Below are 71501 nucleotides of genomic sequence, written 5' to 3' on the forward strand. Positions count from 1 at the left end.
TTAACAATGGTTCCTTCATAAAATCCTGTATATCTGAATTATGTATAGCATTAGTAACCCTATCGACAAGACTCAAAAAGGATTTATCCCTTCCTTGTTTGATTGACAGATAGGAAGGCTGAGGGGGTGCTGTTTTTACAAAGGACATTGACTGCTGGACAAGTCTCATAGCCTCTAATAATCTTTCTGGTCTCACTTGCACTTGCATTTCCACTCTGGCAAACTGCCCAACACCCATAAGCTGCTCCACCATTAACCCCATGTAAGGGGTCTTGTGCATCACGGTGGGTATTAGCAGAGGCGTCACAAAGGCGTTGCCAGTGCGCCTGCCACAGCATAACCTGCGAAGGGGTCATAATCATTCTCATAATAGTTTTAATATCCTCTGGGCAAAGAATCTCACACCCCCATACATAGTTCAGTATTTGCTTGGCTGGCTCACTGTGCAGGCCGGACTCATTGACTGTGCCCCGCAGCTGAGTTAACAACTCCTAATTTACAGGACTATATTTTCCTACTATTTCATCCCCACCTGCTTGATATATTACCGGGAAGGCACCCGGATCTCCGATCTCTTCGGGAAGTTCGTAATCTTTATTTTCAAGGGTTGTTTTTATGGTATTTCTCCAATCAACCCGACTACATTGTAACTTAGGGGTGTTACATGCTCTGCGAATTTTGGTTCTAGCAGGCTCATGGCGACATCTAGCGGCTTCTTGGCCTAACTGTTTGTTGTCGCCGTCTGGTAACTCAGCCTGCGTTCGCACCGGGGGTGCAGTAGGTACGGCACCCGGTGCCGGATCTGTAGGGGGCTTTACAGGCACAGAACACCCTATTGGTGGTGTGGGAACATAATCGCTCCCAAGTGTCATTATACCTGGTGGAGGGTCTTTGCCGTCTAAATGAGCTGTAGCAACTGCTGCTACCTGCTTTTCAACTTGATATTGCTTTATGCAATTAGTAACTGCTCTCCATGGCTTCATTAACTTCCTAGCTTCTTTATTCTCATCTATAACTAAATTCCACAAACAATCACCATATTCCCTCCATTGCTGTTCCTGAACCAGCGATCTTGACTCTTTAAAATACCCTTTTGCCTTTCCAAACTCCACTAACCCCACCAATTCCTCATTAAGGTTTATCTCCTTAATTCCCCGCTTTTCTAAAAAGCATAAAAGTAAACCAAGGGCCACCACTGTTTCCATAACTGCGTCCTACCGCACTGTGTCTCACCGCAAATAACTGCGTCCAACTGCAAACTGCATCTAAGCACAAACTGTCTTTCCACAAGCTGTGTCCTTCTGCAAACTGTGTCTTCCCGCAAACTGCGTCTACCTGCAAAACCGCGTCTTACCGCGCTGTCCCTGCTGTCAGGGTGATGCAGCCTTCACGTTTAGCCCTTGTCAACCAAACGGCGGACCCCTGATGTCAGGTCAGTCTAGGCTGGGATCAGGCGAGCCGCCGATCCTTACGCCCGCCGGCGCTGCTCTGGCACCACAGTTGGCTCCCGCCGGGTCGAGAGGAACGAAGTGCCAGTCCGAGTTCGAGTTCTGAGCTCCAAGTTCGAGTCTGAGTCCCGGTTCAGGCACCAGATGTTGAAATTGAAAAAAGAAGAGAGGCCCGGCTCCGGCGATGGGAGAAAATTGCAGTCCAAAACCAATGTGGTTGATAAGAGCAAAACTCCATTTATTAGCAATCCAAAGGCACTTATATAGTATATCAGCTTGTTAACTCTCAAGTGGCTTAAAACTTATCAAAACACGTTTCTACTTTTACCTAATTGGACTTACATTGGCAAGCTTCTACAGTTATGTTATGATTAAAAGAATTCACTGTTGGGGAAGATGAAACAGGAAAGCCTTATAAATATGATTGCCTGACAAAAGATTTTGGGAATATGAAAACTATAAGCGACATCGAAATGAAAGCCACCTTTGAGATACCAAGTCTCAGTTACTGAACAACTGGAAAACAATGGTATGGCCGACTGAAGGTAATCCCCTCTTGATTGAACAATACCCTCTGCTTGCAGGCAGGTCCAAGGGTCAGAGCAGACCCTACTAGCTCAGCAGAAAGGGTCCAAAGAGTAGTTTTTAGAAGTTAAGATGTAACACTCTATGGTAATATAAGAACTCTTATAGGCTGTATGTAAATGCTAGAGGATTTGTATCTTGTATTAGATTGGTTAGTGACAATTAGAATATTCAGTACAGAAGATGATTTATTGTATTGTAACCAGGACTTCTTCACTCTCATTCCTCTCTCTCTCTCTCTCTCCTTACTTACTCGCTTACACTCTTACTCTCTTGGGCCTGCTCCGAGCTGCGACTGGCAGCTCTAAGCAGTGCCCCTGTACCCACGCCCTTTGCAATAAACCGCATGTTCCAAGATCTGACTTCAGAAATCTCTCGTCTCTGTCCGTCCCGACCGTCCGAACCACCCCAAGCTCCCGCAATTCATAGTTTACCTCCCCTTCTCCCTCCGGGTCTTATCTGAACAGCTGCAAATCTTCAAACTCCCTCTTTGTTCCCAGCCCTGGTTTTTTTTCACACAAGAATTTTCTCATGGAGAGTTTTTCCTCACACACAGACCTTTTGCTTACAGGCCTATTGCTGCAGTTCTTTTATTGATCCCATAATTCTATCAATGATCCATGCCCCTGATCCTCTAACCATTCCTCAACAGGTTTATTGTTTTGGCTTTATGTATTTTCAGTCGAAAAACCAGAAGTTTAAACTGGTGGAAGACTTTAAGTTCTCCTTGCACTGACACCACACTTTTTTCAGGTAATAAAGTTCCCCTCAACCCTTTCCATCAGTTTCAGAAATAAAAGAGGTCTTCACAGGGTGACTTCCAGTGTACTCTGTGTAGTTAAAGTGACCATGAAGTCACATCCACATGCTAAAAACACCTTCATAGCCGTCTTTAGACAGCAAGTCTTCTCCACATGGTTGTTAAGGTATACTACTAAGATCTGTAATTACTTTAATTTAAATGTCTAAAAATGTCCTAGTTTTTTATTCCTTGTCTTTCAGCAATACCCAAAGAAAATGTTGAAATGATTTCACTTGGGAAACTGGGATTTCTCTGAGCACTCACTGTAGGCTGCTGTTGTGAACAGCAAGCTGAGCTGGGTGAAGCCCAGTGCAGAGTCTTCAGCTCCCCAATATCTCATTTATTAGAGAAGACGCTGCAGAAAAATGGAAAATTGCCACCTTTTAAGCCATCATGTTTGTCTCTTTATAAACACCCACCAGTGAAATACTTTAAATTAATGTTGCTTTTTAAATGAGCATAAGGCACAAAGGCTGAAAGAATTATTATTTCATTAGTAAACTGCATCTGGAATACCTGACACCAGAACTCATTCCCCTGCTCTCCAGCTGCTGAAAACAGAAATGGTCTAATTGTGCACAGCCCCCTGCATATTTTAGTGTAAATTTAGATGAATCACACATGCAAATCTGGCCTGTGTTCGTCAGGTGAAAAGCTTATGTAAACTCCTCCCTGTGTCTCTCCTGCTGATCAAACCCTGGTCAGAGCAAGCCCTTTCCACAGACACAGGATTCCTCCTCCTTCAAGATGCCCTCGTCTCTTTTTTGAGCGTTTCTGTACAAAAGAGACTAAACCACAGGCAGGGTAGGGCTAAGAGTCTCATTTATCATTTAAAGCTAGTAGAATTAGAGGAATTGAAAATGAAAAGACAACACTGACATGAGAAGTCAGACTGTTCACCTCTTGTAAAAGGTGGGACCTTGCAGCAGATGTACAGAACAGAAACAAAAAGAACAAGTGTTCTCATTATGTACTTTGAAGGCAAAGAATAATGCAATGACACTGGTGTGAACTCCTCTAAATATTAAGCAATGGTCATTTAGAATTCCAGTGATGGTGTGGTAACTTCTTTATTTCTGAAGAGAAGGAGCTGGCAATTTTTGGAGCCGTTATTACCTCAAATTGGAAAAAGCAGCAGGTCAAAATCATCCATAAAGAAACAATCATCCATCCAATATCTTGATCCTAATGAAAACGTTTACAAAACTGCAGCACCTTTTGGATTAGAGGTTTGGGATGGAAATGAAGCTGCTTTAACTTCATGGACCCATTTCCCATCAAATGTATTTACTACATATGCTGTAGAAAATAACCTGCAGCTATAAAAATTTTATGTTTGAAGGATTATCCTATGTCACCAAAGGGATTCTTTATGAGGAATAAATCAGATGCAAAGCTGTTTAAATTATTTCCAGAACAACTGAAAATTTCAAAATAACATACTTTCTCAGATTTCAGTCCTTCTCCTAAAGACTCATCCCAAAATCTGCTGGAGCCTTTGAAGAGACTGTGCAATTTAGTGCATATTCCTGAGTTCTGGCAGTGATGTGTGTATTCCAGTGGGGTGCTGGGGAACACTACAGGAGTTTTTCTTCTTTTTTTTCCTTGAGGTAATACCTGTATTGGGTTTGCATGACCTGGTTTTGGTAGAAGGGCTATAGGGGTGGCTTCTGTGAGAAGCTGCAGGAAGCTTCCTCTGTGTTCAGCAGAGCCAGTGCCTGGAAGCTCCAAGATGAACATGCCACCGACCAGCGCTGGTTCAATTAGAAATGGTGATAACACCTCAGTGACAACAGATTTAAGAAGAAAGGGGGGAAAAAAAATTACCGTGTGTGGAAGTGCAAGTGGCTCCAGCCACTCTGTCTCCTGAGAAGAATTCAACCAACTAGCTGTGGTGGTCAGCAACCCAAGTTTAGTATAGCACTTTCAAGTTACGGTGAGAACCCATGATTCCTTTGTTCTGATATTTGCATGTTTTCCCCTGATAGGTTAATATTTTCCCCTCCCAGTTTTATGTATGAGTGTATGTATATTCATTTCCCTTGTTTAATAGCCAAACATATGCATATTAAACAAGGGAAATGAATGTAACAGATCCATTGGATCCTTCCCCAAGTCCCTCCTATGTTTTGTTCTCATTGGTTCCCTTCCTGTCAACCCCGCCTACTTGCCCTTATCCCATTGGCAATGATCCCTTTCCCTGCCTATCTCATACCAAGTATAAAATCCCTGGACCCTCCTACCAATTTGGCTCTTCATCCCTGTCACTTCACCAGAATAAACCTGTGCGTGGAACACAAACGGAGAGTCCCCTCTCTTTCACTTCTTCTCCTCTGCCATTGTGTGCGCTCACATCAGGTCAAGAGGAAGCTCTTTCGGGTGAGGAGCATACCCTGTCTGCCCGCGTATATTTGTGAGTGCGTGCCTGCCGTAGTGCAGACGGGTCCGTGGCTTGACCTCCAGGCTCTCTTTTGGACTAGCACGCAGCACACCATCAATTGTGCAGATGTAGTTGCAGCCAGAGGAGAGCAGGGTGAGAACATGTGAGAATAACTCTGCAGACACCCAGCGCAGTGCAGGAGGAGGGGCAGGACGTGCTCCAGTTACCGGAGCTGGGAATGCTCTGCAGCCCTCGGTGAAGGCTGTGGTGAGGCAGCTGTGGCCCTGCAGCCCATGGAGGGCATGGGGGAGCAGAGATCCAGCTGCAGCCTGTGAAGGAGCCTATGCTGGAGCAGGGGGATGCCTGAGAGAGGCTGTGACCCCATGGGAGGCCTGTGCTGGATCAGGGTCCTGGCAGGGACCTGTGACCCTGTGGAGAAAGGAGCCCATGCTGGAGCAGGTTTGCTGGCACGGCTTGTGACCCCTTGTGCCTGAAGGACTGACCCCATGGGAGCACATGGTATCCACATGGCAGCAGTTCATGGAGAGCTCTTGCCCACAGCATGGACTCACGTTGGAGAAGTTCATGGAGGGATCCCACGGTGCAGCAGGGGAACGACTCCTCTTCCCGAGCAGCTGGAGAAACCATGGGTGATAAACTGGCCATAATCCCCATTCCCTGCCTCCCTGTGCTGCTGGGGCAGGAGGTAGATCTGGAAAGAAGAAAGTCATGGGGGGAAGGTGCTTTCAAGGGCTTATTTTACTTCTCATTATCCTGCTCTGGTTTTGTTAGTAATACATTCAATTCATATCCCCGAATTCAGTGTGTTTTTCCCGTGATGGTATTAACTGAGTGATTGTACTAGTTTGAAAACAAACTAGTGGGAGACACCAAGTCAGAATAACAATTTAATAGGGAAATAAAAGGAGGGGGGAAAAAGAAATAAAGGTGGATAACACTGGTTCAAACTGACAGAGTCAGGATACAACCTGGCACCCTGTTAGTCAGGGTGGTTGTAGCAGTCTGGTAGAATGGTGGCTGCAGTCCTCCTGAAGCGGTGATCCTCTAGAAAAAGGGTCTGCTCTTCCTCAGAAGGTCCAGTGGTGGCTGTGTAGCTCCTGTGCTCTGGAAATCCAGTGGGAAGGTTCTCTCTGGTGTTCAGAATCTCAGATTATATCCAGGATGGAATGCTTGGTTCCTCCCTCTGGGTGGAGCATCTCACAATGGGGTAATGAGTCATGAGGCCAAGTGTTGATTAGGCTCATTAACAGAAGATGGTCCGGAGGGAGTTATCTCTGAGTCATGCAGCAGGGCATTGATGGGCCATTAACAGAAAGATAGTCTGGGGGGAGGAGGCAAGGAAACACTGCCCCACCTGGTTTCAACAGCTCATGGGGATGGTAATAGAATACACTGCAACCCAGGACAATGATCTCTCCTGGTCCTTATCTCAACCTATGAAACTTTTGGTACATTTTCTCTGTCCCCAGCAACTGCATCAGGGAGGGTTCTGGCTTCTGTCATTGTCCCTTCTCAAAGGCTGCAACACACGGAAGCAGAGCATCTGCGCTCCAGAGAACTTTCATCACACATTTGAAATATATGGCAGAGGAAACATGAAATGAAAACTACTTCTCGCTTTACTGGTAGAAAATAATGCAATCTCAGCAATCTTCTTTTCCACTCCAAGAAGCTTAAAATATAAAACTAGATTAATTTTATTTTAAATTCTGCATTGTACAACAGAGAACAAGCCCCATAAAATTGTATTACTTGTTGTTAAATTATACAACTGAATTTTTGTTAATTTAGAATTGAGGCTTTCTTGGCCCCTCTAAATTTCTTCTCAGGTGAAGATGTGGCAACAGCAGAGGTTTAGGGAGGATTACAACTGGTCTAAATGTCTCTAAGAAGCTCCAATGGCAGAAAAGAGCTGTTCTTTCTATCTCAACCAGAAGAACAGCCTTGTCTTCCTGGAGGGCATCAAACTCCCCCTTGCTGCTTGCTGCCACCACAGGGGCTCCATCCACTGCTGGTTTGTGTCTGATCCCTGCTGGGCTCCCTCTGCCACTTCAGCCGATACCGCCCTGGAAAGGCCTCCATGCTCTGGTGTTCCCAACTTTGGGCTAAATTCTTACCAGCACTGAAAGAAGTGGAAAAACAAAGAGCCATTTTCAGTCCTGCCTGGAAAATCTTCTCCAGTGCCGCTGCCAGAGATCGATCATCTCTCTGTCAGCTTGGCACTGTGCCTGCTGCATCCTCATCCCTGCCCCTTCCATCAGCAGGAACTCCTGCACATCAGCACTCGGGCTGTCCTACGTCATGAAGAGAGCTGTGTCAGAAGAGCAGAGATCACATTTCCTTGGCATTCCTAACAGACACAGGAAACATGAGTCAAAACAACTGCTTCTTGGACACGACAGAAAATATTACAGTCACGCAAAATTCAGTGGAAAAGACACTGCTGAGATCGAAGCTTCCAATGAAATGCATTGACATCTGTGAGTTTTAATTTGGGGTCCAGAAATTTCTTGAGTTTAAAAAGAACCAAACTTCGTGTCAAAAAAGCTTTTTGTGCAGGGGATAAAATTGCCTGAGGCATTGGAACACAGAATTTCTGATTCCATCTCAGGTTACATATGTGACCCTGACAAGTAATTCTGTTGTCATGTAAAACAATAGCAGAGGTTTTAATATTCCAAAGAAATAAACACTTCAAAGCATGGAGCTCAGTAGAATCTTTTGAGATTCTGAAAGAGGAGCTTACTTGCTTTATCTCTTGATGCACTGGTGTCCTCAGGGGTGAAACGCCCCCAATATGAGGAAATGCTCAGTGTGCCTGAAATCATGGATTCCTAGAGAGTGGGTTTTGGATGGAAGGGACCTTGAAGACTAGCCCAGGACAGGGTTGGTTTTCTGGGCTGCAACTGCAGCACTGTAGAACCTGGTGAGATTGCCATGGCTCCCCTTGTTGAGCTTGTCCAGGCCCCTCTGGATGGCATCTGATCCCTCAGGTGTGTCAACCACAGCAACCAGCCTGGTGTCATCTGCGTATTTTTTCCTGGGTTTGGGGATTTTTGACAGGTCGGACAGTTGGTTTTGTAATAAATAGTTAAAGAGTTCTTCTTTTTGGTTAAGAAGTTAAAAGTTGCTTGTTAGAGGAGTGGGGGTATGCAGTTAATGAGTTAATTGTTATTACGATTGTACGGGTGTAATGTTGCCATGTATCCACTAGCTGGGGACACCAATGGGGGAAAGTAGTGGGTCTACAGGAAGGAGGGGAATGCTCTAGAATGTTCCTGAAGACAACCCAATAATTATGATGTAAACACTTTGAAAGATTATTGGTCAAGGGGCCAACCAATCACTCGATGCCCCAGAGACTGACAGAATTGAACACCAATGAGGACCCTAGCAACGAGCCATCAGAGGGAGGATCTGAGCTGCACCAATCACAGCATCAAAAGAGACTATAAGAACTGCTCCGGGGCTCAGCCCCTCGTCGTCCTGGGGAACTTGAGTGGAAGGGAAAGTTGTGTGCGACACACAGTTTGTTTTTCTGGGTTGTTGAGTGGAAGTTGGGCTTACTTCGAGTCTGCGCTGCTAGTTTTCTTTTTAGTAAACGGGAAGACTTTTATTCCACCCAAAAAGTCCAAGCCTCATTTGTAACAGGTTTGCTTCTGCTCTTCAGTGATTTTTTATCAGCATGTTTGCAAGATCAGCTGCACGCAGCCTGTGCCCTGCGGCCGTGGTCGCGGTGGGGTTCCGGGCAGGGCTTTTCGGTCCCGGCCGCAATGAGCTGCCTGCCGTGGGGCCCCGGCCGCGGCGGAGGCTGGCGGGAGTGTGGCGGGGCCGGCAGCGGCGGGCAGAGGCCGCAGAGAGCAGCAGCCCGGCCGGGCCCGCTGCGGACGGGCAGGGAGCAGCCGGCCCCACTGCGGCTCCCGGCCAGCCCTCAGCCGGGGCCGTGCCCGGAAGGCAGCAGCAGAGGCAGGAGGCGCGGCAGGAGCTGGGGCCAGCGGCAGCTCGCCGTGCCCAGGCCCGCAGCCGCAGCCCCTCCGCGCCCGGCCGCCGCAGGGGCCGCTGGCCTGGGAGGCTCCGGCGCTGCCGAAAGAGGAGGGCCCGCAGGCCCCGGGACGCCCTGGAGCCTCGCAGGTTCAGGAGAAGGACATGAGGCTCGTGCTCTGCCACGCTGTGGGAGCAAGATCTGCTCTCTCTCTCCCTTGTCCTTGAGCCCTTTGCTGCTTCTCCCTGATCCCCATCCTTGGCCAAGGGCCCCCGGAGCCCTTTCCAGAGGTGCAGGAAAAGCTCCTGCAGCCACAACCATGGAAGAGCTTTGGGAAAAGTGTCTATCCCGTTGCTCTCCGTTAATCAGAATTGTTGTGAAGAAACATAACATATGGAGCTGTTGTATAGGAAGAGTTTTCAGGCATTATTCCTCCTCAAATTATTTTTGTTCCAAACCCGAAGGAAAAGAAAGAGGAGGTTCACTGCTAATGCAGGGTTAACGCTTGCTAGTAGTGTCATATTAGTTAGTATCAGTATTGGTTAAAAACAGTGCAGCAGGTATTTCTGAGGAAGGCTAGGGAGTAGATAAATTTCGCTTTCAGTTCTTGTGAAGAAGCGTATACATTGTGCAAACAACTCTCGCTCTGCGCACACACCTTCCCAGTGAAATGTTCATAGCCAGCAGAGGTGTCAGCAGTCTGTGCAACAGCTCTGCCTGGCAGCAGCCAGAAATACAGCACTGGGCTGTTGGGCATTCTTAGAAAGGAGCAGGGAACGCAACACAAAACATGATTAGGCCGCTCCGTGAATCTTGTGGTGCTGTTTCAGATATCATTTGCTGTTCCCAGTTATTTAAGTTTATTTTAACCCAGTTATTAAAATTACTAGAGAGATGCCTCTGCCCCAGTTAAGGTGCAAACAAGACCATATGCCAAAATCAGTAGCATGGACTTCATTTAACAGTTAATGTGAGGAAGAGCGAGAGATAAAAAGAAATAGAAAAAAAAAGGGGGGGGGGGGGGGAGAAAGAGAGTGACAAAGACAGGTTAAGTAGAAATTGGCACCACTCCATGGATCCTGACGGTGTCCTGTTGATCCTTTCCTTCTGGTGTTCTCAGTGGTGAGGGCCACAAAACACAGAGTTCAATGGTTTAATGCACATTTGGGCCAGGTGGGGATGCCCAGGTACCACCCCTGGGGAGGGGCAGCTTGACAGAGTCTCTTGCAACAGACTCTGGGGGTGTTGCATCACTTTGCATCCCCTGCAGTGCACTGGTGGCCTCAGCAGTGAGTCTGGGGGACACCTCTGGGTCTTTGATGGTTTATGACCCCTCCTCAGCTGCCTCTCATGCCAGTGTCCCATGTGTTGGCCTTCCCACGGTGGGGAATTTTACAGCTGAGCCGGCTTGTGTGAGGGAGGATGGTTGTTCACTGCCTCTGACCAGAGATCACACACCAAAAACTCTCTATTTCATTCTGTGTTTCTCTGGAGGAACAGTGGTAATAACTGGTAAAAAAATGAGGCTAAACATGCCCAAAGTAAAAAAAAAAACCAAAACAAACACGATTGTATAATGAAACACAGAACCTAGAGTTTCTGAGGGCAAAACACTGGCTTGTGATTTCATGTAAGATCAGGAATTGGGTATGTTTTGGTGCACAGAGATTGGGGTATATTCAATGGCTGTTTACTTTAGAAACATGATGGTTATTCCCCTGGGCAAGTGTCTTTGCCACTTAACCAATCCAGGTCCAAAATACACCTGCCAAAAGGTGCTGGGCAGGACTGCCCTGGCCATGCCAGCAAGAACAGAGCTGTGGCTGAAATCTCCTGATCACTGTAACACAGCAGAGGAAGGAGAATGAATCTTCAGCACAGAGGGCTCACACCTGAAAGAAGCCCCAAGAACAGGCAAATAATGTCATGAGCTGTCAGCGGGTGGTGTTCAGCTCATCAGGACATCCAAAAATCCCAGGGACAGAGGGTGCTGTGCTCACAAAATGTGTCTTGAGGATTGTTTGCTTTGTTACCAGTGAGAACAGGCTGGGATCTTTGCTCTTGAGAAACTTCTCTGAAGTGCCCTAATTCAAGGGAAAAAAAAAATCCTTAAACTTGTATAATAAAACGGATCGATTCTCATTACCTTTATAAAAAGCCTGAGCTAATTGTAGCTTTTAAGTGTCTGGGGGGAAAAAACTAGGAAGGAGCTTGCATTTACTCAAACAGAAAAGGGATGGAATTTTTATTTAAGCATCTGGTGGTTTGCCCAAAACTCAACTCCCAAACCACCCCATTTTAGCCTTATTGTTAAATGCCCTTTAAACAGGCTGTGAACATTTTACTTTTCATTGTATATTACAACATCAAAAGTATAACTTCTCTGCTGCTTTTGTCCTCCATATCCAGAAATCATTGATTTTTACCTATGCTACTAATGGAACTTGAAATTATTTTCTTCCATGTTTGTGTGCTGCAGGTGTCTGAACTCAGAGCAGGATTTGGAGCAAGCTCTGCTCCCATGTGTTACCCATACGTGCCTCTTCCCAGAACTGTGTGGATGCTCACAAAGAGATCATCTTCAAGAACTATTTTCCTGAAGTAACTCTGTGGTCAGTCATCAGAAATGTGCCCTCAAGCCTCTTGAGTCATTCTGCCAAGTTATATTTCATAATATGTTCCCTGGTGACTTTTAATATTTCTGCCTGTGTGGATACGATTTGATGAATTTAGGCAAGTAAGGAGAGTTTCTCTCGTGAGAAATAGATAGACAGACAGACAGATAGGTGAGATAGGTGAGATGCGTGCGTGTGTGTGTGTGTGTGTGTGTGAGATATACGGCAGGAGTATCAACAGAGTGCCTCTAAAATGTCTCTTAAGTTACATTAATTCTTGAGTCAGCTTTGGGATGGACATAAACAGGGCAAATAGAAATTGTAGGGACAGAGCTTGGGAGAACTGCAGTGGAACAGTGGAGCAGCTACAATGAAGGTCAGTGAGGAGAAGGCCCTTTGCTCGTCCCTGCCCTGCCTTGGAATCGATCCCACAGGCTGCCTGGGAGCCACCACTCCCTGCAGAGCAGTGACAATGGTGGCTGTGCAGCTGAAGAGCTGGATCTGATGAGCAGTTTTCAGGGAGCTCCAGTCCTGAAGCTGTAGACTTCCCTGCGTTCTCCTCAGGCATTTTCCTCCCACCATCCCCAGGTGGAAAAGAACAGCTTGCTTCCTCCAGCTGTCCCCTCACCCAGCTCTGTCACAGGGGTGTTTAATGCAGTGCAGATGTGTGGTGTGAAATGAGGCTGGATTATCAAGATCATGCCAGTCAAGACCTACAAAGGCATCTATCCACTATGGCAGCAGGGACTGCTATTCAGCTGAATCGAACCCACACACTGTCTGACTCAGTCGGCTGGCAGGCAGAATACCAAACTTGCTGAGAAATGGGATTCCAAACTGTAGTGCTTAATTCTCAGATTGCTTTGGAATTGGTGAAGGAGACTCAGAATGTCCCACAGGACTGTGTGGTGGATGTGCCACACTGCGAAATGTGGCAAGAGTTGGCCTGAGGCTGTTACTATTTGTTCATGGTGGTAGAGTGGGAGTGTGTTTGTTTGGTTCGGTCCAGGTCTCCCCTTTGGGTTTTGAATTGTTGTGACTGTCCAGTTTTGTACCCTCCCAGTTCTATGTTAATTGTCTTACCTTCCCTCTTTGTCTCCTCCCTGGCCCCTGCCAATCATTCCGGCACCCCTCCCAGGCTTCTTGAAAGTTCTGGCCGGAGCATCGGGTGATTGGCCAGGGGAAAAGGGTCCCTCCTTTCTTCTCCCATGATTGGTTCCGTTATGCGCCCTTTATCCTGTTCACCACACCCTCCCCTCTTCCGATTGGTTGTTCCTATGATCCCGCCCTTGTTACCGCCCTCCCATAAAACCTCCTGTAAGAGCTTTCCAAGCTCGCTGTGAGCTGGGCGCGTCTGGGAGGTGGGGCCTTGTGCTCGAGGGCACAATAAACTTCCCAGATTTCACCTAGATCTGAGCCTGCCTCCTCCTTCCACCACCTGCCTCCATCGCCGCGGTCCTGTGGAAGGACCCACGAGCCAGACCTCTGGTCTCCCGGAGTCCGGAGGCTGGCCCCTGCAGCCGACTGTGTCCTGAGCCGACCAGGCTGAGTACGATCTGCTCCAAGGGGACGCAGAGGCAGTGGCAGAAGTAAAATTTCACAGACAGTGACATCTCAAGAGTTGGAGGTACTTGAAATTTAATTTTACATGATGGTTCCTTCATTGGGCTTAATTTTATTTCTTGCTTTCTTAAATAAGATAATTCTGAGGTTTAAGAAACTTTTCACTGTAAGTAAGCCCAGATTTGAGGGACCTTAGGGGGCAAGAGGGAGTGTTTTTCCCAGGAATGTACCATTCCTATGCTTTACCTCAGGTTGGGTGGTGACTGTCTAAAGACTGGAACCACTGGAGTGTGAGGCACAGAATCACATATGGTGCCAAGAATGAAGCTCAGCAATCTCAAATCTAAGTGTGCAGAGTTTGTGCAGCTAAAAAACCAAGAAATGCCCAGAGCAGAACATCCCCGTTGTCCCCAGGAGCATGGCAGTGACATTGCACCAGAGAGCAGCGGGGCACTGCACAGAAATCTGTAACGCTCAGAAGGCGTGGATTTGCCCTGGCCTTTGCTGCTGGCTGCTCCAGCCAAATGCTACAACTCTCTGACAGGAGGCTGCAGCCAGGTGAGGATCGATCTCTTCTCCCAAGAGACAACGGACAGGAGGAGAGGAAACGTCCTCGAGGTGCAGCAGGTGAGGTTCAGGTTCCCGTGGAGGGCAGCCAGGGGTGGTCAGCACTGGAACATCCACCTATAGTCCCCGTGTGCCTTTCCAGATGCCTTGAGGGAGGGTGCAGCCTTGATGCCGAGCGCCCTGGGGGGCTCCTGTGGCTGGGTTTGCACTCAGGGTGAGGATGCCCAGGAGCCACTGAGCTTGGCAGTGGGGACGAAGGCTGGGGCTTGTGGGGTGGGAGGTGTGGCTCTGGGGGCTGTGACATGCCAGGGGATGGGTCACAATGGGAGCTGTGAGCAGGGGCATGGCCAGCTTGGCAGCCAGGTGACATGGTTCTGCTGGCTGTGACATCACAGAGGACAGGTCACACTGGCACCTGTGTCCAGGGCCATCAGCAGGCATTTGGATTTGGGCAGCCAGTGAGGGCAGATGCAGAGGGAACGCTGGGCTGGATGGGGGCTGGCAAAGCTGGGCTGGATGGGGGCTGGCAGAGATGCCCAGGGGGGTTTAAACCCAGAGTGAGAGCTGGGGCAGGGCTCTGTCTCCAGAGCTGGGGCAAGAGGGGCTTGGGGCTCTCAGCGTGGCAGGGGACCAGAGAAACTCTGGGGACATTCCAGGTGCCCCCAGCCCCCTGCTCCCTCCCAGCCACACCTGCTGAGCCCCCTTTCTCCCACCAGGCCATGTCTCCCACACTTGCCTTCATCCTGGCCCTGTTAGCCACCCACACTGGGCTGAAGGTGCAGGTACAGGTGAATGAAGATGCAGTCAAGCGGATGCAGGAGCGCGAGGAATACCTTCATCAGGAGATGACTCGGCTCCTGCAGGAGGTTGAGGGGAGCAGTGGCACCATGGAAACCCTGCTCCCTTCAGCACTGCAGCAGCAGTGGCTGTTCTGGGTCACTGTAGCAGCCCTGGTTCTGGTTCTGCTTGCTGTGGGCTGCTGGCTGGTGAGGAGAAGAAAGCGTGGCTCTGCCAGCTGCAGTGAGCAGGAGAGATCCAACAGCCTGGAGAAGGTCGGCAGCCAGGAGAAGGTCAGTGAGCAGGACGAGAAGGTCAAGGGTGCAGTCAGTGATGGCAGCACTTTGGCTGTGCCCACCCAATCACCAATGGGCACATCTGGGATAAGGCTGGAGCGGGCTGTCAGCAACCTGGTCTAGCTGAGAATGTCCCTGCTCATGGCTGCGGGGTCAGACTGGATGGCCTTCAAAGGTCATTCCCAAGCCCAACTGTTGGGTGATTCTGTGATTCTGCAGCAGGACCCGCCCAGCTTGGAGGTGCTGAAGGAGCTGCTGGAGGACCTCCTCGGTGTCTGCTGAGTGCTCTCCAGGAGGAACTTCATGCCGGAGTTGCACCCAGCCACCGGGATGGACACCAGCTCTGAAGCCTGGAGCATCCAGGAAAACAGCGCCGTCTACCGCCCGCTGGTCATCCTGCGGCCACCCCCCGGCCACTCCTTCCATGTGGACAGCAGAAGGCAGCCACCGGCCGTGCGCATCCGTGTGGCTCTGGAGTGCCTGTGCTCCGGCGAGCAGCTGCTGGGGCAGAGGTGCTTTCTCCACGCCTCTGGTGGCCAGCTGCCGAGGGATCAGCACTGGTACCTGCTGGACACCCTCTGCACAGGCTCCTGCTTGGATGTGGAGAAAGTCTCCCGCTGGGTCCAAACGTTGGTGCCATCGGCCTGGCTGCTTTTGCCCCACTCGCTGCACTGCCAGCTCACGGCGCTGCCCTGCGGCAAGTCCTGCAGCTTCCAGCTGACCACCACCTCTGGACTGCAGATCAGCCTTGAGATGGCTCTGGCAGTGCAGCAAGGCAGCTCAGGTGCCTACCTGAGCTTTGAGTAGGCAGCAGCCAGCTCTGCCAGCAGCACCGTGTGTGCCAGGGAGCTGCCGCCTCTCACACCCACAGCCAACATGCCATTGCTGCTGAGGGCTGTGATAAAAATGAGTTGAGGAAGGTGAAGTCAACCATTCCTCATGGAACATTTTTTGTCTTTTGTTAAGATTCTTTAGCTTCTTTTTTCATTAATCTGAAAAGTTTAGCTAGACCATAGTAATTCTGAAACCTCCCAAGGCAGAGCTGGGAAGGTTACCATGATTTCAAATACGTTTGTTTTTTTTTGTTGTTGTTGAGAAAAATATATAGCCATAGGAGCTTTTCCTGTACCTCTTTTTTCCATAATCAAAATAAAATGAAATGCTTTGACTAATATTCAGTCTCCCAACAAGTCACTTGTGATGAAATACAGACAAGTCACAAATATTAGTAAATTGTCAATACTGTCAATTACAGTGGCAATTAAAAATTTCCTTGATTCTCACACAGCTCCATCTCATCTGTAAGGGGGTTCCTATAAAAGAAAGGACAAAATTGGGCCCACTACAGGCCTATAATTAAAGGAAGGAAAAGCCTCCTGTCTCTATCACAAAGGTGACAGAGGCTGAGTGAAAAATGATCATCACATCTCGATTTAAATCTGCCAGCAGCTCCCCTGCTCCCAGACTCATTCTGACCTGCAGTAGGGAGGTGCTGGCGTTCCCAGGAAAGAAAACACCACAAACTTCCTGGGCAAACCCAAGCTGTGTAACTACATCAACGTGGGATCTTTTAGGTGGCGTTCTAACTTTTATTTAATGAAGTGCTTGCTGCACTGCCCTTGTTGCTTCCCCCAATTTACTAACTAATATTAGAGTAGTTGCAGACAGAACTTGGCACCAGCAGTGAACCTCCTCTTTCTTTTCATTGTTCTTTAGAACAAAGTTAATTTGAAGAGGAATAATCCATGAAAATTTGTTCCTTTACAGCTCCATGGTGAGATGTAACAATTCTGACTAACAAAACCAGAGAGCCATGGGCTAGAAACTATTCCAGAAGCTCTTCCATGGCCATGGCTGCAGGAGCTTTTCCTGCAGCCCTGGGGCTCTGGAGGCCCTCGGCCGAGGATGGGGATTAAAAGTATTAGAAATGTGTCTGCCCGAATTAAAGTGCAAATGAGACCATTTGCCAAATTCAATAGTATGGATTTTATTTAATACTAAATATATGAGAGAAAGGAAGAGAAAGAAATAGAAAAGAGGTGGCAAGACAGAAAGATAGTGACTGACAGATTAAGAACATATCAGCACTCTGTAGATCCCACCAGTGTCCCGATGATCCTCTCCAGCTGGTGGTGATGATGCCTTTTCTTGGTCTTAAAATCAAGAGGCATACACGGTTAGAAGGGGAAAAGGGATTTTACCTTGGTATTTATTCTTAAGGATCCTTAGGTGTACACGTCCAGGTCATATGCATCGAGATGTACCCCACCGAGTCTTTCCCTGTGTCTCTGTGTCTCTCTTCCCGTGTCTCCTCCTCCCCCCCCCACATTGGGTATAACATTATAGGCTTTACTAATTAGCATATCTATCAAAGATTCCCCAATGAGAGGTTCAAGTGAGCCCCCCCTTCCCCAAGGAACCTTCCCCTGGATGGTTCTGTCTCGGTTTACAGAATATGTTCTGGAGAGGACCTTGGGGTCTGGGGCACACTGATCCCTAGCTACGAAGCTTCTAAAATGTTTAGTCTCTTAGCTTAACAAACAAGTCCAAGAATGTAGGCAAAAAGCACTAGGAATGCAGAAGCTGTAAAAAGGTGTAACAGGGGTATAACAGGGGTATAAAAGAAAAGGCAAAAATCTTCATGGCATCAGTGAGAGTCCCCTAACAAACACAGAATGCAATGGATTAATAGATTTCAGGCCAGCTGGGAATGCCCAGGTAGCTCCCCAGGGAAGGGGAGGGGCAGTTTGACAGAGTCTCTTGCACCAGGCTCTGGATCTGCGGCATCACTTTGCATCCCCTGCAGTCCCTGTGGTGCAAGGCCTCTGGGCAGCGCTTCGGGGGGGTGTTTGATGGATTCTGACACCCCCTCAGCTGCCCCTCACGGGAATGTCCTGTGGATGTGGCCTTCCTGCGCTTGGGGGTTCCACAGCTGGGCCGGTTGGTGTAAGGGAGGACGGCTGTTCTCTGCCTCTCACCAGAGGTTACACCACATGCCCAAAACTCTCCTCCTGCCTCCTTCCTCTGTGCAAACCTGGCCTCTGTGTGCTGTGGCTGCCCCCACCCTAAAGCCAGCCAGGATGATTTTCTGCTGCCTCTGGCTTTCTTCAGATGCATTCGTTTCCCTCAGCTTTATTTCCTTCTCCCTAGACCTGAAATGATTGAACAGTAGTGTTCCCTTTATCTTACCTAGGCGGCTTAACTCACAGTCCAAAGTTCCAGTCAGGCATCTTCAGGGAGGGCTGAGCTTTTTTTCCAGCATGGTTTTCTCCTCCCAAATGTTTGCAGTGCTCTGGTGTTGCCTTTGTAATTCTACTAGAACCTTGCCTGTGCTTTGGGAAACAATGGCAAATGATATCCAAAACAGCACCACAGATTCATGGAGCGGCCTAATCGTGTTTTGTGTTGCGTTCCCTGCTCCTTTCTAAGAATGCCCAACAGCCCAGTGCTGTATTTCTGGCTGCTGTCAGGCAGAGCTGTTGCACAGACTGCTGACACCTCTGCTGGCTATGAACACTTCACTGGGAAGGTGTGTGTGCAGAGCGAGAGTTGTTTGCACAATGTATACGCTTCTTCACAAGAACTGAAAATGAAATTTATCTACTCCCTAGCCTTCCTCAGAAATACCTGCTGCACTGTTTTTAACCAATACTGATACTAACTAATATGACACTACTAGCAAGCGTAACGCTGCATTAGCAGTGAACCTCCTCTTTCTTTTCCTTCGGGTTTGGAACAAAAATAATTTGAGGAGGAATAATGCCTGAAAACTCTTCCTATACAACAGCTCCATATGTTATATTTCTTCACAACAATTCTGATTAACGGAGAGCAACGGGATAGACACTTTTCCCAAAGCTCTTCCATGGTTGTGGCTGCAGGAGCTTTTCCTGCACCTCTGGAAAGGGCTCCAAGGGCAAAAAATCCCCAAACCCAGGAAAAAATACGCAGATGACACCAGGCTGGTTGCTGTGGTTGACACACCTGAGGGATCAGATGCCATCCAGAGGGGCCTGGACAAGCTCAACAAGGGGAGCCATGGCAATCTCACCAGGTTCTACAGTGCTGCAGTTGCAGCTCAGAAAACCAGCCCTGTCTTGGGCTGGTCTTCAAGGTCCCTTCCATCCAAAACCCACTCTCTAGGAATCCATGATTTCAGGCACACTGAGCATTTCCTCATATTGGGGGTGTTTCACCCCTGAGGACACCAGTGCATCAAGAGATAAAGCAAGTAAGCTCCTCTTTCAGAATCTCAAAAGATTCTACTGAGCTCCATGGTTTTGATGAGCAGGAAAGACTCCACTACTGGAATAAGGAGTAAAGTAGGTACGTTTATTCCAGCGCTGGGACGCATGGGGGATAATTCCTCCAAAGTCATGCTACCGACAGCTGCATTCAGCCTGGTATTTATTGGGTTACAAGTCCCATAGTCATTGAGTTTCCCAATACACCTATACATGTTCATTGCCCAGCCCTGCCCAGCCTCGCCTCGTATTACAATGAGCCCAAAAGTCATTTACATCCGCGTTGCGCTTGCGCAGTGTTGTCTGGTGGTCGTGGGCAGGGGTCTCCGAGATGAAATAAGAGTCTTCCTCAGATGAAGTAAAGGGTCTTCCTCATCCTGAACTTTTCACCTTTACTCCCTGCGCATGCTCTTTATGCCCCTGGGCTAAGTCCAAACTTCAAGACTGGTCTGAGTTAGCTTTAGGTTAAAAACAGGATCTTTGGTCAAGGTTCCTTCCCTTTATCAAGTCTCGTAGCTTCTCATCCTGCTTTGGTAGGCACAGTAAGTGTTGGGCAAGCGGTATGCATTGCTTCTAACAAACCAATTCTTAGTAAATCTTTTAATCTCTGCTTCCCCATCCCCGATTCAGTTTGTGTCGCAATGACCGCCACTGACCACTGCCCAGGCTAGCTCCTGCAGTGTGCGGCAGGAGTGGGGAGCAGCTGGAGGCTCTTGGCTTTAAAGCTGCTCCTCAGGAGTTCAGCTCTGCCCACGGGAGCTGAAGCTCCCTCCAGGCACAGTGGCTGCTGTCAGCAGTCCGGATGAGGGAGAGGATAAAAAGTAGCAAGGAGGCTTGCCACACGGCATAACCCAAATTCATTGGAGGCAACTCCCAGGAGACAGGCCTCGAGCAGCTCCAGGGAACCTGTTATAAAGGGAGGTGTTACAATGGAGATGGCTTAACTGGGGACCAATAGAAATCTCTAAGGGAGGGATATGGACGAGGATAGACATTTCCTTGGGCCAATAGCCTCAAGGGGAGGAGGGAAAGGGATCACATACCCCAATGGGGCATCGAGGTTTAGGGGATTTCCAAAGGGGGAGGTATCTAGAGGCCTAGGGTTTCGGGGGATTGATGGGGACCATATAAGGGTAAATTGGGAGGTTTCAGATGATGGACACTGGACCTTCGGGAACAACAGGAGGGGTTTGGGTGATTGATAGGGAAAGAGCTAGAACAAGGGGAGGAGAACAACCATGTAGCACTGGAGGAGCGGCTTGGGTCTGGGGCAAACCAGCTGGGAATAGGAGTGGGGAAGGTAGGGATGAACCATTGGGGTACAGAAAGCTTATATAAAAATACAATAAAGGTATCACATCACCACACATTACATTTCTTGTTCCATCACTCTGTGATTAATGTGGGACAACTAATTTTTTTTCCTAACCTGTTTCTGTATTTGAAAAAAAAGACCCTGTTATTTAAGGACATGCGTTTCTCTCACAGTATCAGGTATTATCCTTCTCCTATTCATTAAGTCTTTGAAGACATCCAGTTCATGCCACAAAACATCTTCCTTGTTGCTGAGAGGGATTAATGAATATATAAATTCAGCAAAGTTATCACACTTGTTGCACAGGCCCTTTCAAGTACGCTAACTGATGGCAACAGTTTTAATTGTTAATATTTATTGTACCTTGATTAAGTAAGTCATTACAAGGTAAAGAGTCCCTCTGGCATTTTATTAACTAGAGCTGCTTGCAAGTGCAAGCACGCATACACTCACTCTCGGATTCTCTCGGTGTCTGCAGATTTCCAAATTGGGTTGCTCACATTAGTTCTTGCTGGATGACCAGGGCACTGTGGTATGGAGCCAACACACTTCCACACTCTTTCAAGGCACCGAGACCAGAGAATACTGGAACTACCCTTTCAGATGTTCCATCTTCTGACCTACAGTGGTCTGACTCTTAGTCTTAGCGCACGCTTTTTCTCAGTCCCAGGTAGGATGTTGCTGATGTGTGATACCAGCTGATTACTGCAGCTACTGGAGAAGATGTGAAGTCACAACACCACTTTGTTCAGCCAGACCCCATAGACCAGCTGTTCAATACCACAGACAAGAATCCGTGCACACATTCTGCAAACACAGTAACTGCTTCTTACTAAGAATGAAAATTCTTAACCACAGGGAGCTGGACGCGATGTATTCGTCTGCGTCCCTGTCATCTTGTGATATTCTTTGATTCTGTGATTCTTTACAGAGTCCTGAAACAGTGTTTCCTGACAAGGCCACCAATATCAATGGAGCAAGATCGGGTCCAAAATACAGCAATGAGAATCTCCAAGAACAACCTCTCTCCATCCTGACGCTATCTGCTAAGCCTCTCAGTTGGCCAGTTCTCAGCTTTTTTTAAACTAGTCTCCCACTTCTCCTCTAATCTAGATAACACTTCATCTTTTGTTCTCAGCTGCATGCTTCACACAGTAGCTTTCTCTGTGGATGAGGAATTCACCCATTCCTTATCTTCCCCCTGCTCACTGTGAATAATTTCTGAGTTGGTTGAATTGAATTTTTCCTGCTATCTTTTTCGTTTCTGGGGATCAGCTGTAGTTAATTTTTTTGCATTTGCACCAGTCCCAGGCAAACCTGGTGCAGTGGGTTCTGACTTCCCCTGATAACAAATCCCCCATACCAGTTCCTCCTTGCTGATAGGGACAGCTGATATCCTAGCTGTGGTACGGCATGCAAGACTGTAAAACCAGCTGAGCTTGCTGGCTTGTACCGTGATGCCCATCTAGTTTTTTAAAAAGATGCATCACATCAGTTGGAAAGCAATGCCCTAAGCTGCAGTTCGCCACATTCCTGTGCCTGCTGTGATTTATGTGGCAGTTCACTCCTACAGCCAAGAATGTGAACTTCAAATGGCAAAACCCCCACATTTAAAACACAGACTGTGCTGTGCAGCAGAAAGTACAATTCTTCCTGAAGTGTCCCTGCTGTGAGGGGTGTGTGGTGCCTAGAAAGTTAGGAAGAGAGAACAAGGAAGGAGGGCAAGGAGTGAGACTTCCAAACTGCTGTGAGTAGCAAAATAGGCTTGATATTTCTCAAAAGAAATTTTTGAAAAGTTTGTATGTTTTCTATTTAAGACTGTGGATTTTAACAGTCAATCCACTGGGTATTTGTTTGTTTGTCTTTTCATATAAGTTAAATGGATCTGTAATTTTTCAATATTAATCTATATTCTACAATATAAATTTTCCATAATGCCCTGATTTCCAAATGCAAATAAACACATACCAGACAGTCGATGCAAACGGTGATAACAATGCTGGAGCACTACTAGCTGCACTTTTTCTCCAACATTTATAGACCCAAAATCTGACATCTCTGAAAGATGGGCAGGAGGCACCCGATTCCCAGAGATGCTGGACTTCTCTGACTTTCCACCAAATCAACAGGACACTTAAGTTCATGTGATCTCCGAAAGTCAAGTCTGCCTCAAATTAGGTGTTGAACAATAGAAAAAGAAAAGCACTGTAAACCTCTCAAAATTTAACTATAAATGCTTTTGCAGTAGAAAACAGCTTAAGTCACTCTGCGTAAAAGCTGCCAAATGACCAAAATCAATCGACCAAAAAAAGAGAAAAATTTCCTTCTAGATAGCATTCAGCCATAGCACTTTTCAATTAACCTCTTTCAAAACCCACCAACAAAACAAACAGTATCTTAATTTGCAAGCAGGAAGTTTTAATTTAGTAATATTCCTTTGAGCAAGATAGCCAGGGTGTGCAATACAGGACTTTCAACTTCCTAGATACTGCATCAGCCCTTTTCACACACTTGCTAAAAAGTTCCCTGTTGCTCCATGAGGTTCTTGGTGAACAGACACTGTTATCTGAGTGACACTGTCACCCAACACAGACGGGGTCTCTTAGGGATATTGGCAGAGTGACGATGGCACTAAACCAGAGGTACAACTAAAGCTTTGCTTTCCTAACAGGATGTTATGATTGACATAGAAGAGAATTTATTATTAGAATGGCACGGGATTTCTACAAGCAGAGTCAGCCTAGTACAGTCTGTAAATAGCATGGTAGGGAATTTATAATACAATTTAACTTCTAATTTCTAATCCCTTGGACCCTCTGCAGATCAGGTCAGATCCCAATCCATGGTTGCGGGGACTGCCTGGGAAGGCATGGCAGGGCCTGGCAGCCAGGACCCACCCAGCCATCCCAGCCAGGTCAGCCCAGGGTATCAGACACCTCCCTGGGGACAACAAAGGCCAGCCTGGGACATGGGACCAGGGTGGAGCTGGCTTGGCCACTAGGTACTCTCACATCACATGACTTTGCACACGTATACCAAGGTACTAAGATGCGGATGATATGCCCAGACCTAAATCTGTGCCTAGCCTATATAAACCATGCCCAGGCAATATAAGGGCTAAGTAAAAGTTATTTCCTTTTTTTTTTTTTTAATTAGGGAAGTGAAACTAAAAACCTACTTTATTTTCTATGATGTAACTTAGAAAATGCATGCTTCTGATGTTGCTGTAGGGCAGACAGGGGAATTAACTATTCTAATTGCTGCCACTGCTTAGGTATTCGGACTGGAGACTTTGACGTAGGCGATGATCAAAAGCAACGCCTGGTGGTATCAAAGGAGAGATTATCCTGTATTTCAGTCGGCTTCAGATGAAGACCATCTCTGTCTATTGATCTTCACGGTAACAAAATTTAAAGTAACAGACATCTAATGTCAGTTCAAATGAATGTTATTTAAATAACATCATTGTGTACAGCCAACTGCATCTGCTGCTAACAGAGCCATGGGTTAGCTAGGAAATTGCTAGTTCAATTCTCATCAAAATCTTGTGTCTGAAGTCACTGTCTTACCTCCTTCACATTACTTTGTTTAGATCCACTTCACATCACAGACCTGTGATTTAAAGCTCCATCTAGAAATCTAAGTCTTGTGCGGCCTCTACCATGGGATTCTCAGCAAGTAGAGCTGTTTGAAAACTCTTAAAACAGTATATTCAAAAGAAAATAAGAAAATACTTTTTTTTCTTTTTTTGTGAGGCCAATTTTTCTGATTTTTCTCCTCCTGCTCCAAGAGTGATCTGCAAAACTGAGATGTTTTAGTTAGGATTGAAAATATTTTAGATAGAATATGAATTTCTAAATAGACTATTGGTGCCTCTTTTGAGAAGCTTCCTACTCATTCTTCACCTTCATAAATGCTCAACCGCCTCGTAAAGCTGTCCTAAAAAGTGCAACCTTTTTGTGATGATGAATATAAATGAGAACAGGTTTGCCCCTTTTTCCAAAAATATCCTAAACCGCCCTCCTATTCAAACAGGTTGCTACTCCTGGATCTTACATACGGATCCACAATTCGGATACAGAAAGTAAGAAGTTCATTTTCCTTCATTAATTTCTTCTATATAGGTGTAAATAAAGATACTGAATATTTTCACTATCTGTTATTGAGTCTATCATTTGAAGGTGTATCTCTGTTAACAAAATACTACTTTGATCGAAAAAAGTGGGGGCACTTGTAAAGATAACTGGTCTTTTTGTAGACTGTGACCATGAGGTAACCTCAGTAACCTTTTTCTGCAGGCCGCTGATGACTGCGATAGTTAAATGTGTTCTGTGCTCCAGAAAATTTCTGCAACATAGGTATTATTTTAGTCAAAGTATTTCAGTGAAACGGTATTCTAACAGCAAATTACATTCTGGATAAATAAATCTCCCTGGGAAGCACATCAGTTCCACGCAGTTCCAGTTTCAGCAGAGACAAGCACATGAATCACAGGTATGAAATCCTTCTGCCTTCAGTCTATCCCTCAGGCTCACAAGACATGGGATCCCTGCAGTTTTCATGCTGCCTTTGTAACATGTTCTAGACACAGGAAGATCTGTTAGCACAGGATCATTGCACTCTCCCTCCTGGCCTCTGTCATTTGCTCACCCTGGAAACTACAGTTTCTCAATTTAGGAGTGAGGAGTAGTGGAGACAACTGTGGGAAGAACTGGGGTATATTTGACCCTGTTGGGAATCATGCTCTTTCCAGCCTTCATTCTGGAGACATTGCCAAACTCTGTGCATGCCTTGAGCTGCACTGAAGGCTTGCAGTTTTCCCCTGGAAGTTCAACAGCCCAAGCTCTGGACTGCTGCAAGTGAGAACCTGAGAGAGGTTGTTTTACAAGGACAGAACTGATCGAAAGGCTTTTTTTCCTTGATGTCTCAAAAAGAAATTAAAATGGCAGTGAATAAGGGAAGTGGAAAGACAGATAAATAAGAAATGATCTGTCAGTAGATGATAGGAGAGGTTACAGAAATGGGGCAGAGGCAATCACCCACATCGAGCCCACATCAGCAGCCAGAGTTCTGGGGAACTACCAGTGTATACAGTAGTGTGCAGTAAAGCAAGAGATGCCCATTTTCACTGCAGTTCATTTATTAAACAAGTATTGCTCCTTATAATTTGACATTAGTCTTACTTCCCTAAGTGTGTGTAAATACATAACTTATTTGATGGGATCACTAATAATCATAGCAGCCAACAGCTATCTGGTTACAAATTTACTATGATGCTTAAAACCCCCACATACTGCAATACCTTTTACTTTTTGTAGTCAAGGAACTGAAAAGAGAAATAAATCTTGTGCTCTTTCATTAACTTGATCTTAAAGAATAGTATTAGCTCACCAGTAATCCTTGCATCATATTTCAAGAGCTAACAAGCCTTACAACGCTTAAAATCTGTAAAATATCCCAAACAAACAAAACCCAAAAAGACGACCTATTTTGCAGTCAAATCTGACACTATCTAACACAGTATGTAATAGATAATATTGTTTCATAAACTTCCTTTGCAGTTCTTTTTCTCTTCGATCTGACATCTTTTGTGGAATATAGGAGTGTTTGCGAGAGAGGAAATATCCCTCAAACTAAAAAGTCAGCAAAACCTGCTACATAATAGAAGTGCCTCCAGGGAGGGTAAAATAAGGATGCCTAATTGTATTTAAACACGCAGATGTGTTTTTGCACAAAACTGTGCTGCCTCTTAATTCTTCTTATTAAAAAAAATACATGGGCATTTAGCTATATGTTAATAGAAGGAAATAATTCTTATTCCAGGAGTTATTTGTTTTGAGTAAACATTAGAAGGTATTTCTGAGGCCAATCACAAAAACTGAATTTTTAAAGACTTACAGCTTGTTAATTCTAATAAGAAAATCCACAGCTAGTCATTTTTATTAAGAGAATACGTATAAAGAGTCTATATAAACCTCCATGTCTAAGAGCTTGGGCAAGCACAATTCTGTCTTTGCTCATGTTTCTTCATATGCTGAAGTGCAGACTGCAGTTCAGTCTTTAGCAGGAGGGCTGCAGCAGGCAATGCATGGGTGACTACATGCTCCCATTTTTTCACCCTCTGATAGCATCAGGGAGTCAAAAAAGCAGTGAGAGAAGCAAGGCATGTATGAAGAACTTTGTTATGCAGGATGCACTCAGGCTTCACCCCACTCTTAGCCGTATAAATGGACGCTAACCCAACAGACAGTTACCTCTGTGCCCTGCTGTATTTACAGGATTGCAAATTGAGAGCAGAACTGGGCTTGAGGAGTCATTTTTCAGGATCATGGGGGTTTCTTCTGTAGGAAGGCAAGATGATGCTGTTAAGAGGCAGAAACTGGTAACAGGTCTGGGTTCATAATTAAAGATTTCTGATGTGACTCCTTCAAATGAGCTATGAGCTCTCCTTTATTACTGTTGATACCAAAGATGGTAAGAGGAATCCTCCTCTTAGTCAGCTGTTTAATTTTCCGTAATAACTGTGATGTGCTCTGAGGTGACAGAGCACATCAAATGTGCTCTGAATGTCACAGGAGCAGCTATGAGGAGCTAGCATTATGTACTTTGGTTGAAGATGCATTGGCAGATACCTGAACTGGAAAACTGAAAAAAAATTTAAAATAACCTTATAATAGATTGATTGTTCAGCTCCAGTGCGACCTCTCAGTGCAGAATTACGCTGAAGTGAGCCTTGCACACAGCTTTGGTAGACGTCTTTTAAGAGCTATTTTTCAGCCAGCTCCATCAGACAGTGGGTGTTTATTTTCTATTCATTTAATTCTCCAGTTCACAACTGAGGAGTAGTTTGTTCTTCTTCAAAGTACTCTCCCTCTGACTTAATGATGTTTCTAAAGCAGCAGCCTTCAATACCGAGCCCTGTGTCATGCCCAAGAGGTTTGGGTTTCGTTTCTATCTCATGTCAAAGGACAGCAGGAGAAGACGATCCAAAATCGAGGGCGAGTAGCACTGTACAGCATGAGGAGGCTGAGGGCCGAGATGACCCTCGCCACAGCTACGTTCAATGCCATTCAATTAGATCACGTAATTTATGACCAGACAGGGTACCAGTGCCACTTTTTGGTCACCGCCATGCACAGGCCTCGGCACATGGGCGGGCTTCAACACCCAACGGGGGGGGAAAGACCCGATTTCCTTCCGTTCGGGGCCGATTCCGGCTGTGGATACCCCACGCACGCCCGGCCCCGCCCTGCCGCCAGCGTCGCCCCCCGGGCCCGGGAGCAGCGCCCGCCGATCCGTGCCGGTGTCGCGGCGCTGTCGGGGCCGTGTGGCGGCGCTGTCGGGGCCATGTCGCGACACAGGCGGGTCGCGCGGCGGCAGCCCGGCGGGGCCGCGGGGGGCGCCCGGGCCGAGGCCCTCAGGGAGCTCGGCGTGGACGAGGAGGTGGAGATGGCGGTGCAGCTCGCCCTGGAGCGGTTCCGGAGCGGGGACGAGGCGGGTGCGCGGCCCGGCCCGGGGCGACCCTGCGGGTGTCGGGAGGGCGCTGGCAGCGGGTCAGGGAGGGGATCCTGCCCCCCTGCCCTGCCCTAGTGAGGCACAGCTGGGGTGCTGTGTCCAGCTCTGGGCTCCTCAGCACAGAGACAGGGAGCACGGTCAGGGTCCAGCAAAGGCCACAGACGAGATGAGATGAGATGAGATGAGATGAGATGAGATGAGATGAGATGAGATGAGATGAGATGAGATGAGATGAGATGAGATGAGATGATGAGATGAGATGAGATGAGATGAGATGAGATGAGATGAGATGAGATATGAGATGATGAGAGGTCTGGAGCATCTCTTCTGTGAGGAGAGTTGTGGGACCTGGACCTGTTTAGCCTAGAGGAGACTGAGTATAAATACGTATAAATATACGTATTGATACGAATGCGTATAGATATCTCCAAGATGAGTCCCAGGAGTGTGGTGCCAGACTTTCTGGTGACAGAACAAGGAGCAGTGGCCATAAACTAAAACCCAGGAAGTTGCACCTCAGCATGAGAAAGACCTTTTAGCCGTGAGGGTGGCAGAGAACTGGAACAGCTGCCCAGGGAGGATGTGGAGTCTCCCCCTCTGGAGACATCCCAAACCCACCTGGGCGTGCTCCTGTGTCACCTGCTCCAGGTGACTCTGCCTTGGCAGGGGGTTGCTCTGGGTGATCTCCGGAGGTCCCTTCCAATCCTAACAATTCTTTGATTCTGTAACACCAAGATAACATGTCAAGAATGCCTGTTGCATTGTTACTGGTTTTTTACTATTATTTATCATTCTAGAGATGGAATTTCCTTCTAGTTTCACTAGTACTGAAAGCGTGTTTGTTCACCGGCTCTGTCAGTCTCTTGGACTGGTGTCTAAAAGCAAAGGTTAAGTTGGGGTACAATTTTCATTTTTTGGGTGCAGATGAATGGAGTTTCATGACTGATGATAGAGTGATTGATGTTTCCAACATAGCCAACTCTGCTGCAAGGAATAGTATTAAAGAAAAAAGTGTAAAAGTAGGCATAGAAATAAGTATCTTTGTTTGTTTGGAAGAACTTGTGGCATGCTTTTTGAGATGGCTTGCTTTTATACTTCATGGGTTTCACGTGTCCATAAAAGAGGCTTCTCACCATGATCTCTGCTTTTTTAAAAGGTTTTGCATAGAACCTCATACCTTGACAGATAAAAGTTTAACCTAGAGTAGGTCACTTATTCCTACGATATGTTTTCTTTTCCCTCCGACAGAAAAGGAGCAAATCGATACCTGACTGTAAGGAAGAAGGATGTCTCAGAACTGACACACGCAGTCATGGCTTGCGACTTGGCTCTCCGTACGAAACACGCCGTTCGGAGCCTCATTCAGAGCTTTCCCGTCACAAACAAGGAACGCACGGAACTCTTGCCAAGGACAGAGCGAGGAAGTGCCCGTGCTATTGAATCTGGTATGTTCAGCGTGTCTTCGGATTTGGACTTGTCCGTCAACACCACTCGGAAAAACAACGTACGACCCGAGTACAAAACAAACCCCTTTCTGTTCTGTCCCCTTGCCTGCCCTACCATACACCTTTAAACAAACACATGGATTTTCTTTACTTTCAAGGTCTTTTATAACTGGTGTTGTGAGGAACTTGGGCAGTTGTATCACACACATTGCGATGTCTACCTTGTGCTGAGTTAATTTAGGATCTTTGAGCCAGTTCCAGCCAAATCTTTTCGGAAGCACATTTGTGAAATGTGGCTTCATACGAGTTCCATGAGGTGGGATTGAAGAGTCAGGTCTTACCGTGATGCCGTGTGAGAACACCCTTACGAAAGAATGAGGTTGGCTGTGCTGCTTACAGAAATTCACGTGCTTGACAAAGCAAGAAGTTTAGTTTTTGTTTCTTGATCTCTACAAAATAGATGTGATCCTTAAGACACTACTGTCCAGACTTCTTGATTTCTAGGATATGAAGGAGTTCACTGAAGACAAACATCTGATAAAATGTTGGGGTTTTTCTGAAAGCAACGCTTTTATCTAGATTACTGCTTTAACAGCTGTGAGTGGAAGAGCTATACTGTGTTTCTGTGTGCAGAGGTGGCTGTAGTGAAGAGAAAACACTTGTACCAATATGCCTTGTTTAATTAAATATTTCTGATATGTGGTGTCTGTTCTTAAAGTGCTTCCTTTGCTGCTTTTTTCAGTTGTTTCAGTTGTTTAATAGGATTGTTTAATGAACAGAGGGCAGCTATAATAAAAGTACTGAAACACAACATCTTAGAAATGTAAGGGGTAAGCTAATGAAGAGTCTAACCTTTCTCTTTCTCTGCTTTTCAAGCATGTATTTTTAGTTCTCCTAATCTTTTAGTCTGTGTTTGTCTTGGTACAACAGAGCTTGTAATTTAGCATGTGAATCTGTTAATGACGTTAAATATGTATAATTGAGTTTGCAGCAAGCTTTTCATTCTTCTGGAAAATAATGATCAAGGAATTACAGAGTAGCATTTGCAGTGCTGGGTTTGAAGCAGCTCCCTCAGAAGATGTGCACGTTTTTTGGCTACTTACGCACTGCTTTCTAACACACCACGCTGCTGCAGGACCCCCGATACGGCGCGCTTGGATTAGTACGAGTTGGGGCAAATGCATGGAATAGCTTAAAGGTTGAACTCTGTGAGCGTGTATTTCTAGGGAAACTGCAGATGTGAAACGTGCATGCAGATACGAAGGCCACCAAAATACACCAGGCTGGTTTTCTCTGGTTTAGTTTCTCTTTCTCCTTTTGCTCTTTGTGGGCTTTTTTGGCATGGAGCAATGCTCTGGGAGAGTCTGGTTGTGTTTGAAATACCTATGAAAGTAATAACTGTTCTGAAAAATGCCTATTTCAAGCACCGTAACAGGACGTGTTGCTATGAGTCTGACTTCTAAATGTGTGCCGGGTTTGTCACTTTACCCACAGGGGTGCAGAAAAAAGCAGGCAGGTTAATTGTTAAGTATAATTTTTGAGCAGTGTTTTAGTGACCTTCCTCTGTGTCTGTATAAGTAAATTCTTAATTTCTCTTCACAGAAAACAAAGAATTGAACAAGACAAACGGTCCACTTAATGACGGTATCCCCCAGGTCCCAGTGAAAAGAGGGGAATCAGAGTTCGATTCCTTCAGGCAATCACTACCAGTTCTTGAAAAACAGGAAGAAATTGTCCAAACAATAAAGGACAATAAAATTGTTTTGATTATAGGAGAGACGGGATCGGGAAAAACTACTCAAGTATGTTTCCTCAATGAAATGAAAAAGATAACAGTATTTATACTAAACTAATGCCAATTTTGTAATATTTGTGGTAAGGGATATTTCTATGCTATTTTAAGGCTTTTGTTTTCCTGTATGATTGAAAATCTTGTGTTCCAGTTCACTTTCTAGCTTTTGAAATACTAAGCCAGCAGATAGGTACTAAAAGCATAAATGGTTCCTCACAGTTTTCTGATAGATATAATTTTTTCATTAAAATATTACAAATTATTGTGGGGAAAGTAGCTGTGATGTTTGTATAACCCTTTTTCTTCTAAGGCTAGTTCTGTTCTTAGTACCCAGAGTAATATATTTTTTGTGTTAAAATGAGAGATTATCTGCAGGGCTTTTTTTCCTATAGATCTCTCTGAAGCAGGAGAGAGACACTTCAACTTTTTTTAAAAAAAAACCCTAAACAGGTTATACTTTGAAATTTATTTTATGCCCATTCAGGTGTATTTGCAGTTATAATCCTATTGAAAAGTCTGTTGCAACGTGTAGTACTGAGATGCAGTTAAATTGTTTCCCTGTGCTGAGAAAGCTGTGACTTTCTCAAAAAGTAAATTTGAACCACTTCTTTCCAGATCCCTCAGTTTATCCTTGATGACTGCTACAAGAATGGAGCTCCCTGTCGTGTGCTTTGCACTCAGCTGAGACGTTTAGCAGCTGTTGCTGTGGCTGAAAGGGTGGCAGCAGAAAGGAGAGAGAAGATTGGCCAGACAATTGGTTACCAGCTCCGGTTGGAAAGCAGGTACTAATGGTGCTTCTAAGTGTCAGTTGATCTCGTGCTGGTATCGTGAATCTTGTGTACCTTTAAACTGCAGTATATTTGGGATGCAGCCCCATAAATCATAGGTGGGGTATGTTATTGCAGGGAAGGAAGACTTAGGAGTGAAAAGGACGGCTTTCTTCCTGTATTTTGCCGTTTCATGTAGTAGCTTGTCATATTGAACTGAATTTCAAGTGCTTTCTATTGGTTTCTTCTAGGGAGTGTGTGCATGTAAATCCTTGTCTGATTTTCAGATCAAGTCTACACTTTCCTCTCTTCTTTTTTTTTTCCCCTCTCTACTTTTGACATGTGTGGATCCCAAAGTTCTGCAAGCTTTGAAGGTAGGTAGGAAGACCAGCATGCTGTAACAAACGTATATAGTGTGAGTTGGTATGGGTCATAAAAGGGAGAACAACAAAATTGGAAAGTGACTGATGAAGCTGAGCATTATTTACCAGTCCAGTTTGGGTTAAGTTTACTGTGCTTCAGCTTTCAAAACATGAAGCGATGTCAAAGTAGAGCTTTCAGTCACTTGATGAATTTGTCTGTGGAGCAGAGTGTGAATGGGTTTTTACATCTTTGCACTGTGTAGCCAGTGACATTTCAGGGAAGGGGCGACGGCTGGGATATGAGTGACCAGAAGGTGGCAAAAGGTTGTGTTGCTTGAATGAACGAAGATAACACACGGCGGAGGAAAATGAAAGTGCTTGAACAACAAAGCCAAGACAAGAATTGGAATGTGCATGGGAAAGCTCACGAGGCTATTAAGGGATTAGAAGAGCTAGTGAAGATGTATCACAAATAAGCTGAATGATTAATGTCTGGAATACTGGATACTGTGCTGGCAGAAGAAGAGCAAAGTCAGATGAAAATGGAAGAAAATCCATCTTGAGAAGAATCAATGCATTTGCTCCGGAGAAACACTGAAGGGGAGAGATGACAATATTTCCAGCTGTGCACAGAAAAGATCTGGAGTGGAGGTGTTTAGGGGTGCTTATAGTAAGGAAGAAGTCTTAATTTTTTAAGTTTTCTTAATGGTCTTCTATAAAGAGCTGTGGAGGACAGTACAAAGGAGCTTTTTGGTTCCTTTGGGATGGCAGCACCAGCGAAAGTAGTGACAATTGCTGTTTTTACTGGGGCAGCTGACTCTGCCCCAGGTGTAGAATAGTTACACTTCAGTATTTTGACTTCCTGAAAAACCAAAGGATCAGCTGATTGCTTTGTGATTTAGTCAGCTGTAGTGTATTAGGTTCGTGTGACAAGGCTTTGGGAGCTGTGGGGCGGCTTTCTGTGAGAAGATGCCAGAAGCCTTCCCCGTGTGTGACAGAGACAGTGCCAGCCAGGACGGACCTGCCTCTGGCCAAGGCTGAGCCCATCTGTGATGGTGGTAGTGCCTCTGGGACAGCAGGGAATGGGGGAGAAAAACCTGCACAACAGAGGCCGCAGTCCAAGGAGAGCAGTGAGCGCATGTGAGAGGAGCACCTCTGCAGATGGGAAGGTCAGTGCGGGAGGGGAGAAGGTGCTCCAGGTGCCAGAGCAGCCCGGGGTGCAGCCCATGGTGAGGCAGCTGTGCTCCTGCAGCCCATGGAGGTGCATGGTGCAGCGGGAATCCCCCTGCAGCCCGTGCAGGACTCCGTGTTGCAGCAGGTGGGTGCTCGAAAGAGGCCGTGATCCTCTGGGAAGCCTATGTTGGAGCAGGCTCCTGGCAGGACCTGTGGCCCTGTGGAGAGAGCCCCCAGTTTGCTGTCAGGATTGTGACCCTGTGGGGGTCCCACGCTGGAGCAGGCTGTTCCTGAGGGACTGCACCCTGTGGAAAGGGACCTGTGCTGGAGCAGGTCCCTTTTATGAAGACCTGCAGCCCGTGGGAAGGACTCATGCCGGAGAAGCTCATGGAGGACTGTTGCCCATGGGAGAGACCCATGTTCTCCTTATCCTGGTCCTGACCCTGTGAGTCTTCCATTGTATTTCCTCTCCCCTGCCCAGCTCAGGAGAGGAGGGATAGAGTGGCTTGGGTGGCACCTGGCATCCAGCCAGGCTCATCCCACCACGTGTAGGCAAATACAAAGGCTATATCCAAGCATATGCTGAGGAATTGGAACCTGGTTTTCCACATGGGATTTTCTAGTAAATTGAATGACATGGAGAATGACTGTTTCTCATGGTTCTGTTTAACTTTCTTACTTACTAAAATTTGAATCTGATGTTTCCAATTAATCCATTGTTGAAAGTTAGGAGCGCAAGCACTAAGAGTTGTTAGGAAATGTCTGGGAATAGGCACAGTTTAAAAACAAGTGGTATGCAGGAGTTCTTTGGTGAGAGAACTGTAATGCCTCTTCTGGTCAGCAGCTGCTTTAATTTTTGAGCCATGGAAAGCTGCTAGCAGCCTTTAAGTGGTGCAAAACCCCTGAGTCGTCTCTGTGCTCTTCCATAGGGTTTCTCCAAAGACACTGGTAACATTCTGCACTAATGACATGCTCCTTCGCACACTGATGGCAGGAGACAGCACCCTCTCCACTGTGACGCATGTGATTGTGGTGAGCATCCTGTGGTCTTTCATGTGTTGCTTGTTAATTGGAAAATGAGGTCCTCGTTTGTTTTATTCAAATTTGCTGAGCGTTTTCGGTGGTTTTGTTTGGTGGAATCTGAATTGACTTTAAAGACTTTCTGAGTCCTTAGTGTAGCGTGCATGTTTTGTGCGCTTTGGTGCTTTTCTGTGTGTTTGCTTGTGTTTTTCCCTGGAAAAACGTCTTATTTTATGTTCATGCCAATAATTAGGTGTGGAATCAGGAGGAGTTGAGGAGGACAGAAGTGTAAATTTTTCTGAAATTCCTCTGTCGGCAGAAAAGCCTTAGGGAGGCTTAGATGTGGTTCGATATGATTGTGTCAGAATTTCTGATATCGTGTATTTGTTTCAGCAATACCAGGTTTTCAGTCCTTTTGTTTGCCCAGTGTTTCCAAGATAATGTGCAATCTAATTGCTAGCAAATTGTTCAGGAGCGTTCATTTGTGATTGTGTTAATATTCCTATTGTGGAATTCCGTAAGTAAGGGGAACCAGAATGTTGATGGCAAGATTTAAGTATTCCACTACTGAAGACAAAAAAGTCACGGTAAGTTGAGGTGCCTACCTGTTTATCAGAGTTAAAAAAGCATAAGAGTGGTCTATTAATTCTTGATGTCAGCCTACAAACCTTGTATTTGAGTCCTTGTTTCATTCATTCATAATACAAAACAAAACAGAAGAATGACAAAGATGATTAACCAGTTACGTCCTTAATTTATAGGCTTTGTGTATGACTTGTCTAAGCAATGTCTTTTTTTCTGATTATGTGGTGTCATACATTTCTTTAAATGCTCATCAGTTGTGAAGTGAGAATTTATTAAAATAAGATTTGTAGGATTTGTGGTTTGTGACCTTTTCTTGACATTTGGCTTCCAATACAAAATTAGAGAGGTTTCAGACATTAACTTTGGCCTCTGATTAAGGTGTGTGTGGCTTGTGCGTTGCAGTACGCTCTGCTCTGATAAAAACTTTTTGAAACTTTTTTTTTGCTTGTGGATAGTTTAAAAAAAACCCCTTACCTTAAGCTAGATTTACACAGTTTAAGGCCTCTGTATGTACCACCAAATCATGTCTTTTAGTTTTTAAAAAAAAGGGTTGTATTTGTCAGAAGTTATGATCTTGAATCTGTGATGTTTGTTTATCTCTTGTTTTTTTTCCTTTTATTACAGGATGAAGTACATGAGAGGGATAGGTTCAGCGACTTCTTGCTAATAAAACTGAGAGATGTGCTGCAAAACCAGAATAATTTAAAACTAATTATTTCTAGTGCTGCTCTAGATGCAAATCTTTTTATTAGGTATTTTGGAAGCTGCCCAGTAATACACAGTAAGTACTTCTCGTAACTCTTAAATCTGAGTATACCTGCCCCAGACGCACAGATTTCAGTGAACTGTAGCAAACTACTCTGAGTAAAGGCACGTGGTGAATACACTGAGTATTACAGCAGTGCCTGTTCTTTGTGTCTTCAGGTTTCTTGTTTCTTAACTATTTACGCCTACTTCAGAGGGAAGTGTTTTTATCGCTGGGAGTTCTGTAAATGCAGGAATGTCCTGGCCCTCTCCACGTTTAATTCAAGAAGTAGGAAAAGGTTATTGAAGTGCTGTCTCCATGCTGGTACAGGACTTAGGAGCTACATTAGTGTGATGCATATTAATACATTGCAGCAGATTCTAATTCTTCAGATCTCATAAAGGTTGTTACTGGATAAGTCGCAGATAACTGTACCTGTTCAGTTGAGAAATACAGGAGGCCTAGGCAGGTTTGGTTTCATGCTTCAATCACATGATTCTTTGTTTTAAAGGAAATTAGTAGCTGTTCCTCTGGGTAAATACTCAGAAAAGACGTCCAGTTTCTGTTAGTTTATGGTCAGCCTCGGTTACCTGCAGTTAGATGACTTTCAGATGCAAAGAAAAGTTCCCATTATTGCTGCTTTAATTTCATTTGACTGATCTTTAGGAGAGGCAAAATACAGATGTGTGGGAGATGGGTGTCGCGATAGAGGGGAAACCCAGACGCTCAATATGAGTGATCAGCAGGAATCCGATTTATTGATTGTACCAGAACTCCTTATATACTAACAATAATAGGCTTTATGCATATTCGTAACGGCGCATTCTAAGTGGTTCACGTCGACTAAGCTGATTCTAAACCCCTCCTTAGACCCCCTCTCGTGGTCAGCAGTTCTGCCATTTTCCCTGGCCTTCTAACCACAGATGTCCATTGTTTTGCTGCCAAAACCTAACCTTGCTGGCTCTGCAAATAAACCCACAGTTCAGCAGTAAGGCTCAATGGTGGTTCAGTTACTGAGCAAGATACATGTAATATTCTGTAACTTCAGTTGTTACACAGGAGGTGTGGTGCATTGTCTTATGAGACCTTGCTCAGCTAGCTGCAAGGGTCTATGTGCCCGTTCTCACGTAGCCAGCTTCTCAGATCAGTAAGCTGCAAAGAATCTGTATATCTCGACTCTATATGTCCCTTTTCACATAACCAATCTCTCACAGATGGGGGGTTTGCGTGGGCTTGTTTTGTTTTTCCCACCCTCCTGGCTTGCAGGTTTTCTGCATGGGTGACCTCCTCTGGCAGCTTGCAGTCCTCTTCCTTTTTCAACAATGATGTCCAAGTTTATTGTCTTTTCAACAGTAGCTTTTAGGAGAAATGCTTTATTTGACAATCAGGTAGACTCTCTGCATGTCAGCCTGTTTTTTTAAAAATCTCAACAGTTCTAGGAAATGGGTGGCATCAGTTATTGGTTTGTTTTAGCAAATGTTCGTGACAAGGAAACCTCGTTGGTTTTTTTACAGATAGAAGTGTTTCTTTCTAGTGCCCAGTCCTGAACTTCTGCCTAGTAAAATAAGGCTTGTAACTTGTTTGAGACAGGAATCTGTCTCAATTACACATGATTTCATGTTCTCTGAATTTTTTTTTGCAAGGGAGAGCCTCAGCTGTGATTGCTGTGTGGCTTTCCAGTTTCCTCTTCTTGCAGCTTCCTATTCTTTTAGATGAGAGTATATTTGTTTTGGAAATTCTGCTGAGAGTCGCTCCAGTTTACCACAGTGGTTATGCTGGTTGTGTAGCAGGCCAGTAGCAATTGGAAAGATGTTTTTTCCTTTTTTGTTTTTGAGAATTTAAGAATTAAAAGAAGCAGCTTTAGACTTCTGTCTGTTAATGTAATGAAAAAGGTTTGCTTCTCCTTCAGCAATATGGCTGACAAAATCCTGACCACAGAAACCAACATTTTGTAGTTGTGGATTGCTGTAGTACACAGAGTTTGTGATGTGTGTTGGAAGGCTTCCTCTATGACAGCTTCTCGAAGTATGTGAACTGTAGATGGTTCTTTCTGAAGGAAAATCCTGAGTGATCTAAAGTCATCTTAAGGGACCAGAAATCAAAATGTTGAGATTTGAATTCTTCATGTGAAAAGCATCCTTTAATGTTCACAGATAAGGTCTAGAAAAGAGTCATGTTGAAAAAGAAGTAAGGATAAATTATTAGGAGGTAAAGACCACTGGGATGTCTCATCTGTCCAGAAGTATTCAGTAAAGAAAGCCCAGCTTTGCTGAATCAGTTGAGGACGCTGAGAAAAGTCTTATCTCCTCACACACTTCTCATGAGAGAAAGTAGTTCAACACAAAGATGTACTGTCTCCTTGAGGAGTCTTGCACAAAGCTGTATTAATTGCTTGTTAAATAATTGCGTTTTTACTCCAGGTGGCAGGCTTACGTGGTGAGTTCTTGTTTGTAACCCTAAACAAAAATGGCTGTTTTCTTCTTCTCATTTTAAAAAATTGCAGTTAATAACTCTGAATCTTATGAACATCTCTTGCTATAACAGCTGATATAATTGAAGAGGTTAATGAGAAACAAGATAGCATTTGACTTTGGAAATGTTTTGTTTTGTATAATTTTAAGAAAAATGAACTCCATTGAAGATAATTTTTTTTAAAAAATAATGCTCTAAGTGAAGCTGGGGAATATCTCATCTTTTATGGAATTTTTGTACTTTCAGTCCAAGGAAGACCTTTTGAAGTTTAAGAGATGTTTCTGGAGCACTGGGTATACAAACAAAGGGATGGTAAAGTACAAAAAAGAGAAGCAGCAAGGTTGGTGACCTAGTTAATCGTAAGGGTTGGCAATGAGAAGCATTGCTTGATTGAACAAACGATTAACAGGATGATTTTCTGTTAAAATTCCAAAGTCAGGAGATGAAGTGAGACGTGATTAGATGACAGCAAGTGTCTTTAAGCTCTCAGCATTTGCATTATTGAAATGTAATGTTCATGGAAGTTCTTGCAATTAAAGAAGAAAATTCACTTTGATTGAGTGGTTGCATTCTTTTTACTTTCAGTTGATAAATGTCTTATTTTTTCTAATTGTTATGGTGTAGAATTACATATAATTGGGGGCTCTGCCCACATGAAAACTACAGGAGCAGAGGATGCTCTGTACCTTTGGGTGCAAATGCAAGTGCAGCTGTTAAAGGAGGCAGGATTTTGTACATCTTGCACAAAATGTACAAGTTGTTCCTATTAGTATTTTTCACTGCATTCTTCAGACATGGATGTATTTTTTAATAAGCATTCACACTCTTAAACTAAGTATAATTGGTTTTCAGTTGATTAAGTAGCTATTACTTCAGCAGTTTTTCTGGCAACTGAAAGTAATGATCCTAATGATCATTTAAAGAAAATTTTAAAAAAAGGCAAACCCCAAACTATAACATACAGTCCTGACTGGATGTTTATCCCGGTGCTCGGTTGTGATCCCTGTGGATAGAAAAGTTCAGTTAAGACACTGGTGTCTTCTACTGTTTCTTCCACTTGCATACAAAAATAAGTTGTTACGTGCAGGGGCTGTATCACTTGTCTCCAGAATTCCACTTCTGGAGAAAGATCTGGGCTGAGATTGTGTAGAAGGTAATTCCTTAGGAAGCTCCTTTGACTGCAGTAATTTGGAATAATGGAGGCTTAGGGGGTTAAACACCAAAATGGTGGGGTTTACCTTCTTCTCACAGCACTTGTTTGCAGTGGTGCCCTTTGGGTACCCTTAAACACGTCATTTATGTTGGACTGGTAGCAGCATTGTAGATTAAATAAAGCTGATTAGGTAAAACTTTGAGCTGCTGTAATTATTTTTTAATAGAAAACAATGGATAATAAAGATGACTCTAAAAATTTCTTGGGAAATACTTTGCATTCTAGAAGAGAAACAGAAAACCACTCTTGCTGAGTGGTGTTCCGCTCAAGAAAACACCAACAAACTGGCATGTCGGAGACAAAAATCAGTTCCAAGGGCAAATGAAGAGTACAGTCTGTTGGATGATGGTGGTGACACAGTATTTAATCAACTGGTAAGATTTTCCTTTTGTTGCGAGAGAAGTTTATATTTGTGTTCCATTACTAGCCGTTTAAAGTGTGTTATCTGAAGCGCCGTAGGCTCTCAGGTATTAACGCGTTTTAAGGGTCGCTTTACTAGGACGAGCTGCTCTGGCTGAAGTGGGCTTTTCGGTTACGGTGGTGGTACGCAGCTTTTCCTCAGATCAAATGGCTCGACTGCCCCTGTGTGAGTCCTTGCATAGGACACAGTCAGTGCTTTAACTGATGCCTGAGTGGTGGATTTCTGATTGCTGCTGGGAAAACGAGCTGTTCAAATTCTTTGTGGGTAATGTGTGAGAATAGAGACACCTCTTGGAAGAGATTCGTCTTTCAGTGTTGTTTTGTCTCATCAGACTGAAAAAGATGTGAATTGCCTTGAACCGTGGATAGTAAAAGAAATGGATTCCTGTCTGTCTGACATCTGGTTGCATAAAGATATTGATTCCTTTGCTCAGGTGTTCCATCTAATTTTAACTGAAAATGTCAGTGGTAAGTTTTGTATGTTATTACATAACAAAAAAGCAACCACAAATTCATTTAAATTTCTATGGCTACTTTCATCTTCAGTTTCAAATGTTGTTACTTTTGCATTCTGATGCCTACTGAAAAAATGAATAGGGCTAGCAGAATTAATGAGTTGTTTAGTTCATTGTTGTTGTTTCGAAGTATTGGCAGAAGTGTGCTTCTAAAACAATGTGGAATTCCCATGAGCTGGCTGCAGAGATGAGTGAGGAAACAAATTCTCTTTGGGCTGGAATTTGAAAGCAATATTTGTAGAATATTTGGAAAAAAATAAAACATTTCTCTTGGGTTTGCTGATTTTTTTTTTTTACTTCTCAGTTGATTATAGGCACAGTGAGACCGGTGCGACTGCTCTGATGATTTCTTCAGGGAGAGGCTTTTTGAGTCAAGTAGAACAGCTGATCAGTATGGGAGCAAGTATCCACTGCAAATCATCCAATGGCTGGTAACAAACAAACAGAGAAACCAAAAGATAGATTTATTTGTCAACATAGGAGAGAGAAAGAAAATTGTGTAACATCTGAATTAATTTGCTAACTTACCAGACTGCTGTAAGAGCTATAGATTTTGACAGCCTAAACTGTTTCTAACTTCTGTTGAAGCACATTGTTTTCTGTAAATTCTACATGGAATTCTTAATTACGCGGTCTTGATTATGGGCTATAAGCTTGGTTTCAGTATGTCTTATTTAAGACACTGGTTAGTGGAAAGACTGTAATCTGCTGAATTCCACCAGAATGTTTGGTGATTCTTATTTTCATGGAGTTACCTGTGTAAGAAGATCTTTGTGTTAGGTTTCTAAATATGCTGTAGCATGTAAAAATATTTGTGAATCTGTCAAGACTCAAGCTTTGTGGTCATGAAGTGTGTCTTCATATAAACAGGAAGTACAGAAAGTAATTGTAGTATGGAAGGCTAAGAATTAGGATTCCAGGGCTCTGATATTTGGTACCAACACTTGAAAAACTTGGGAAGGAATGCAGTTTAAAGGTAAACCAGTGAACTGCACTGTGAGGAGGACAACTTCTGAAAGGCATGAAATAGCCCAGTATTTTCCCACATTTTGATGAAAAACGCCTGGGGTGTGACTTTTTGGGACGACTTAAAGGGTACTGCAAACAGGCAGGTCTGATCTCTGCACACTGGTGTGGGCTTTTTAAAGGAATGGCACACTGTTCCTTGTTCCACGTTTCCTTGTGCATGTTTGTGTTGTCCTCCTGTGTAAAACTGACACTCTTGTGTGGTAAGGAGCTGAGTTACCTGAAAATCGGGTCGCTGTTACACGTGTTCATGCACTTCAGAATGGGAAGTCGCAGATCCAGCAATAACAGCATTGCTAGCAATACAGAAGTGGACACAAAAGTGTGGTGTCAGCTGTCTCCTCGCATGATGTGCTATTCATAGTCGTCTTTTGAAGTGGAAAATCTGGTCAGAATACCTGTGCCACTCTTTCAGGACGGCTGTGGACTGGGCTAGGCGCTTCAGACAGACAGAGGTTGTTGATCTGTTGGAATCCTACAGGTGAGCTGTAACTGCTTTGCAGAAGGAGTTGTGGTGAAAGGAAGTTTGAGGTTTGTGTTCTTTTAATCAGAACAGGTTTTAGCTTTTTATGCTTTAAAATCTGGGCTAAATAGCAATACCTTTTTTTTGAGAATAGGAATATTTCAAAAGCAAAGAACAAAAACGTTTGTAGTCAGTGTCATGTTGTTTAGGTTAGCACAACTTGCTGATTCTATACTATGAACCATTTTATCTTCACATGCTTATTTTGGAAACAAATCTGTCACGTGTTTTTATCTGTGTATTGTTGATACACAATAGACATAGTAAAGAAACTTTATCGAAGTAACGTGTACACTAGGCCATTCAAGAATGCTTCTTTGATTGACTTACAGCTATCAGAGTTGAGGTAGTGTTTTGTAAAGGTTACATTATTCTGATTTCTCTTCGTGTAGTTTCTGCTAGTGGGAAATTTTTGGAAACTACGTATCTTTTAAATATTTTTCCTTGAACTGATAAACGAGAAATGTCTTCAAACTTTCATTCACTTACGGTTGTGTCTCAATGAAGTTTAAGAAAACTAAAGTTAACACTGAAAATTGGAAGTTGCATGCTTTGTTGGGTTAACATTTAAGTCAGTGAACAGTACTAGTACTGTGATTCTCTTCTGCTACACTTAAAAATAAAAATTCAAGACCGGTGGTCATGTTGGTCTTGATCTAAGTTTGAGTTGATGGCTGAATGCAAACCTGAAGGGAACAGCCTTCTGCGTATTTTTTTATTACAGTGTTTCATTCAGATTTGGAAATCTGGATGAAAGTTCCCTGGTCCAAAAAAGTGGTAGTGACCTTAGTGCAGAGGACAGACAGAGAGCTACTGACAGCTTATCATCACAGCTTTGATGATGAAAAAGTGGATCTGGATCTGACCATGCACTTACTCCACAGCATCTGTCGTAGCTGCGATGCGGGTAGGTAAATACCCACACTCCCAGTGAATTGTTGTGGATTCAGCTTCTGATGAATCCTGCTCGCTCTTTGGAAATCCCCAAAAGTTAAAACCTTCCGAGTGCTGGTCTGCGTGGCGCTGACGTATGTTTGAATCTTCTGTTTAACTCTGCAAACCCACTTCCTTCTTTAGGAGCCATTTTAATATTTCTTCCTGGATATGATGAGATAGTGAGCCTGAGGGACCGCATTCTTTTTGATGACAAGAGGTTTGCTGATAACGCTCCCAGGTAAAACCTTTAGTTTCTGTGGCTTTCCATTGCTTCTTTAAAGGATCCTTGAAACGTGCTTTTTGTCTTGCATTAGATACCAAGTTTTCATGCTTCATTCGAGTGTGCAGACTTTGGATCAGAAAAAAGTGCTTGAAACTCCACCTTCTGGCGTCCGCAAAATCCCAAGTATCAGAGGGCTTGGTCAGATGCGACAGTGATCTATTTTGCCTTTGCTTCTACAGTTACTATAGTTTTGGTTGTTTGGTTGGTTTTTTCATTGCAGATTCTTTCTACTAATATTGCAGAAACCAGCGTAACAGTCAGTGATGTTGTATTTGTCATTGACTCGGGCAAGGTGAAAGAGGTACGGCTGCCTTAAATTGTCTTTGGGAAGTGAACTTCCTAGTGCCATTCTAAAACACACGGTGCATGAATTTTGGAGAGCTTTTTTTTTTAACTTATCAGTAGGCTGAGGGCTAGTGCCTGTCAGGCAACAGACCTCACTGAGAAGTTTCAACATCCATTTGTTCTATGACAAACACTGTAAATAGCTAGCTGTCTAAAAGCCCTGTAAAAACTAACGTAGGTTGAGGTGTTGATGGATCTTTCTTTTTTTTTGTAATTTGGTATTTCGGTTTGATTTTTAAAACAAGTCCTCCGTTTAGAGCACCACCTTCTGAGACTTGGAGGACACTGGGAGTTCCTTTTGTCCTACTATTGTATCAAGTCCAAAAAGAACCCATTAAGCTTTTAAGCACTTTTTTGGGTGTGTTGCATGCCTATTCCTAAGTTACTTGTTCAAGAAAAGTGAGATAACATAATGAGGCAATTTAAGACCTAGTGTATGGCTTTGGAAATGGAGTTGGATTTCGTAGGAGGTACACACACCAAATTTCTGAAGTTCTTACAATACAGTTTCTTTTGGTAATTTTACATCAAATCTAGGAAAATAAGGAGGTAATTTCCAAGTGAGATAAAGAGGAAAACTTTATTTGGTATAATAATGTATTTTTGCTTGCTTTGTGATATCTCAGGACGCAGACCTGACATATCTTTTACTGACTTGCAATTACCTGTTGACTAGAAAAAGTTTAATTTTGAAAACTGTGTAGCACAAAGATACTGCAAAGGAGGTACCATCATAAATTCACAGGAAACTGAGACGATATCTTTGTGCCAGAAGCTGCTGTATATATTACTATGTCATACTTTTTAGAGAACTTCTGTTGGTAATCTAAATAACTAGTAACTTCTATTTCATGTGCCCTATTCAGTCTTGGGCTTATGTTCCTTTCTTTGTTTTTATAGAAGTCTTTTGATGCACTGAGCTGTGTTACAGTGCTAAAAATGGGGTGTATTTCAAAAGCCAGTGGTATCCAGAGAAAAGGCAGGTAATAAATGCCTCATAATGGTTCTTATTTCGCAGATCTCCACCGTCCTGTGTGTTAAGAATAAAGCACACAGCATAATAACTGTTTCTAGCCTAGTCCAGTGTCGTGTTGGACAATGGCCAGCACTCATTCTCTGCAGATGAGTAGGGGTCAGCATGTATTTCCTTGGAATCATTTCCCAAGTTGTAGAAAAGTGATGCTCAGGCACTTCCCAAAGGTCTAGGTTGTTTTCCACCCCATTAATTTTTAGCGGGGGGGGGGGGGGTCCCACGTGCAGGAGAGGCAGCCTGAGACACGACACGAACACCGATATGATTTGAGCATCGTGCTCCCGTTTTATTGTTTACCTTCACCAAGTTAGACTTTTTCAAAGTTCACGCCCCTTTCCCATGAGAAAGCCTCTAAGCAGCGGGGCAGCTGACCAGTGTATGCCTTTTCCCAAGGCTGTTCAAGGCTGCCGGCTAGCAGGTGCCTTGCAAGCCTATCTTCAGCCTGAGGCCCCGTCAGGGGTACTTCTGCAACAGCCCTGGGATGCCCAAGCTCTCCTGGGGTATCTCATGCCCCTGTTCCACAAGGAATTCCTCTACATTAATTTGTTCTCCTTCCTCTTTCTCCCACGTAGCACCAGCAGTCACAGTGTCCACCTGTTTTCACACCTTGTCTTTGGGCAGAGGACTGCCTATTTCACTTTCTCCAAACTATCCATGACTTAACAGGCCATGATCATATTCTTCCCAACACTGTGGGTGAGGGCTTGGAAGTTTTGTAGCAACAAATGCCCATCAATTGCCAGCAAATGCCCAAACAAATGTTTCATCAATTCTGCTGGCATTAAGCTTCAAGTATTTGTGTGTGAATGTGAGAATTTGCTGTCTCTGTCCCTTCAGTCACAAGCTATTTAATCTTTATTCTACCTTTTACTCCAAGAGTAACTTGAGTTTGGGGGATGCGCAGGGAAGAAACGAAGTTCGCAGCTTAGATTCCTTACAGCAAAGGATGATTGAGATTTGGACTGGTCTTAGGTTAGCAAAAAACCCACAGCCTTTACTTAGATAAGCCTTGTTTTTGTTTCTCCAGATTTCTCAGTGTTGGGTTAAAATTACAATAAAAAATTTCCATGCCATCAAAAATAATCCACGCTTGGAAAACTCACACTCTGTGTGTGACTTACACTTAGCAACACCTTCTTCACAGAACTGCTTCTGCTTTTCCGTTCTAAGTTTCTGTGTCTGTTTGCTGGCTTTTGGTTGGTTGGTTTTGTTTTTAGAAAAAAATCCTAATTTTCACAACTTCCCATACTTTATTTTCAAGGGCTGGGCGCTGTCAGCCTGGAGTCTGTTTTCGTCTCTTCAGCAGGCTCCGATTTCAGAATATGTTGGAATTTCAGTCTCCAGAACTTCTAAGAATGCCACTTCAGGTGCATGTTCAGTTTGAAATTGTAACTTCAAAAAATTTAATGTCATCAAACCATACTATTAATTGCAAAAAATCGTGTGTTGGGTTTGTTTCCAAGTCTTAGTAACCTTTTTTCTTCTGCCTTTGAACTTGCAGGAGATTTGTTTATACACAAAGCTTCTGGCTCCAATTAATTGTCCAGTTGTGGACTTCCTTATGAAAGCTCCTGATCCTCCGCCTGCTCTAACTGTCAGAAATGCTGTGCACATGCTTAAGGTCAGGAAAGGAATAGGTTTAGGTGGGAATTTCATTTGATTCCATATTTGTGGTGTAGCAGCCTATCTTACTGGCTTCTGTTTGTACTGAAGCTGTTTTTAATTACTTCAGGATGTTTTGAATTTTTGCTTATTACCTGTTTTCATTTTGTGTGTGGGGATGTGTTTTTCCATGTCGGGGAAGAGAGTGATTCAAAGTCGTCTCTGTTAATAGTTGGACTTGCTGTTTTAGTGTTTGGGAAGAAGTCTGGTTAATGCCCAGTATTCACATCCTTTCTGCTTTCACTGTAAACTGATTTAGTCCACTGTCCCTGTCCCCCTCTCCTTTGTTTGTTTGTTTATAAACAGACCATAGATGCCATGGACCCTTGGGAAGATCTCACTGAGCTTGGTTACCACCTCACTGAATTACCTGTAGAGCCACACCTGGGTAAAATGGTGTTGTATGCTGTTGTGCTGAAGTGCCTGGATCCTGTTCTGACCATTGCCTGTGCTCTTGCTGGCCAAGACCCTTTTGTGCTGCCCACGCTGGCCTCCCAAAAGCGTGCAGCCATGCTGTGCAGGAAGCGTTTTGCTGCAGGGACGTTCAGTGACCACATGGCCCTGCTCAGGGCTTTCCAGGTAGGATTTCAGTTCAGAGAGTACTCATCACAGGAGATCACCCATCAAGGCAAATAATGTACCAGTCTGCTTGGATGTAGAGTGGTGGACTGTGATTAAGGCCTTGGAGAAGACGTTATTTTTGCCTAGTGGCTTTCCTGTGTGTTGGACTCATCAATGTGTGAGGGAACACTTTCTGTGGTATGTTTTGTTGATGTTTCCAAACCTTACAAGATTGTGAGCGTTCCAGCCATGTGCCAACAGTGTGGCTCTTTACATCCTACTACACTGATAACTTCAAATCATGATCTTAATGTAATGATCTTTATTGAATTAATCATTTTAACTTGACGTAATGATCACTGGAGTGAACAGGTAAAGAGAATCTAATTCTTGAAATTAGAAAAAAAATCTAGTTTGATGCATTTACTTCCAGAGTGGGTTTTGCCTTCATTTTATTGACATAAATGTAATTTTTTTAAAATGCACTTTTTAGTTTTAGCTAGTCAAAGTGATAGGCAAATGTGAAAAACGTTTTCAGGCGTGGCAGAAGGCGCGCGCTGATGGCTGGGAGAGAGCCTTCTGTGAAAAGAACTTCCTATCCCAAGCCACGATGGAAATCATCGTAGGAATGAGAACACAGCTGCTCGGCCAGCTTAGAGCCTCGGGTAAACAGCTTGGAAGAAATTTTAACCTCGTTTTAAAGTCCAGCCTATAGAAATTGTAACAGAAATAATGTTCACTGGTGTCATTTTTCTTACTTAATTTGAATCAGACCTTCACGTACACGTTGATGCGGGGTATGGTGTAGATGAGGAACTGTGGCTGATCTAACCGGAGGCATCCTCATCTCAGCTCCACATGGCACTGCATTTCAGTGTCGAGATGAATTTCTTTGGGTCATTATGTTTTAGTAAATTATTCCCATAGGAAATGTCTTTGTATTGTAGAAAGTAATTGTATTCTGTGTTAGTGTGCAACCCCTTATCGGGAGGGATTTCAGTGTAATGGTTTCTTCTTGATGCTGTTAAGGTTGGCAGTGGTGAAAGATGCAACAAATTAGTAGTTTATTTCACCTTTGCTTTCAAATTCCTTTTGGGAACCAAACACAAGCTAACATGGCACCGTTTTGTCCTGTTCTTCTGACAGGTTTTGTGAGAGCCAGAGGAGGAGCTGCTATTAGAGATGTTAATACTAACTCTGAGAACTGGGCTGTAATTAAAGCTGCCTTAGTGGCTGGGATGTATCCCGATCTTGTGCACGTAGACAGAGAAAGCCTGGTGTTGACTGAACCAAAGGAGAAGAAAGTGCGATTTCATCCTACCTCTGTTCTTGGTCAATCTCAGTATAACAAGGTAAAATCACTTTGAATTTATAGCTCACAAAATAGAGCACTAGAATCTATCAGATGTTTTAGAAACGTCTTTTCCTAGTTGTCAGTACTTTAACAGCAGCAAGGGCATTAAACACTGCAGCTTTAGAAAATACTTTTCCTACCAGTTGGTAGAATTGGAGTTGGTTCATTTTTCCATTGTTTCAATTAGTCCTTTCTCCAGATGGAACAAGGCAAAATGACAAAAAACCACCCCTAGTTGTAAAATTGTTGTAAAGATATAATCTCTTAAAAGCAAGAAGTTCTGCTCTGAAACTTTTCTTCTTTAACATCTCTTTTTAAAGCAAAGTATTTTGTTTCATGGTGGTAGGATAATTTGTGCATCTGGTTGAATTCTCTCATGCTTTTTTATTTGCATGTATATTTTTATTTTTATTTTTATATAGGTATATATTATATATGTATATAATTATATACGTATTTCTTCCTAAAGATACAGAATCACAGAAGGGTTTGGGTTGGAAGGGACCTTAAAGCTTATCTCGTTCCAGCCCCCTGCCATGGGCAGGGACACCTTCCACTAGTCCAGGTTGCTCAGAGCCCCACGCAGCCTGGCCTTGAACACTGCCAGGTTGAGGCATCCACAATGTCTCTGGATAAAATGAGAAAGATGTTAAAATGTATGTTAACTACAGGTAGAGGGTATAATAGCCCAGTCTTACCTGCTCTTGCACAGGTTCCCCCAGCAGATGGACAAGCTGCAGCCATCCAGGCCCTCCCTACAGACTGGCTTATCTATGACGAAATGATGAGAGCTCGCAAGACAGCAAACGTCAGGTGCTGCTCTGTTGTGACACCTGTCACCGTGTCCCTCTTCTGTGGACCAGCCAGACTGCCAAGTAATGCCTTGCAGGCATCTTCAGCCTTCCGAGGTACACTGGAGTGTGGATTTGGAATGTTTCCATTGGCATGCACCAGTGTGTGATGTGCAAAGCTTCTTTTTCAGTCATTTTTAATGCATATGTTGGCGACTTCTGAAATAACAGTGTAATGATTCTTGTAGCTATTCAGGAATAGTTTGTAGGTTCTGTAACAAATGTCTCAGTTTTGGGATTCCTTACAGATCCATATCCATAACTGACACAGTTCTGGGGTCTCAGAAACTACAGTGCAGTTTGTAAGGAGAGAATGCAGCCACAATGTGTAATGATAATACTAGTACTGAGAAGTGTAGCATGTGTGTTCTTTTTCTCCAGACTGCTTTATTTGATACTTCAGACCAGATTATTCAAACTGAATAATTTAGAAACAATCAATGTGGCAAACAAGACATACTGCTTCTAGCTGACACATGCATTTTCAAGATATTTTCCACTGATGATTTCTAATGTCAATTAGCTGTGCTGTTAACTAGAAGTAATGGAGAATATATAGAAATTTCCTTTTTTTTCTTATTTAAATGGAGTGCTGTAGGAATGGAAGCAAAAATAACTGCTGCTATTTCTCATAGGTTGAATCAAACTGAAAGTCCAACTTATTTGTGAAGCTTTTCTGTCTTGCTTTTAAACTGTTGACCTTAGAATAGTGTTCATGCTGATTGAATTGCGCTCTAGGAAATAAGGATTCCTAATTAATAGCCATACGTATCTATAATTTTCTTTTTCTTACTAGGTCTTTATCTAGTAATCTAGTAAAAAAATCTGCTCTTTTACTAGGAAATAGAGCCACGTGTGGTTTTACAAACAGCTTCAGGCAACAGCTGGATTGTGGCTTGTGAATACTGGTGAAGGTACATGAGTTGAGTCAGACCACGTCAGTACAGGTTTTTACACAGTAGGATCTTCAGCAGGTCTGGCTACTTGATTGCTCCTATCTGGAGCAAAGACTCTGCAGTGTATTTGCAGAAAAGAAGAAGTAGTTTTACAACAGTTTACATTGTAAAGTCAGTTTTAGAAGGAAAAGGATTTATTGCTGGTAATGCGGTAGTGTTCAGGTTTTTGTATATAAGTAGAAATAATACAGAAATGCTAATGCACCTTTTCTCTTTAATTCAGGGGGAGGGGTATCTAACGATAGCAGTGACAGTGAGATGGAGGACAAAACAACTGCTGATCTGGCACTACTGAAGCTGGATGAATGGCTTCATCTCAAACTGGACCCTGAAGTACGTAAGAAATCACTCCTGTGTTTGCTTCATGTAGAAGGATTATAAAAAGATGTAAAAAGGTTTTTGTAACGTTTGAGTAGCCAGGAATTTTCTCTAAGAATGTCATGGTCCGTTGGGGTCTGTCAAACTAAGTACTCTGTGATTTAACCCATATTTCGTGAGCTCATCAAGAGTTAAAGGGCTTCAATCCCCTTTGGCCCAGAGCTGTCACATGAATTCACGTATTCAACGTGCAAGTCGCAAGGTTTTGTAACCTACCACCCATACCTTTCAAACCTTGTACCTATGAGCAAAAAGACAAAAAATAATTGGTCACCTAATCCAACAGTGAGAGAGTGCTCTTCCCTCTTCCTCCATCATGGGGTGTGGGTGTCTTGTCTCTCACATGAGGGAGCAGGAAAGCCTCAGCAGTCCAGATGCTGTTGGATCTGCTTCAGAAACTTTCTGGGCAATATGATGTTTTATGTGTCTGAGCTTGGCAGTTTTGTCTGTTTCCACAAGTGAGCACATTCTGAAGAGGCTGCCAGACAAAAGATAAGGGCTGCAGGGGACAGCAGGCTGCAGGTGACAGTGGCTGCATAATGGCCCTTTTGCTCCTTCTGGCCTCCTGTCCTGCCTGTGTGGTGCTCCATCAGGCCACAGCATGAGCTGGGATAGCCAAAATCTGAGCAGGAGCTGAGAGAACAGCCACATTGGCATATTGTGTTTTTCTTTCTCTGAGAGCATAACCACAATCGGATCGAAAAAGGAGCACTTGAAGCTGGAGCTGCTGAAAGAAAGTTGCTATCAGATTTCGGAAGGAGAAATAAAAACCTCTTTGAAACAGAAGGCTTTAGGTCATTGAAGAGCTGTGGCTGTGGTAGGAGGTAGTTTATGGATCATGAAACCCTGGAACTTACCAGCTCTAATAATAATGCTGTCTGTCCTAGACATGTCCAGAAGAGTGATTTTTAAAAATTCTTTTTTCAATGGAAGCATTTCTGATAACATGGGAATTAGACTCTAGTCTTCTGAATTTAGTCATTGCGTTTGAGCAGAAGTCTGTGTAAGAAAAATGCCGCTTAGAGCTCTTTTCCCTCAGGTAGGACTGAAGAGTGCATGAGTACAGATTGATTTGATAGGAAGGGCATAAAGCATGAAAAAAGTGGGTTTTCTAGAAAGATAAAAAGGAAAAAAATTCTGTGGATTTACAATGCAATGTTAAGTTTAGTACAGAGCTAAAGGAAATGTTCCAAAAATTACCTTGCGTCCAAGGAGAGAAATGTAAATTAACATCTTACTTTAAGTAAGAGTTATTCCCCCTCCCCAAGACCTTGGTCTTGCCTTTCAGTTTGGACCTTGTTCTCACTGGAATGTGAGGTGCTGCCTGATAGGAAGGAGTAGGGTACTCTCACCTGCCTGATGTAATTTTCATCAGTCTGTAACAGAATTGGAATTCATTACGGGCTGCTGGGATGCTGTTGCAACTCAGGCAGAAGTGGCACAGTTTGTTCCTGCGTCGTATGCGAGCTCCTTCTAAACCGTGGTCTCAAGTTGATGAAACAACTGTAAGAGCAATTACAGCTGTTCTGAGTGCTGAAGAGCAGTCTGCAGGTCTGCAGCAGCCTTCAGGAATTGGCCAGAGACCGAGACCTGTGACTTGTGAAGAGCTTCCTTTGGCATCTACATGTAGAAAAAGCTCAACAGAAACTGAATTCTCTGACTCCTCTAGTGCTGAAAAGTAAGATGTTGAGGTCTTCTAGACACTGTAGGTTGCAATTTATGTATGCAAGCATCACTTAAATTTCTGCTAGTAATAAGGAGGTGGAAATAGTGGCAGTACAGTTGAAAGGTGTGATACTGTCCTATGCTGCATTGTAGTTTCACTGAGAAGTATTTCATACATGGGCCTGCTGTTTGAGAGAGCAGTCAGGAATATTGTCCATGATTTGTGATCTTGGAGAAGTAGCAGATGAGGTTTAGCAGTAACATTAAAAAACAATGCATGACCGGTATGGGTTTTTAGTTAGTGTTTAATATGTGTTGTAGTTGCTGTAATACATGTGGTCATGCAGTAGGCTGACAGGTATGTACGTAAATTGTTCAGTGAGTGCTTGTGAAACTCAAGGCATGTCCTTTTTAGAGTTTCGGTGAAATCTACATCTCCTGCACTCCACCAGCCAAAGAAGTACAAAGAAAAAGACATTTTGCTCTCCAAACGATCCTCAGATGACAGATCAGCTCAGTCCTCAGTGAAGCCTGCAGACAGCAGTAGCTGTCCCAGCCCCTGTGCTAGTCCTTCTTCTCCAGTATCTGCAAAGGTAGAGTTCTCCAAAGTACCACCCTGCTCTTCGAAAGTAAAGGGATGTCTTGCTGATACCATTCTGCAACAATTAGGTATTTTACTGCTAAATTAGGAACCTGACTTAACTTTTCATTTGTAACAGCTGCATAATGCTTCCTTCTGGAACTTAAAATCTAGACTAAATATCCTTGTTACGCTAGTTTAATACAGCAAAGATGGTATTTGTGGACTGCTGAGGTAAAGCTATCCAAAGTAAAAAAATGAGATTGTTTTTTTTTTAATAAATGGTGAAGGTGTATTAATTTTTTTCAACTAAATTAGTACATTGTACACACACTTCTGAAGGTTTTGGATTCTGCCTTTCTGTTTCTGTAACAGCATCCATTGATACAGATTCTCTTTAAATATTGTGTTATCTGTGTTACCTGCCTTATTATGACTGCTTGGGGGGTTTTGTGAGGGTTATTTTAACAAAGCACACATTTAACGAGCTTATTGTCATAATTGTCCCTGTATACTTGAATGGTAAACTGCAGTGATACTAAACAGATCACTGAAAGGAAACCTCATGGACTCGCTGGAGGATTTAGTAATTCCTCTTGAGTTTTTCAGCTTTTAGGTTGAGCCAGTGTAAAAGGAAGAAAACATGTTTCCCGAAGGTAGAAATGGGAGTGGTGTGCTGTAGGCTGCAGTCTAGGATGATTAATTTTGGTGCCATCTCAAGGCATGTCAGGCTTAAACAAATCGTAATTAATCACTAAGCTTTTTACTCCTATTCTGCTCTACTTGTTTTCGGCCCCTCATGGAGGAATTGTTGAGAAGTGCTATCAAAATGTAAAATAGATGTCGGATACATTTTAAAGCCGTTTCAGACAGGACCAGCTGATTTTACGTTTCTTCTAGAAGCTGGAGGAGGAAGGGAGGAGCACAGTCAAGGATTTCCATGTTCGTGTGTGTAAAGCTTCAGAAATAAAGCCTGGTTTATTTTGTTGTCTTTATTAATTTAATTTATTTTTTCCAGGGTTGCAGATCTCCTTCACCAAGACAAAATAGGCCAGTTCGGTACTTTATAATGAAAAGTAGCAACTTGCAAAACATTGATATTTCTCAACAGAAGGGAATATGGTCCACTACGCCAAGTAATGAAGGGAAACTGAATGGAGCCTTTTGGGAGAGCAGCCTGGTTTACTTAATATTTTCTGCTCAAGGGTCTGGATGCTTTCAGGTGAGTCCTAATCTAAAACTAAGTATTAGCAGCGGTTGGTGGTTTAGGAGGCTGCAGCAGATGACTGTGTGTAGTGTGGACAGCTTTGCTTATGACTCCTGGCCTTCTGAGAAGCAGAGCAGTGTGCAAATGTCTGTGCTTGCTGAAGAAAGAGCATTTAATTCTTTGAAACATGCTCTTCTAGTTAGCTCAGTTTGTCCCTCGAAGGCGGAGACAGAATTGCCTCCAAACATCATGAGTCAGAATAATGTTTATACCCTACATTAATCCTCTAAAACAACAAAAAGCGCCCCAAAAATCCTGACAAAGTCAGGGATTGCTACTCTTTGCATGCCAAAGTGTGTATTGTAAGTGAGCAAGGAGTTACAGGCAAGTCATAGCTTTCTAAAGCCAGGAAACTCATACATTTCTTTATTAAAATCTTAATAAAAACTGGTTTTATTCACTTCCAGTTAGGAAGCTGGCCGTGATTCTTCCAGAGCTGTGTCTTGACTTCATGTTCAGTGAGATATATGTCAACAGTTTGTTGGTCAAATCTCTGGTCAGTTTGAAGTTAAAAACTTGACCTGGTAGTGCAAAGTTGCGCATTAGCTTTGAGCCAGCTAAATTCAGTTGTTCCAGGTAAAGAAAGGCCCACTTACTTCTTCATATATAAGCTCTTTGTAAAAATCAGCTGAACTGAAAATCTAAGGAACCAACCAAAACACAGCTGTCTTGGCAATACCACTGAAGGACTGCAGTGGCATACTGTGTACGATGATTTGGCAAACGCAGGTGTAATACTGGCAAGTAATTTTCAGCAAGCCAGTTGATACCGAAAATGGGCGGTTGCATTGGTGCTCTCAGGCAGGGAAGCGGGGGAGGGAAGACACGCCGACGTCAGGAGTGCAGGTGATTGACCTTGCCCTGCCCTTCCAGTTGTGACAGGGCACTGCACCCTCATGGGAATGTGGGATTAACTTCCCTATTAATCTTCTGTTGTCCCAACTGTCTCTTTCTAGTCCACATTTATTTTTTTTCCACTGTTCCTTTCATTAACTCTCATGTAAGTCTGCCTTGAGCTATGTAGGACTGCATGTCTTACATCAGCAGTGAGTGCTGCTAATTTACACAGTGAACTGCATCTTTTGGACTGCTACATCCTAACTGGCATCAATTCACCTGAATAGTTGATACGTTGTCTGTGGGGTTGGGTTCACTTCTGGTTTGGTTGGGGCGTGGGCAAATCAGGGTGTCCTGAAGTAAGTTAAATGCTATCTCGGGTTTGGGGTTCCTTTCATTTTCTTTCTGAATACTTGTCATGGTGGAATTTTGTCCAGCTTCACTAAAGAAGGAAATAAAAGCAACTTTGACTTCTTTCTTGGAAGAACAGCTACACTCTCCTGATTCTATGTGAAAGTTAATGTAGAGGGAACACGAGAAGGAACAAATGGATTTCTGCAAAAATAACCTACAGCTGACGAGGAATGTGAATGTCTAACGGACTATTCTGTACTGGAATATTCATCTTGATTTCCCTCTGCTTCAGGTGGTTTTGCAACAGCTTTTTAATCTGTTACGAAGCTTAAAAAACCTTCAGTGATAATTTTGTCATTGAGAGACATTCCTTACGGTCAAACCCTACAAGGCATATTTGAAGTGGAAAAAGAAGTGCTACCTCTAACTTTCTAGATGTAAAACATTTTGGAAGCTCCAGCTTCATGGTGGAGAGTGTGTTAATCACTTTGAAACTATTTTGAAAGTTTCACAGGAAGTTGAGTTATTTATCTCGTTCTGCCACAGACAGATGTGGTCCCATTATGTCTGTTCTTTCCATTTTTGTCCCAGGGGTTTGCTAGAATGGGTTCAGCAATTGGGCGTGAGAAAAGTCAAGACTGGGGATCTGCTGGTTTCGGAGGTGTGTTTAAGGTGGACTGGATCCGAAAAGAAAGCATTCCTTTTCAGTTTGCACACCATTTGCTCAACCCGTGGAACGACAGTAAGAAAGTACAGATAAGTAGAGATGGCCAGGTAATGTTACTCTCTTCTAAAGTTTTCTTTACTTGGTAGAACTGTGTATTTTTTATTGGCTTGTTCAGTTTATCGCCACTTGTTCGTGTGTCTGCTAATCTGAATCCCAGTTCATTGGTGCATTGTACCTTCAGCGAATGCAGAATTACCGCTGAAGTAATGGAGACATTTTGATAAGATCAAAACAGTTTCTTGCTTATGTGTTTAAAAAATTATTTAAAGGTGGATGCTTCCAAAAAGAAGTTGTTGGGGTTTTTTTGTAATTTAGTTCTGGAGGTTTGTGCCGTGTTTGGTTGAGATGTATTCTCTTAGACAGTCTGTTACACCCAAATAACTGTTCATAATTAAAAGGTTTTTTCTGTAAAGCCTGAAGAGAATCCCGAGTTTTGAGGTAGAGTAAAGCTTAGGACCGTTCTCAAATCTGTTAAAGCTCTAACTGCAACTACAAAAAGCCAGAGAATTGGCACAGAATTTCTCTGTGGCAGTTTCTGCCCTCTCTCCATCCCCTCCCAAAACATCTTGATGACTCAAGAGCTGAAGTTTTTGTTTCACCTTCTCTTCTCCAAAACTCTCTCCAGTTGTAAGAAACTGGAGGAAAGAAGTACAAGGAAAGGACAGCCACTGTATTTCCTGTGACCTCTCTTTCCACATTCTCCACCACGCTTGATGGAATTCAACTTAAAAGATGTGGAAAATAATGATCTTGAGTTAGTAAGTGAGTGACCTGTGGGAGGTACAAAGTATCTGGTGTGTCTGTTCTTGTGTATGGAGGTAGTGTGTTCACTGGAATGATCTTTGTGAGAACTGACATCTCACTGGGAATGGAAACACCCCAAACACCCTCTAGGCTAGGGTGGGTTATGAAAGTTTTTATCTCCTGCTGAGCCCTAGTAAGAAAACCTTGCTCTGCTGGGAGTTCTAATGTTTGTCCCAATAGCAAAAGGGATGAGCTCTTGTAGAAGGTTTGAAAGCAATCACCGGCAACCTCACCTAATTCAGTAATAAATCGTTTCTGTATGCTCAATAGTAGCAGTGCAGATAACTTCCCGGATTTCCTGATCCTTTCTAGGAGCTGGAACCACAAGTTGGAGAGCAGTTGCTGCAGCTTTGGGACCATATTCCTTTGGCAGGAAAAAACCTGCCTGAGCGTGCCAAGTAGTATGGCAGAGGTAGTTACTCCTGCATTGCTTCCTGGTTTTGTGGTAGAGGAAAAGCTGTCCACACACAGTGTATCATCACTGTCCAGTCTTTGTAGCTTGTGGAAGGACAGGTACACTTGGTACTAAATAGTCTATTCATTTTGATTTTTTTCCAGCTGGTTTAGGTTGTTGAAACATCAGCCACGAGAACCAGCAGCATGTCTACAGTAAAGATGAGGAAGAAGGCGGCGCAACAACCTCCTGACGTTCTTAGTCATGCTGTGCAGCTAGAAGTGGAAAAATAAGAGGGAATTGTGTTGTTTTCAGTGTTTCCTTGCCAGCCTGGTTTTTGGCTGAGTTGGTTTTTTTACAGTAGTGTGCAGCTGATACTTAAAAATACAGTGAAGTTCAAAACAAAATTTGAAACAACGGACCCCTTGTAAGTTGTCTGTGGGTTTAAAATAGCATAGCAGACAGTTGAGATATGCAGTTTACAGTTAAAGCTTTCTCAGCCCAGTACAAGGTATGAGAATGTAAATGTTAATTAATCGGTCTTGCAGTTGAGTTAAAAAAATAATAACTCCAAATATGTTGAAAGGCTCCATAAGTGTTGGTTGAACTTCTGCATCCACAGTGCAAGAGAGAAGAATGTAGTCATACAAACACCTAAGCAGCTGGAGATGTGAATTTTTAATTTATTTAAATGTAATTTTTTTATAGTTTAAATTTATTTTATTTATTAATTATTTAATTGTTATTGGATTTGATTATTTTAATTAAATTTCATTTAAATAAAGAAGAAGGAGCATGAGACTTTTGAGATTGGGTGTGTCCACTGATGCTTTGATTATTTTTCACCTTTAAGATGGGACTCACACCTTGACAAGCTGAAACAGTCTTTCAGAGGCCTGTGGCCAAGTGGCACTTCAATAGTTCACTAACTTAGGCACTGGTAGAAGAGTTGTATTTCTTTAAAAGAATATAAAAAATAATTACCAGTACCATTTCCTTGATCATTTAACATAGTCTTCATGCTTGCTTTCAAGTTGTTTCTTCTTCTTCCATACCACTACTGTCTTGGTTTATTTGGCTTTTTCTTAGTCCTTAACGTACTGTACTGTAAGGCTGGTATAAATTCAGTGTGATCACTGTCAGCACTGTTTGTGGTCATTCTTTGGCTAAACCAAAACTTTTTTCTGCTGCTGAGCATCTACCTATTTTCTCATGTCTGTTCAGGATATTACCCTGTGCATCCATTTTGCCTTCTGTGTAGCGACCTCCATACATGAACCATCAGTTTTACCTTTGCCAGGACTAACTGGGTGCATGTAAGGCTCTACTGCCTAATGCACTGTGTCTCAAGACAGTGCATGAGGCTCTTGCTGCCTTTTACAGTACTTCCAGGCCTGTGCCCACGCAGGAATGTGGGGCAGTAGTGCCTTGTACAGATCTACAGGGCCCTGTGCACTCCAGGGACGGAGCTGGCCCAGAGAGGGAACACAGGTGGGGTGTAATGTTTGGTTAACCAGCCCAGGTAGGACTTCTGCAGCTTGATGATAAAAAGGACAGTCCAGCCATGGAATTTGCATTCCACAAGGCCACTGGCCAGTCTAGAACACTTGAGTGGAGAAGAGATTGTACCCTGCTTGCCTGCCTGACAGAGACGTGGTCATGGTAAGTCTTTGTATGGCCAGATGTTAGATCTAGCTCAGTCATGGTGAAGTACATGATACTATTATTATTATTACCCAAGTAACTGTGCTACTGATCTGTATTTTCTCGTGCACTGTATTTAGAGGTGGACTGTTTATCCCTTAAGCTGTTGGTCTGTTGTCTGTAACCATCTCCTTTTAGCAGGGCTGCCTAAAGCCCTTTCACTCCAGTAGCACAAGTGGACTGCCACTTTCTGTGATGATACCAACAGCATCATCAGCCTGCAGAAGAACTCCAGCACTGCAGCATAGTTTTTAGACACCTCACCTGCCTGATCATGACTGAGTGTGATCATCATACCTGAAGTGAAAACTAAAGCAGGAAGAAGGGCAAGGACCTGAACCTATCTGAAAAGTAATAGGGCAGCAACAGCCAGCAGTTCAACACAATCCTTGCATTGGTGATGACAAACGGGAGAAATGGCCTGTGACCATCCCCTCAGCAACAGTAAAAATCCCAGATTGGAGGTTGTTCTGTTAAAGAGTAAATTAAGTTCTTGCAAGCTAGACCCTTGTCCATAACTAGAGTGTGGAGGAAGGGAACATAAATAGGGTTCTGAAGGATAGTCAAGAGTTTTGCCAAGTTTGTTCATACATGAACAAAACTTGGCTGAGAAGTGCTGGTTCAGGACAACTCCAGTCATGTTCCTCAACACAGAAGGTACGAGTTTTGCCAGTGTCTCATGGGAAAATGCTGAGCTGTGCTGCCTCCTCAGGAACATATTCCTGCAAACAGGTAAAGGTGGCAAGCTGTTTAGCCATAGACTATTTTTTTTGTTGCTAAATACTATGTAGCGTGAAATCGCTAATCTGTCGCAACTATTTGCTTCAGTATTTGCTTTCTTGCATTTTCTTTTTCCCACTATTGAACTGGTGTAATTTCTGCTCCGTCATCACAGCATCTACAAAGACATGGTGGGCTTAATTGTAGTGAGGGATTTTTTGAAGCTTCCATTTTAAATGCTTGGCACTGGCTGTTGTAGAAATGAAATCACAGCTCCTACCTGGCAGGCCCACCACAGGCTTGTGGTTGGATTAGTCCATAGTTATTCCCAGGCACTTTGTCTTTAGAGCGAGTTAAGAGTGGTTTTTGCAGCTACTAATTCTAACTTTTGTTTCTGTGAAATGATGCTGTAGTGATTGTTCAGAGCAGCCACTTCTCCAGATGTATTCAGTCGTGGTGTTCACTATCTGGAAAACATTAGCAGTTAGTCTCGTGTTCTCTGCATCTTCCTGTTGCCACTTAGCTGCTCTGTTTTCCTTCCCTGTGGATCACGCTGCGTTGCTTTCAGCCGTCACCCCCGCTGCCTTTGTTGCATCTTCTAACAGGAACCGCAGTGCACAAAGCAGGTGATGCTGCTGGATTAAAAGCTTTATTTGCTGTTTTGTTTCTTTTGGCAGATGTTGAAATGTGTCACCTAAACAGGAAGGGTAAGTCTGGGTTTAAAAGCAAATTGGTTCTAAGGAAAGCAGATTGGGGGTTGTATTACATTAGAGAACAGTCCTGAAAACACTAAAAGCCATGCCTCATTGCCAAATCAGGCAGTCTAGAGAGGAGGCTCTATTTTATTTGTGTCAAGCCAAGAAGCAATTTTAAAGCTGATTTGACACCATGTGGGTGTAAATTTACTAATTTTTGCCTTGTGCTGTATAGTGCACAGCTCTGAGATTTATGGCCTCATCTCTTTTAAGTTTGCAGACATGAGCGATCGTACTGCATTTGGTACTGCTGGGCTGTGAGTAAAGGTTGTAGCACAAAGCTCCTAAATCATGTACCACTTCCTTCTATCCACGGGGAATGTCTGGTGAATCCTGGCAGCAGTCATATAAGACCAAGGAATAGGGAACAAAACACAGCTGCCAAAGTTGCTTCGCTGTGAGGGCAAAACGCAGTCCAGTGGAGACCACCAGGCCAGCGCAGCCTGCCCTGCCCTGCCTTCAGCACCGCGCGGAGCCGTGCGGCACCCCTGGCAGGCAGCCGGCAGCCGCAGGTGGGGCTGTGGCACGGGGGCTCCTGAGAGCTGGCGCGGCGCTGGGACAAGCCGCCCCAGCCCTGGCCCTGCCCTTCTCCAGGCTGCGGGCAGCAGCACAGGCTCTCTGTCCCTGCTCAGTTGGCTGCAGTGGCCACCGCCCCGAAGGGGCCCTTGCCCGTCCAGGGGATGTCCTCGCTCAGGGTGCCACAGCTGCACAGCCGCACTCGGGGGACGAGCGAGCGCAGCTCGGCCAGAGCAGAAGCTCGCCTTACCTTCCCAAGCTCACCTGGGAAGTGAGCGGCCAGGTCATCCTCCCTGGTCGGACGGGGCTACGGCAGGACCGTGCTTGGGATCAGCCTGCAAGAAGCCAGGTGCGCTCGCAGAACAGCACAAAGGGCCGGCGGCCGGGTGCCAGCCAGCCCTGGCAGCCTGAGCGTGGCACACAGCTGGCAGCCTCTGGCCCACCGGCCTCTCTGCCCTGCGCAACAGCAGTCCTGCCACTGGCCACAGCAAGGACGTGCCAGTGGTGCCAGTGGCTCCCCAGTGCCTCTGCGTGCTGAGTAGCACCACAGACAATTCCTCCCTCCTAGCCACACATGCCTGGCACGGCAGCGCAGCCAGACGTGGGTGAAAGGCAGCCATTCTCACATTTGCCAGGTCCTCAGTCAGCCTCTCCACCCTCCTGGCACTCAGTGTCCTCCTCGGGGCAAGAGAGAAGTGGAAGGAGGTGAGCGGTGATGTCTCTGCAGCTCGGCTGGGGGAGCGGTGCTCAGGCACAGAGCCCAGAGCAGGGAGACACTCACTGCACAGCCCGGCTCAACTCCTTCTCCAGGGCTTTCATGGATGGGACACAGGTCACTCGGGCTCCCTTGGTCCTGTGAAGAGGGAGAGAGCTGGGTGACCCCCAAGCTGCCTCTCCTCTCTTGTCAGGCAGCTCTGCCTGAGAGCTGCCCACAGCTGCAGGGGCAGCTCTCCCCAGCTGGCGAGCTGTGTTCCACTGTCTGGCTGCTCCTGAAGCCCTCCCCAGCTTGCCCCTGTGGGGTGCCCACCCACAGCTCCTTCAGCACCTGGGAGCCTCAAAAAGAGGCGAGCACAGGCCCTGCTGCTCCCCAGCCCGAGGGCAGACGTGCACCTGCCCGGTCCTGCGGGAAGGACACAGGAGCAGGACGAAGCCCCATGGTGGGGGTAGGACAGAGTTGCTGCCCAAGCCCTGGTTCCCTCTGACATGCCCCAAGCAGAGGCTTTCACCCCTCCCTTCTGGGGACCAAAGAGTGCCTGGGGGATGCAGGACGTGGAAATACCCACATCCACTCCCTGCCCAGCCTCGGCATGAAGGGCAGAGGTCATTCCCAGGCTGGTGTGTGCATGGCTGGAAACCTCTCCTGCCCTGCCATGGCGTGTGGCACCACAACTCACCCAAAAGTGGCAGTACAGGAGCTGGTGGGACAGGTGAGGATGTTGGAGGTGCCATCTTCATTGCTGCCTTCCTGCTGCTCCTCCACTTCTCTCTCCACCACTGCTGCTCAGCACCCACAGCTGCTCCACATCCAGGCAGAGCTGTGGGTGGGGGGTGGTGTCCCGGCTGCAGAGAGCAGAGGCAAGCAGGGAGTTGCACGTGGCCTCCCACACACTCCCTGGTGCAGAGCCCTGGCATCCTGCCCTGCTGATGTTGGGATGACACTGGTGCATCCAGCACCAAGGTGCTGGGGCCTGGCACTTATGGCAGGGTGTCTTTGCCCCAGAGCCAGGGATGGGGCAAAGGCAGCTGGGCTCTGAAGCTTTTACTGCACCTTGGCCACCACCAGTTCCTCCTGGAGGAGGAGAAGGCGCTTGTCACTCATTTTTGGGCCGCGGCTCAGAGCCACGTCCGTGCTCAGCACCGCCTCGCCGCTGCTGAGAACCTTCCTGCAGTGCAGAGAGTGGCGGCCGTGAGGAAGGCGGCCCCTTCTGCTGCGGGACCCGGCCGTGCCTGTGTGTCCCCGAGCTGTAGGGGAGCCTACCTGGAGCCAAAGCAGCTCCTGGCCTGGGACAGGAGGACCCTGGCCTTGCCGCAAGGACGCGGGCCAGTCGCTGACAGCGAGGATGGGAAGCAGGGTAGCAGGGTTGGGTTGGTGCCGCTCGGCCAGACCCTGCCTTCTCCCGGTGTCCATCTGTGCCGGGACAGCTCCTTGCTGCTGGTTCTGCTGGACGCTGGCTCCAACTGACCAACAATTAGAGCTCAAGAGAAGCTGGGCTAGGCACTGAGGAGGGACACAGGGACAGGACTTGCTTCCAGGATGGACAATGCCTGCTTTGCACTGGGGAGCCCAGACACACCCGAGGCCAAGGCTCATCTTCCTCCACCTGCTGCCAAGGCTTTGCCTCCTGCAGCCCAGCATGCAGTCAGCTGCCCTTGCCCCAGGGCCATTTCAGCAGCTCCAAATTGCTCAGCCTGCAGTTGACCATGACCCCAGGTGTCTGCACAGCTGCTTTACAGCTGGCTCTTCCCCAGCATCTCCTGGTGCGAGGGCTTGTTCCTCCCCGGGTGCAGGACTCAGCTCTGAACATCACAGCCCCTACTGATGGGTTGTGACACATGGCCCCGCCCTCCACACCCTTCCTTAAGTAAACAAAGAAAAATTAAACAAGTAAAACTGTTTACAGCTGGTTCCTTGTGCTATGTGAAGCTTTCCTCCCTCTCAAACACTCACTGGTGCCTCTTCCCCAGCAAAAGTCTTTCCTAGGACAAACCCTCCATTTCTAGGAGAGGCGCTCTTAACTGGATGCCCGTGACATAGTCTATTCCAGGAGAGCCACAGCTGCTAAAAGCTTTCCAAGCCCTGGACTGGTGATTTCTGGGACCAGCTCCTGGGCCCACTTGCACCAAAGCTCAGGACAACTGTATCTCATGGAGGTCATTCCGGTTGAATGCTGTGTCCCCCGACCACCCCCACAGGCCCATCAGCACAGTCCGTCCTGGTGGGCTGCCGGCAAAGGTGGTGTCTGCATCCCCGCTCTTCTGTCCTCCCTTTAGGGGCCTGGCCAGCAACACCGGCCTTTCTCCCTGGGCATGAGGGCATGACCATGGTGGTAGAAGACAGAGTCCTCTTGGTGCACACCAGCCAACCTGTGGGAATGTCTCTGGCACACCTGCTGTGCCAGCTTTCAATCCCCAGCATGCTGGAACTAAGCCAGGTCCAGGAGGAAGAACAGCTTTTGATGTGTGTTGTTTTGATTCTTATGGGTGTTTGGAGCTAAATCTGGAGGTGCCTAAACCAGAAATTTTGGAGGCAAGAGACAGCCTGGAGTAGTGACTGTGAGAGACTGCGCTGTCTCTTAAGGATCAATGACTCAACACATTTGCTCACTTGTGCAGGGCCAGGGTGCTTTGCAAGGCCAGGTTTGCATCCCTGGAGGGAGGAGGTGAGGTTTTGGTGAGTAATGGCTACTGCAGAGGGGGTGAACTATCACTGCCTGGAGGCTACAAATCGGGCTTTGAGGCTGATTAAGAGGCAAATCCTGCAAGGCTTCTTATCTTGCTAATTGCTCTCCCTTACACAACTCCCAGCTGTCCAGGCAGGTACCTGGGCATTCCCACTGAGCCTGACCTTATTTAAATCCACTGGACTTTGTGTTTCACGGGCTTCTTCCCCCATCCCTGACAGATGATGACCGTCACTTTGACCAGCAAACGTCTAAGCTGCAACAGCCCAGTCCCATCGCAAGATCTGTGAGAAGCGATACCTTTTTTACTCTATCTTTTCTCTCTCTCTCTCTCTTTATCTAGCTCTCTCTCTATCTTAATCTTACATTTCCTTATGTAATATTTTTGTGTTGTCATATTGCTATATGTCTACAGCTAATAATAACCAAAATGGCTACATGCCTGCTTTCCATTGCAACCAAATTGTTCTATAAGAAACCCTAAATTTATAGATATATTTACAAACACTGATCATTCATTCATTCATTCATTCGCTCATTCGTTCAGTATTGATTCACTCTAAGCTGATCCGCGGGATTTTTAACAAAAACATGGCTTACTCCCGCCTTCATGGACATGGGTTGTAACAGCGACCGACTGCCGAATCGCCGCCTTAGCTCTGCAGAGATGTTGCTTTGCAGCAGCCACGTCTCGCCCAGGACACCTGTCCCACAACAAACTGGAGGAAGCTGTGATGAAGGATCTGAGCAAAAGCCCTCTCCAGTTGACAGCTACCCCTCCCTACCTTTAATTTGTAGGTATTTTGGACTTGGATTAAGCACATGCCTAAGGCATTTGAGAAACAACCTGTCCGGTTTTCGTTAGATGTGTCACTGCGGGGTGAGGAAGGAACCCCAAAGGCTCACGACATGGGCTGTCAGGGGGAGGCACAGCAGCTGCTTGACCTCATCAGAAATTCCCCACCCTTGTCCCAGTGCTTGTGAAGCTGACATACCCCTGCCCCTTGGGCTCCACCACGGTGTCTCCCCCATGTCCTCTGAGGATGTCTGGCAGAGAGAGGGGCATGCATCCAGACAGGTTTTTGCCTTTTGGTCCTTGACTGTTCTGCCTGCAGGGACACTTGGCTCTTCCAAACACAGGTCAAGAAAGCAAAAGCATGTGCAGCTAAGCGACTTCTTGCAAGACAAGAACACATAAAGCAAAACCCGCCCAAGCCCTTCCCCAGTTATCTTCTTGATGCTGACATTTCTCGTATCCCAACTCCAAGGCTGTGACAACCCTCCACCCCTCCTCATATCTGTGGGTGTGCCTGTGGGTGCTGGTGGTTCCTCCAGACCACCCTTCTACTCCCCCCCCGAAGGTCATCCAATTTTCCCATCATAAACTCCACCAGCACCTTCACCCGCACACAGGAAAGCCTTGCTCTCAGCCCAGGTGCTGACAGTGTGCCAAGCTGCCCTTGCCATCTCTCCCGAGCCTTTTCCTCTGCACAGAAGGCTGTGGCTGAGGGCAGCTCTTGCAGGCATTCATTGGAGAGAGGTGGCTGCCAGGCACAGGCACCTCTGGGCAGCCAAGCTCACACGGGCTGGGCTGGCCACGGCCAGCTGCTGAAGCCAGCGTGACCTTCTTGGTCTTGGCCAGCACAGCCTCGAGCTCCAGCTGCTCCTTCTTGGATGTGCTCAGCAGGCTCAGCCCCAGGCAGACGGCCAGGTTGCTGCAGGTCATTCTCCTGGGGGACTTGTGCTGGACAATGTGCCGCAGCAGTGCCAGCAGCTGCCTGAGGAGGAGCAGGTTTGCCGTGGGCAACTTCCTGGCCACTCTGAGGGAACAGGAAGGCAGCGTCCATCAGGCAGATGTTGCCCACCGCCGCCCCCAAAGCTGGCACGAGGCAGGGGGCAGCCAGCGGCTGTGGTGCGCAGCTTTGCAGGCTGTATTGAGTGAGGGAGTGCCATCTCGGGCTGGGGGGCCATATGGCATCAGGGGAGTCATTTGGGGCTAAGGGGGAGCAGTGAGAGGGCAGCAGTGACTTCTGGCACAGTTGTGTCCCAATCAGAGCGCCAACAAAGGCAGGAGCCATATCCAGAGCTGGCAGCACTCGCACAAGGTGTGCTTGGCATTCTCACCGTGACATCGTGTGTTGGAAGCAGCGGCTTTCAGCGTGCCTTGCTGGAGGGTGCATGGATTTTGTAGCTGACTTTGCAGCTTGTCTTGCTTCCCCTTCAAGGGACCTGGCTGCACTTTCCTGCCCTTTTCCCCTTATTTCCAGCCCTTTTCTCTCTTCACATTTCCTGTCCTTTCCCCCTTCACATCTCCTTCTCCCTCCAGTCACAATTCTCACAATTTTCCCACCCTGTTTCCTGCCCGTTTTTCACTCACGTTTACCACCCTTTTCACCTACTTTCCTCACACTCTTCCTCTTACATTTCCCATCCCTTTCCACTCATGTTTCCTGCCATTTTTTTCACTCATGTTTTTCACAATTTTCCCCTCATATTTCCTGCCCTTTTCTCCCCTCACCTTTCTCTCTTTCCAGTCATGTTTCTTGCCCTTTCCTCCCCAAGTTTCTTACTTTTCCTCTCATGATTCTTGCACTTTTCTCCTCATGTTTCCTGCTATTTTCTCCCCTCATGTTTCTCTCCTTTTTTCCACTCAGCTTTCTCACCCTTTTCTCCTCATGTTTCCCACTTTACCCCTCACATCTTCCACCCTTTCTTTGCTCATATTTTCTGCCTTTTCCCTGCTCTGGTTTCTCACCCTTTTCCCCTCACGTTTCTCTTACTTTTCCCTTTGTGTTTCTCAAAATGTTCCCCTCACATTTCCTTCCCGTTTCTCTCTCTTTGTCTGTTAAGTTTCTCACCTTTTCCCCCTCACGTTTCCTTCCCTTCTGTCCTGGGTTGCAGTGTATTCTATTACCATCCTCATGAGCTGTTGAAACCAGGAGCGGCAGTGTTTCCTTGCCTTCTTGCCCCAGACTATCGTTCTGTTAATGGCCCATCAATGCCCTGCTGCATGACTCAGAGATAACTCCCTCCGGACCATCTTCTGTTAATGAGCCTAATCAACACTTGGCCTCATGACTCATTACCCCATTGTGAGATGCTCCACCCAGAGAGAGGAACCAAGCATTCCATCCTGGATATAATCTGAGATTCTGAACTCCAGAGACAACCTTTCCACTGGATTTCCAGAGGACAGGAGCTACACAGCCACCACTGGACTTTCTGAGGAAGAGCAGACCCTTTCTACAGGACCACTGCTTCAGGAGGACTGCAGCCACCATTCTACCAGACTGCTACCACCGCCGTGACTAACAGGGTGTCAGGTTGTATCCTGACTGTCAGTTTGAACCAGCGTTTTCTTCTATTTTTTTCCTTTTCTTTAATTTCTCCATTAAATTGTTATTCTGACTTGGCGCCTCCCACTGGTTTGTTTTCAAACTAGTACACCTTCATTCCCCTTATATTTCTCACCCTTTTCCACTCATGTTTCTTAGAATTTTCCAGTCGTGTTTCCTGCCCTTTTCTCCCCTCACCTTCCTCTCCTATTTTCACTCACATTTCTCACCATTTCCCCCTCAGGTTCCTACGCTTTTCTGCCCTCACACTTCTCTCCTTTTTTCACTCACATTTCTCAACCTCTTCCCCTCATGTTTCTCACACTTGTCACCTCACATTTTCTGCCCTTTTACCCCTCACATTTCCCACACTTTCTCAGCCACTGGTTCTTGTCAGTGACTGTTTCTCTTTAGTAGTTTATGAGCTTCTCTTCTTTTTTTCCTGCAATCCCCTACTCAAAATAATGGATGCCAGAGCAGCGGCCCGAGAAGCTCCTGCCTGTGTGTCTGCTGAACAGAACGTCTGTGCTCAACCTGAGGAATCTCATTAAGAACAACCTAAAGTGCAATGGACTTCCAGCTGTAGTTTTGGTTTGTTTTTTTTCTTCAATTCTGTATAGTTTTCATAATGTTCTAAATAAATAGGTACCCTGAGGGATACACATTGCAGGTGAGCACCCACTGCATGATCTGCTTCAGGTAGATCCCATCTCCTTCTTCATCACCACACAGTCACTATGACTCCTGCCTGGAATAAACTGGTTGTGCTGCCTCTCTTCTATTGAAGGACCTCCATCTGCACAGGAAATGCTTTTGGTCTTTTTTGGGGGGGGGGAGGGGGGCAGGGGGAAAGAAAAAGTTTTTATTTCAAAATGTTCAAACGCTGGAATTTTTTCTATTTCTACCGATTTGAATTGACTTGAGATCAGATTAAAGCACTGCCAGCCGGGGTTACAAACTGGCTCCTGTATCCCTGTGCGCACAGAACAAAGGTGCTGCCACACTGTGTCAGTCCCCCAGCTCTCTGTTACTCTCCATTTAAACAGGCGGCTGAAAGAGGGGGCTCCGCCGGCCCCGCGCTGCTCCGGGCCGGGGCTGGGCCGGGAGGGGCCGCAGGACGCGCCAAGAGGCGCCGCCTCAGCCCGGCCGCCATCTTGTGCGTGGCGGCAGCGCCGGCGGCTGCGGGCGGGACGCGCTTCCCCAGCGCTGTTTCCCGTCTTTCTTTCCCGGGCTGGGATTTTGAAATGTCTTTCCTGGGTTCCATTGCTTTATGCTTGTGCATATACAAGTCGCTGTTACGCATACTCGCACTCATTTTACTCTAAGAAATGGGAGTAAGAGCAGGAACTGAGAGGGAAAGCAGAACCAGGAAGGTTCCACATTATTCCTTGTAAGAAGCAAACACTGTTTTGGCTGGACCACTATCCTTTTCAGCTGAGGACTGTGAGAAAGGAGTCTCTCTTTTTCTTTGCCATTAGTTTCAAATCCTGCCACCAGCACCTTTGCTTTTACAGGCAGGGAACGCAGTGCAGACAGGCTCCAGGCAAACATTTAGAGAGGCAAGGTGGAGAACAGCAAATACAAATACAAGAGACAGAGCGAGAATACAACAGCAGGAATAAGAATACAAGAACTGAGTACAGTGAGTGCACGCACACTGCCACACAGGTCACTTGAGATGCTCTTGCTTCTCCATAGCATAGCAGCAACACAGAAACAAAGCTTGGCACATGAAGTCTCTGCTGTTCTGAGCCCCTGTTTCCCAGACAATCCTGCCCACGCCCTTGGAAGGAAGCACAGGTGGGATCCCTGACCTCTCGACTGACAGCTGCAATCTCTTCTTCAGACATGTGCGTCTCACTGATGACATCACTCAGAGTGCCTCTGTCCATGTACTCCATAACTCATCCACAAGGTAGCTGAAGGAAGGAAACAAGGGCATGGAGATGAACATACATGGCTACGTTGCTGTTTGGAAAAGACAATGGTTGATTCTTGTTTCCGGGTCCCTTTGAAATGAGGACAGAACAAAAGGAATAGACATTCCCTCTAGGCTGTGCAGTGTTTGCAATCTGTGCAGTCTCAAGGAGAAAGGCACAGCTGTGAAAAAGGGGATATCTTACATGGCAGTTTAGTTTAGCCCAAATAATAAAAATTTTCCATGTTTCTGGAAATAAGCACCTAGTCTTCCTGGCATCCACAGCAACAGAAAAGAGTCCTCTGGGCATGGTGCTCCCAGGCAGCACTTCTGCGCACCCCTCTGTCACCAAAAACGTTGGGATAATAAAACTCTGTAACTCTGCCAGCTCAGCGTTAGAAAGGAGGCATTACTTTATTTCGGCACCAGGTGTGTGGGGGATCACTTCTCCAACATGTGCACACCCAGCAATCTCACCTACTCATTTGTATCCAGGGAACTAAGACATATTCATTACTTTGCTCAAACTCACAGGCTAAACATTCCCACAAAGTATTTGACATATTTAAATCACTTCTCCAAAATTACTGACATTGAGAGGAGGGGTCTCTTGAGGGCCTCTGGTGGCTGTTCTGCAAATTCTCCTTCTGTGCTCAAGAGCCTCCTAAAACCACTTTCTTCCCCTTGAATGCATTGCAGCTGTCTTCTTAGCAGGCCCCCTCTCTTTAGTCTCAAGGCTAAGTTATCCACTTGCACACATTAATCACTGGTGTGGGGGAATACAGGACTAAGCACTGTCCGTTAAAGCTTAAGGAATTCACAATTTGTTACAGGTAAACCTTTTCCCAACACCTCTCCTTCCTTCTCTGGCAATCAAACACACGCATCTCGTGATCACCGAGCCCAAGGCCACCTCTGACCCTCCTGTCACCCACCAGCCCTTCTCCCTTCACAAACAGCAGGTCCAGCAGTGCCTTCCCTCACTGGCTCAGTCACCAGCTGTCTCAGAAGCTCTCTGTCCAGGGAACATCCTGGACTGTTTGCTCTCCACTGCACTCTATTGCCAGCAGACATCCCCACCCTGTTCCGTTCCCCCTGCAGAGCCTCGTACCTGCTATCCATGGGCACTTGGGAAGGGGGGGCAGTCACACAGGAGACGCACCCGCGGCGCTGGGCAGGAACCAAAACCCTGTCGACTCACAGCTGCAGGCCTGTATCTGCACAGGATGCTCTGGCTGCCCCACTCCTCATGGGCTTTTGGCTGGAAATGCTGCTGAACTTTCTGCCTCACGTAGAAGTACCATGGCTGCGCAAAACACGGCCAGTGGGCCGTATTCCAAAGGCACTGCAGTGTGGAGTTGATGGGGGAAGGGGAGACCCTTCCCCAATTCCTAACCATAACAAAATCACCATAAAAGGACTTTCCATCTTGAAAAAACAATGGACAATTCAGAAAGTGAATGTAGAGCTTATTCACAGGGAGACAAGGAAGGGAATCTTCCAGTGGAGCTGAGATTTGATAGAGATTTTGATCTGAGCCCTATTCAGGCTGTAGATTTAAAAATTTATTTTAAAAGGTATTTTAAAAGGCTGTGCAGTCTTATGGCTTTGTTCTGATACCAAAATGGCTATATGAAATGTACTGGCATTTTAATTACACCCAAACTGATTACTCGCTAAAACATTTTCTGCAGAATAGACACTAAAGAAAAAATGAAAAGGTAAGCAGTGGATTGCTGAATGTCTACTAAACTTATCAGACAATGAGATGTTTTTAGTTAGATCATAGAACAAATTAATTTGTATTGATACCTTGACTTATACAGACCTATTGACTTCAAACTGCCAGCATGTACTAAGTGGAAATCTGAATACTCAGTTCTATGAGGTCTGTAATATTAGATAGTCATCGTTCACCATATTAACAAAATGAGCATTATGGCTATTTTTCTTACTTACAGTCAGCTCTTCCACACTCTTTGTAACACCAGATAGAG

General features: G+C 45.2%; 1 pseudogene across 1 annotated transcript; it reads left to right on the forward strand.

The window, feature by feature from the left end:
• The first annotated feature begins 28032 nt into the window (after nt 1-28032).
• LOC309585002 (3'-5' RNA helicase YTHDC2-like) lies at nt 28033-57163 on the forward strand (annotated as a pseudogene). Its single transcript has 29 exons — nt 28033-28093; nt 28908-28998; nt 29359-29555; nt 31158-31357; nt 31963-32129; nt 34579-34681; nt 35879-36035; nt 38718-38811; nt 39910-40058; nt 40437-40572; nt 40924-41050; nt 42061-42126; nt 42893-43075; nt 43246-43342; nt 43419-43506; nt 43608-43688; nt 44633-44715; nt 46027-46132; nt 46267-46386; nt 46734-47006; nt 47527-47653; nt 48135-48340; nt 49055-49250; nt 50373-50482; nt 51931-52205; nt 52608-52785; nt 53791-53994; nt 55822-56004; nt 57074-57163. The product of its transcript is annotated as a 3'-5' RNA helicase YTHDC2-like (transcript).
• Nucleotides 57164-71501: the final 14338 nt, after the last annotated feature.

Source organism: Coloeus monedula (assembly GCF_965178545.1).
Source record: "Coloeus monedula genome assembly, chromosome: Z".
Classification (NCBI taxonomy): Eukaryota; Metazoa; Chordata; class Aves; order Passeriformes; family Corvidae; genus Coloeus; species Coloeus monedula.